The 72,089-nt window shown below is 40.9% G+C and overlaps 2 protein-coding genes across 2 annotated transcripts in view; one reads left to right on the plus strand and one right to left on the minus strand.

Annotated features, from left to right (window-relative positions):
- LOC112981854 (AN1-type zinc finger protein 5) overlaps nt 1-148 on the plus strand; it is a 16,427-nt gene extending 16,279 nt beyond the window's left edge. Inside the window, exon 6 of the mRNA XM_064501016.1 lies at nt 1-148. This exon is cut by the window's left edge and continues 1,502 nt beyond it. The gene's annotated coding sequence lies outside the window, so the exon portion shown is untranslated.
- A 20,542-nt stretch (nt 149-20,690) lies between these two features.
- LOC135324158 (guanine deaminase-like) lies at nt 20,691-53,383 on the minus strand. Its single transcript, XM_064499763.1, is given in 15 exon segments — nt 20,691-27,356; nt 28,143-28,170; nt 29,247-29,365; nt 31,805-31,951; nt 32,397-32,464; nt 33,242-33,339; nt 35,306-35,413; nt 36,489-36,596; nt 38,026-38,053; nt 40,941-41,046; nt 42,297-42,384; nt 45,512-45,683; nt 47,460-47,548; nt 53,067-53,211; nt 53,213-53,383. Coding segments are annotated over 15 exon segments (1,452 nt in total). The 5' UTR covers nt 53,290-53,383; the 3' UTR covers nt 20,691-27,285.
- Between the last annotated feature and the right edge of the window lie 18,706 nt (nt 53,384-72,089).

Genomic DNA, 72,089 nt, shown 5'->3' on the forward strand with positions numbered 1-72,089 from the left:
TTTGCTTTAACTTTGTTCTTTCAATTGAGTTATTAGATATGCAAACATGTACAGATAGTTCATATTTATGTATTGCACATAATCATGCTACCCAGCAACTATGCTATATTGTATTATGTAAATAATAAAAATCATGTACAGAAGGAAATACTTCCTTTTGCGATAGTTCATTGGTTTTAGTTATTGCCATAACTTGAAGTTGGCCTTGTGGAGATTGGGCTACAAAGTTAGTACTAGTTTTGTATAGATGTTATCTTTTTGCTTAAACCTGCCTGTTTCTAACCTTTTTTTCTTATTTTGACATACCAACTTGTCTAAGATGGCTTGTTGAGGTCAAAGAAGCATGAACAGCTGGAATACAGATAACTACTTGATGGCCAGACAAAAATGTCAGAAACAACAATGTGCTTAAAGGGAACAAAGGAAAACACTTGCAGTGGACTTTTAAAGGCTTTTTTTTTTTTTCCTTTTGTCTGCAAATGTTATTTCCAATGGATCTGTTATAGAGCCGGTACAGTGACTACATTGTTCTGTCCAAATCTTCATCAGCAAGCCTGGGCAGAGTTTTTGTTGGGGTCTATATCTAAATATGGATGTCAAATATGCCAGACCTACCCTTCCCAGTGACAAAGAAAAGTACAGAACACACGGCACATGTTGACTTGGAAGAAGCTGTCTTCACTGCTGGATAGAATATAAAAGCTGCTTATACCAGAAATAGATAACGTGCATCCCACCAGTCAGCTGAAACTAACACTCGAGTAATAAGTTACTGCCGCTGCTGCCACTGCATATACTTCCAATAAGGGAACAAGGGCATGCTCTGGGCCTTCATTTGACAGGATAAATTTTATGACTTTTAATAGTGGGACTGCTTTAAAGCACTGTGTTTTGAGGTTTTTTTCCACCTTTTGTGCTAAAGCAAAATCAACTACTCAACTGCAGCATAAAATGCTTTTTTGGATCTGAGAACACTTTGGAACTGGATATTTAAAGAGAATATGTCCATATTTGTGATATTGTCATGGCTAGAGTATTTTAGGAAGGTTAGCTGTGCTGATACCATTGCTTAGTGATCCTGATGTTCTCTTTTTTTAAAAAAATCTGCTTTTTCATCTGGACAAAGGCTGTGCTTAGGAAGGCTTGTTGAAATCATTGATCTCAGTAGATCTGTGGAGGAAAATATGGAATGAGAAATCCCTCCTTGTTCTGTATGATCATGAGCTGTCACATATGTAACTTGCCCACAGGTGGGGCATGAGCCTATATTCTAAACTAAGTTTATAAGCGCTGTTGTGCTTTGTGTTAATAATTCTTATAGGGTGTGTAATTAATCAGGAGCCCTAACTCTGTTGAGGCTCATCAAGAATTCGAAGAGGGAGAAGGTTGTTTAGTAAGAGCAGGTAATGAAAAAGTGTAATAAATGTATATTTAAACCTTGATGCAAACACCATGGTACATCTTTGTTGGCAAAAAGGGATAAGAATATTGGTGCAGAGCAGAGTTTTTGATTTTTTTTTTTTTTTTTTTTTTTTTCCTCCTCCCCACCCCCCCAAATTATAACCTTGGAGACTGGTATAGACTCTTAAAATAAATTACTGACTCCCACTGTACTGCCAGTCACAGTCAGTCTGGGTACATTATTAGAAGTAGTATTTAAATGCTTTGAGGAAAAGAGGATTAAAAAGTTTGTCTTCTATAATGTTTAAGCACAAGCCATTCATAAAGCTGCTGTAGATGGGCTGTCTTTTGGTCTTTAGATTTGAAGTGACAAATGGCTGCAAACAGTATACTCTTTTTCCAAGAAAGAAACATGATCACTTCACATGATACTAGTCCTTATTTAACATTTGGCTGTTACACTGAGATGTTATTAACTTATACATAAACATGCTGTTCTGGAAAGGTTCTTCCTATGCCCCTGACAAGTCCATCGGATAATAGGGATTCTTTTTTTATTTAGGGTATTTAAAAAAAAATAGATGAGTAGATGAAAGCAGCTAGGTGACTAAAGACTCATTTAGTAGTCTTTGATTTTGTAAGTGTTTAGCTTAGTGTTACAGCTGTACAATAGGATAGGTCATAGGATTCTGTGCAAACTTTATTCCTAGCTGTTAAATCCCAGATTTGGAGGATGAATGACAAGCTTCCTGTGGTGTTTCCAACCTGTCACTATAAGGTTGATGAACTGCCAGATGACTTGGCTGGTTGTGGTAAGGATAAGAATGTAATGGGGTTGAGAAGCCCTGACTATACCCTGTGATCCTGCTGTGATTTGGCCCATTTGGTATTTCTGATGATTAGTTATTCTGAACTTAAATATCACAGATTCACAGGCATGCTGTTTCAGCTATAATGCTTAGTTTGGATTATAAATGACTCAGAAGCAGGTTTGGCACTTCAGACCAATGTATAAAGCATTTGTTTGACTTTGTCTCTATGGGGATAGTAGATGAGCTTTCTTCCAGTATTTCGCATATCTCCCATCCAACTGAGAATGGAAGACGTAATGTTAAACCAATTAAATAACAGGATAACTGATTTAAACCTTTATTCTTTTTTTTTAATGCAGGTGCATGACACATTACAGAATAGCGTAATAAAGTGTATAAATTGTTGTGTTCCTTTACATGCATCTCTTACAATAAAATCAAGATAATATGTAAATGAATTTAGCTTTTAAATGTTGCTATTGAATTGTTCACTTTTTATTAATTGTTTTTGACCACAATTCTTGACTTGATTTTGGGTTAACAAGCCAACTGTCACTGATTATCTTTCTTGATCTTATAATTGGTTTGCTTAACAAATATAATGAGCCTTTTGTGTGCATATGTAATGCTTGATGTACTTTTATGGGAAAAAAACAGGCAAAGGAGTGATAGATTTCCAGTATAAAATATTTATGAGGCACTGGCAAATTTATGCTTCTGAAGTTTATTCAGTTTCATTATTTCCTATTGCATTAAGATAATGTAACTTTTTTTTTGGTATGTGCTTTGCTGTACTGAAAATATTAAGGAATGATTTTAAACTTTCAGGTATTTAGCTTTTTCTTGTTTGAAAACAGATGTGAAGTTTATATCTGCCTTATTTTTCCCCTTCTTCCCATAAGGGGGGGAGTAGGCAGAAAACTTTCCAGGGCCAGCTGGAGAACGTCCTGGCGCTCCTTATTACTCTCTCAGTACTGTAGATACAGCCAGAGAAGCAGCTGAATGTGGGACCTCATATTGCTGAAGCAAGGGTCCTGTGAGGATATTGGGAAGGCGCAAGCCCTCTCCAACTATTAATAACTGTTACTTGGGATAAGTATTTCCACAAGGTCTCTCTTCCTCCCTTCTCCCCCTCTCCCTCCCTTCTAATAGCTGTCTTAATAAAAGGGTTACTGTTGATGCAGGTACAGCTATGAAATTTCTTTTTCCAATATATTTTTTTACATACTGTACACAGTCTCCTGAATAGTATAAATGTCCTTGGGGAAGGTACTGCTCTACAGTAGTACCCCTGCACAAAACACAAGCAGCAGAACTTTGTAGCATAGAGCTTTCTGCCTTGAGGTACCATGTATTCTGCCTAATTACCTCCCCCACCAGCAGTATAGTCAGAGAAACTCATGCAGCATAGGCCTGGAGTAGTGGTTTCAAAGTCAGAAAAAATTATCAGTAGCACTTGTCTGACTGGATTCTATGGTGTTCGTGCAGGAGACTGTTTGAAGAGGCTTGTCCTCATGGAATAGTTGTCTCGTTTCAAGTTGAATGGCACATCAAAACTGAACACCTGTTCTTCTGCTCCTCTCCCAAGAAGTAAGATACCTTAATTCCTATGAGAAAAGAGAAGTATTTCCAGTGTTTACTAATGCGATTAGATCACTAGTGACACAAATTAATTTGTATGGAAAGATGCTGATGGGATCTTACGGAAATCAGCGGAGTTGCACAAGTTGGTCTGAAGGAATAAGGCCATATGCTAACCTTCCTATGCAGTATCAACTTTCTCATCTTTTTAGCTGCAGATTTTCATTTGTGATGCCACATCATAGAGGTAGTGCCATATGTCTTATGTTCATACTGGACAGAAGGATTTTTATGAATGTTTACCAGGGTAAGAGATCCTATTAGAGAATCCAAAATCCAGGCATAAGGGATGCTCATAACTATATTTGGAAAGTTGGCACTTTCCATTAGCATTAATTTTGGAGTAGCAGTAAGCCACATTAAATAAACCTCCATTTGGGATAGTATAGAGAGCAAATCAAAAGTAAGTAGTATAATTGTATCCAGGCTTCTGTCTGAGTACAGGCATGCAGGGCTGAACTGTGTGATCAGCGCTGACCTGAGGCAGATTAAGTCTAGTATTAACTGGGTTTACAGGCACCCAAAAAGGGTCTGCTGGGGTCAAGCCCCTTCCTCTCTGCCTGCATTTCATGGTGAGGCTACCCACAACCTGTGCCAATACAAAGCATTTTGATACCTTCTCTCTTTAAAGCATGTCCTGTAGACTCTGGATTCCAGTCTCAATGATTCGCATATTAAATGACTAGCCTTTGAGTACAATGCTATTTTTACTCCATACAGAGGTGACAATATTTCACATTGCCCTGGAGCAAGCTCTTATTTTGTCTGTATGCTTTTGTAACTGGCATACGTGTATTTTTTAAAATCTCTATACGTGTGTGTGTGTATCAAGAAATTTAATATATTTTATTTACAAAATGTAAAGTTCCTTGGTCTTTTTCATTGTTTCTTCCAGTTAATATCCCATATCTCAAAGTATTCAACTGAACATAAGCCTGATACTTACAATGTAGTTAGAAAGTAGCCATCTCTGTATAAGACCAACCCAAACATCAGTGTATAGGATAGGCCCTGGTGATAGACCAGGACCATGTTTGCCAAATGAACCACCAGAGCTGGGTGCCTTATGAAAAATGTTTAAATTCAAGGGAAAAGTTAGAATTACTGGCTATGTAATAGCCAAAGGTACTTACCTGAGTGGACTCGAGGCCCCTCAGATACCCAGTGCTCCACATGATACACCTCCAGCTGGAGCTGCTTGTGGCTTCATCTCTCCTTCAGTCCCATGGCCAGCCAGTCTTGTAATGATTTATTTTCCTCTTTGGGTAAATCACCATTTTAAAATGTTTTGCTTGGGGGGTTGTTAGTTTTTGGGGGCGAGGAAGGGGTGTGGGTGGGTTACTGTTGTTTTACAGGGCTGTGAGAACTCTTCATGCTAAGTTGCTTTTCTCCTGGTTCACCCTCATGTTGTTTTCAGACTCTTCTTATAGCTCTTTTTAATGACTTAATAATAAAAGCAATATAAATGGAGGCCAATGTGACCTAGAGGATAAAATGAGGCCAGAAGTCCAGAATGGGGCCCCTTTCTTGGCATATCATTTCTTTTCTCAGCTTCATTTTCCCACTGTAACAACAGAGATGACAACTCTCAGGCCCTTCGTCAAAAGTACATCCAGCTCCTGAAAGGTGTTAAAAAACACAATATACATGTTTTTATATGCGTATTAGGACTCCTCTGTATTGGTTGATTTTACATTTGATTTTATTGACAATGGTTTGTACATGTAGTTAATATATTTTGTTTCCTCAAAGCGTTTTGGTGGCAGCATTTATCAGTTTGTTGGTGAACCCTTTTGTGAGAGAGGTATTATAAGCATAAACTAAGCTGCTACAGGACAGACATGTAGGTGGAGAGAGGGTCTCTGTAGCTCCGACCACCCATCTTCGGGGACTTGTAACACCTCCCTCTAATTTTTTTACCAGGTTATTTGGTGGCTTTGCAGTATAGACAAACAGGATGAAGTCCCACGGTGAATCTCCACTTGTGATGTCGCTGAGATCAGAGCACAGATCTGAGGAGACAAAAAGCAATTTCATCCATCGTCCCTCATTCCCATTGATCCACTCGTTACAGTAGTGTACTCCCGTTACCTTTATATTAACACTGTTAAAAAAATTGTTAAGCCCACCCAACCTGCCCACACGTTTTTCTAGAACTGACCCTTCCGTATATGCTAACGGAGATTTTCCTTGGACAGACGGCAGTTTTACTGTAGCTCTAACTGCGGCTTACATCAGTAGGTCAGCGGGAAGTTTGGCACACAGGGGATATGCAACAGGTTCCCAAAGGAGCCTTGAAATGGTTTGTGCCCAGGTCTTCGATAATGCTTCTGGGAGACCGGGTCAGACTAGGTTTAAACAGGATTAGGTTAAAGTAGCTTTTCCCTGGTTGTATTTTTAAGTACCATGAGATTTATGAGGGGAAAGTAGGTTTATGGAAAAATCTTGATCCCTGTCAGTCAGGTTACAGCCTTTGGTGTTAAGAGGAAGGCTGAGATGGTTCCTTTGACTGATGTCTCAGACTCATCTGATGGACAATATCCATATCAAATTGTGTATTTTTGCTAGCAGCCCACCTTTTGATTGACTGTGCTGCTCACAGACGATGAGCCAGACAAACCTGCCCAGAGTCTGCAGTCCTTCAGCTCTGGTCCCATGCATACCTGGTGGCAAAGGGGTGATTCGGGCCATGATGCCATCAAGCGTGCATGTCACCCTACCCAGAGAAAACTTCAGTTTCCGGTTCTGTAGCGAAGCAGGCGCGTCCGTGGCAAGCTAAGGTTAACCTGATATGTGTGCTAAATGTAGGGCTTCCTCCCACCCGTGGCCCTGGGCACTTGTTCCCTCCTCCTCCTTTACCAGAGCCCTTGTGCTTCGCTGACCGGCGCTGAAGTGTTTCTGCAAACTAACCCAAAACTTGGGGTGTTTTTCTGCCAGTTTGCAGCAGCTTGAGAGGAGCTCAGTGAGTACCGGGTTTCTGCAGGGCAGCCGGAGAGGTGAGACCCCCACGCGCGGGCGAGTGGCATTGTAGCTGCCATTAGTAACTCGCTCACGTGTAGGCACCTGGCAAAAAACCAAATGATCAACAGTGGGAACAGGCATGAGAGGAGCTGACTCCTCCGCAAGATTTTCTATGCTAGTGAATTTGGAAATTATATTGTGTGAGGAAATGGCCGGGAGGTACGTGTTAATTAACTCAGCTTTAGGCACTTAACGTAAGCAGAGGTTGCTGTGTTTGACCGCTTGCCACCTGGAGGCGGTGAGTCCCAGGTCGGCACCACGTTGCCTCTCGGCGCAGACCAACCTTCGGTCAACAGAGATGTTTCACTCTCCTGTACAAATTCCTGCTGGGGACCAAGGGTTAGACCAGCGAGTGATACCAGCAGCGCTTTTACAGCCCTGCTCCTTCGCATTTCCCGCGTGTGTGGGCAAGCGTGGCCGCCCTGCCGAAGCGAGGCGTCGGCGAAGCCCAGACGGGGCAAGCGAGGACACAGGCTGCAGCTGCGCCCCCGTCCCAGCGTGTGCCACCGCTCCCGGGCCGGTTCAGTCCAAATGGCCCCGGTTAGCAAGCTGTATTTTAAAGAGCGTTGGTGAACACCGCTCTGAAATACCTGTGTACTGCTGTGTGTTTTTATGGAGCCTGAATTTACCCACACACACCTTCCAGCACACTTTGCAACCTGCCCCTTAAAAAGCTTCAATCGCTGCCGCTTCAGCTCCGGAAGCTGCTGCATCGCATCCACACCAAGCAATAAAATCAGCAACGTGCAGGAATTCCCCTGCTCGTGGACTTGTCACGTTTCTGCTCCCAAATATCCACCTCCGAGCCCAGAAACGCCCCACGTGTCACCCCTGCGGCTGCTTCCCGCTGCCCTCTGCTCTCCCCCTTCGTTTCAGCAGCGTAGCAGCACTGAAGCAAACCCGTCCCTACTCCACTTACAGCAGCTCACGTGGTGTGGAAAGCTGCTGCGGGGGTTATTTTTTAACTAACCGAAGTTGAAGACTATGCCAAGAACATATCTTCGCAGAGCTTATTAGTACCGGGGAAAGAAAGTTAATATATGCACAGCCGGCTTCTGCGTGTAAGCAGTATGCTGTTTTGGGCTAGAAATCGAGGGCTATTTTTAAAAACGGCTGACACAAGAATATCATTATTGACTGTAAACCCTAAGCAGTCAGGGTAACTTCCACTCTTTTTCTGCTAACTGTGCCCTTTTTTCAGGGCATGTTTTCACTATCATAAGCTAAGCTACAGAGTTCCTTTTATCTTTTCGAGCAAACACAATTTTTGCTAAGTGCAAAATGAAATCACTGTGTTTTGCCAAACTTGTTTTTTTTTCTTGAGAGTCTTGTAGGCATTGAAGCGATGCCTCTGCTGTCTGAGTGCATCTTCTTGCACTTGTGGCTCTGTTCTCCGTGAAAGTTGGGTCCGAAAATCCCTTCCTTCTGCTCCCCCGCTTGAGCTGTGTGAGCGCTGCCCCCTGAGCCGCGCTGCCGTGGCCATCGCCCCGCCGGGCTGAGCCTCCTCCGGCCCCCGCCAGCCTCTCCCCAGTGACTCAGCAGCCAAATAAACTCACTTAACAGCTTTCCCCCCACCCTGCCCGTCTTTACAAGGAAATTCAATACGAGGAAATCGCCTTTACAAGGAAACTGGAATAAAATATATATATACATATATGACAGGTGATTCACCTTTCCCAAGGCCACAGGCTAAGGACAAAGCTGCTCCACGTGTTTATTTAAAGAAACCCTCAGGAACGTCAGCTCTTCGCTGAGCAAAGTTTCAAGGCTGAGCAAACGTTTTGGGCAGGCGTATTTATTTTATCTCAATCGGCAGCGCAAAGCGCCAGCATCGCCAGGTCCGAACGCCTCGGCCGTACCCGCAGCGTGCCGGCCAGGCGCAGAGCGGCCTCTCGCAGCCCAGAGGAGTGTCTCCAGAGCGGCGTTATCCGAGGTGCCCAAACCGTGGCCGAGCGCGGCTGCGTCACCCCCCAGCTCAGCTGCACGGTGAAGGGGGACCCCGTAAGCGACTGATCCAGACACTGGCCGGACAAAACTACCTGAGCAGGACGCGCACCAGCATGAGCGATTTCCCACCCATCCCCTCTCCAGAGAAGACTGAATCCCCCCAGCTTTATTTTTTTGGAAAAAAAAAAAAAAGAATCGTTTCTTCTGATTTTTGTTTTGAAATTATTCTTTTACTTTTCAAAGCGAGGAAGGCAGAGTGTCTGTGATATGCCATCGTCCTTTACAGGACACCTGACTGAATTTTGCCCAAGTCTGAGCGGATATGTGAGATCTTTTAAAGCAAAGGTTTCTCCCAGCTGCCCAGGCAACCTGCCAGGGGAACAAGACAAGAAAATCAGGGAAACTGCAAGGGAAACAATTTCTTGAGGGGGAGGGGGGGGGGATTTCTTTTTGCTGCCTTATGATTTTGTGAAAGTTTGCAGCCTGGAGCTGTGTGCCCTGCTAAGGTGATCCAGCATGCCAGCAAGCTTCCATAATAGCATTTGTTCTGTTTTTATGATGACAGGGAAAAAAAAAAAACTCTTAAAATATGAGACTCAAAGTGCAGATATCTTAATCCGCGGTGTCGTGTTTCCCTGTTGCTTCGGTACCGAAATGGGCACGGATGTGCTAAGCGTGAGGACCCTCCGCCCGGGAAGTGGCCCAGGGAAAGGCAGAGGGGAGCGTGGGAGCTGTTTATCCCGAGGAGAGACACCACACGAATCAGGCTCCTACTGAATTTTCCCTGATTATTAGTGTGCATTTGTGTGGGCAGCGGAGGAATCCGCTTGTTAAATATCTCTTGGAAATCTGTTAGCTCAGCCTCCGACTTTTGGAGGTAAAGAAGCAGAGATTTAGCGAACAGAAGCCCCCAAGCGATCACTGGGGAGATATCGGCTGTTGGGGTGCAGCGCCCTGAGTCCCCTTCGTAAACACCTTTCCATGCTGTTGAGGCCAAAAGCGGAATGATTTTGCAGCACATTACGGCTGCAGAAAGCTTCAGCCAGAAGCTGTTTGACAGCGACTGATGTCGCTGTGCGTCATGACAGCTTTGAGGCTAGCAGGCTGTGGCACCGTCATCTGCAGACACGTGGCCTGGGAAGGCCAACGAGAGTGAACGGTTGCATGTTTGAACTTCAGTATAACAGGATATGTAAGTCTTATCAAAGGCACTGTAGTGGTTACTGCAACGTAATTCTAGATAACACCAAGGACCTCGGTTTGTATCCTTTTTCCACAAGAGATGTCCAGCTGAAATTTTCAGGGTCTTGGAGTGCACGTGGGAATTTCAAGGTTGCATTACGAGCTTGGAGCTGGAAAACTAGTTGTGAACTCTTCTCCTCGCTGGATACTAACATCATGCAGCTGCTTATCCATTCATCCCCGCGTCCCACGCTCGTCACCATGGTATCTGCATGTTTGCCTAATTGTACTTGGAGGACAATTGAGAAAACAAAATGTGATCTTTCTGAGGGCTCCTAGGAATAGTGTCAGGGAGTATGAATAATGATTCAAAGAGACATTTTGCACATCTATTTGCAATCCAAACCATTCTAACTTTGAATTTGCTGGGGTCACAGCTCAAGTACAGCCGTGGTTTCGTGCAGGTTTTTGAACTCGTCCCAGAACATCAGGTTTTGGTAGTGCTCAGGGGCCGCACGTCAGCAGGAATTCACAAAACAGCTCTAGAAGGGCTTGTGAAGAGCAAAATAGCGGTGAGCTGTGGTTCCTGTTCCTCTCATGTCCATATTATGGGGATGAAATAATCTTTTTCTTATTGTATCCCTATCAATCAGAAAAAGATCTCCTTTTAATAATTAGGTTTTACATAAGTAAGGGCTGGTGGAGAGGAAGGAGAAAACCTCCTGCTACAGCTACAGCTCTCTTCTTCCCTCTCTTCTCCCCCTCCTCGTCCCCCGTTCCACCCACCCTGTCTGTGAAGGAAAGAGAAACCCCAGACAGGTGATTTTGGTAATAGGTCCACGAGCCCAGCGGGGAGAGGGCCCAAGTCCCCAGGCGGGGAGGCGGCAGAGCCGACGCCGTCGGCCCCTTGCACAGCTCGTGCAACATGTTCTGCTGCTGCCAGCTCTGGGGAATGGTCCGTGCTGTCTGCAGCAGAGCTACCACCAGCTGCGACTCCATGTGCTGCCTGTGAAACCGGTCCAGGTCACTTCGTATTTAATTAGCTGTCCAGCCCCAAGCTTCCTCTGGCCAAATTGCAAAATAAATGAATGAAAACATTTTTTTTTTTTTGGGGGGGGGGGGGGATAAATCCAAGCCAAAATAGTAAGAAACACAAAAGATTCCTAATTTTCCTTCTCACCAATTTTAACAACAGCGTCACTAATGAAGAAGGTGACAATTATTAGCTGTAGCTCGCAGTGCGGGGACTAGGAGAGCGTACAACGGCATGTTCACGCAGCCGGTTTAAAACAAATAGAAGAAAATATTGGGTCACCCAACACATAAGACTCACTGTCACAGGGTGCTACAGAGAGCCAAAATGTGGATGGCTTCAGGGAGGAGTCAGACAAGCTGCGGAACTAAACCACACCGTTCTGCTGCAACGCTGGCTTGGAAACTCCTGAACTCGCTTGCTGGAAGCAGGCAGGGTCACCGGGGAAGGCTCGCACGGTGTCTCTGCTGCCTCCCCACGCGTCCACGGCTACCAACCCCGCTAGAAACAGGAGGAGGCCGGTGCCAGGCAGCCCTTTGGGCGGAGGCCGCGGCGCGGTGAGATGGCGGCAGCGTGCTGACGGAGGCGCCCGGCTTCCCCAGGCGAAGAGGGAGACGCCGTGAACAGCTCTTGGGTTACTGAGCTGCCTCCCCTTTGCCACAGTTCCCTCTGGATGGGGTTTTTTTGGCAAACAAACGAGCATTTCCCCCCCAGACGGAAGGGCCAGGCTCACCTGCAGGACGGCTGAAGCCCCCGTGCACTGCGTGGGAGCCGGTGGTGGCACTCGGGAGGAGACTCCTTCCAGCCGCCCGGACGCCTGCGTAGTCTCTTACCCCAGCAGCATTTACCGAGCAACGTGTGCCAGGAGCAAATGATCTCTGTTTGCGGGGGGGGGGCTTTATTTTCCTGTGTTCAGTCGTACTTGGGTTAGCAGAGGCCACCAAACAGCCACTAGCTTGCAGGAGCTTCCTGTTGCTGACCACCTAAGCTGGATTTAGCTGATACCCTAGCAGTGACAGGCCATGCGCTAATTATAGGAACAGCTGTTTTCAGCATCCTAGAAAAATGATCCCGGACTGACACCCAGAAACCACGGCTCCTGTGATCTCTCAGCTGAGCACCCACCTTGCTTTCTGCTCAGAAACACAAATTATTTCATTTGAAGCCCCTGCTGGATTCATTTTGATCTGGAAAATACGATAACACTGATTCAGGCAAGCACATACTGATAGAAATGTGTTTTAAATCAAACTGAAGGAGTAAACAATACATTAACAGGATTTCTCAGCTTCCCTGGCTTGTCATATTGTTGCATTACCCTTAAAATAAAGTCAGTAGCAGTAGTATGAGGTGCGGCATGACAGCAGAGAGAGAGAGAGAGAGAGTGTGTGTGTGTGTGTGTGGAGGAGGTTCACGTACCTACTTCAGGCACGCAGTTCGCACACCGCAGGTTGTCGCCTGGAAATGCCGGCTCCGCTCCCCAGCAACTAGAGCAAGAGCTCAGGTGCCTAAATGAAACGCTCGAAAATAGGAGGTGCGAAGCTGTGCTCGCCCGACATGCCACATGGATTACTGTATGCCAGGGCATGCAATGTCCTAGGAATTACTGTGTAAGGGAGGAGACCTCCTCGCAGTGCTATATCCCACCTCCACTGCTTGTATTTATGGTCCTTCGAGATGCTCAGCAGCATGTGCGGTGGGGCATCCGAGGTGGCAGCCTTGCCTTTCGCATTCCCATCTGCACGAATGCCCATCTTTCGCTTTACCATTACTGTGCCTCATCCCTTTCGCACACTGAGAACATGCGTCTCGCATTACCGCTCACCCCCGCGCATGGCCGCAACAGATGCTCTTTGCTCAAGTGGGGATTAAAAATGCTCCTGAAAGCACATTTAAAATAAATTCTACTTTTTCCCTTTCTTGTTTGGGGTTAAAAGGGAGTGCAAACGCAGGAGTATTACCATAAGGACGTCCCCGCGCAGAGGCTCTGGGATGACCACGCGGGATGAAGGGGCTGCAGGAGGTGTCTTTGCGCCCTGGGGCAGCTGGTGCAGGGCTGGCGTGGGAAAGGGCCGCAGGTCAATAAATACATGGAGGGAGGAGATAAGTAAGCGGGAAGGAAAAGATCTAGTTACGCTTAAGGCCCATCCCAGCATGGGACTAAGAGGTATAAACTTTGCAGAGAAAGTGAGGCTGGAAATGAAGAGGGGTCTGACCACCTGACCCACTGCTCTGTCCTCAAACCTGCCAGTGCCACCAGCCACCATCTGACTTTGCTTTTAGTGGTAACTAATCTGTAAAGCACTTCAAAGGAAATTTTATACTTGGTAGTATTTCCACATCCTTAGCAACTTGAGTCCAGGTTCACCCTTGGTTTTCCTCTCAGAAATCCGCTATGTTACTGAGACTAATTCGGGAGGCAGGGAGTGAGGTACCACTGGCTGCTGAGTGCCGTTGCGATGCTAATAGCGGGCTTTGCTGAACTCACAAGACAGGATTAAGCAGTCTTTCAAGGGAAAAATAATCCACAATTAGACTTGCTGAGGCTGTTTTAAAGGTGAGCTACACTTGTGATGCATAAAGATGAAGAAGAGGAGGAGGCAGAAAGGCAGAAATGGGCTTTACCATCCCTTCTCCCATTCCTCAGGCTGTTACCCATTTGCTTCTCTTTCCATCACCTCAAAAATCACATTTGCTTTCTTCTTGCCCAGCAGCATCTCTCTCTGTGGCAAAAGATCAGTATTACCAAACCAGTTGGTAATTGGTTCCAACTGGGATTTGGGTTTTTTCTTTCAGTCTAAATGCAATTTTCAGGGCCTAAATACCGTGGTTTCTTTGGGCAGTTGTGGCATCTTCTACAACGCAGAGCTCAGAGCACTGCACGAAGGGTTGTTCAAAGCAGTACTGCAGCTTTTATACACTACAGTTCCTAAAATTCTTACACTTTGCTTCCCTGAATTTTAGCTCTTTCTTACTCCAGCTGTTACTAATCTGTGGCTCAGATTTTTTTAGTGGAATGTCACTGGGGAAAAAAAAGAAGGTGTGAAATGGTGCTAAGTGTGCAGAGCAGTAGCTGTGCATTGCTTGCAGCAATTTTTTTTCTCTAGTTCTGCATTGAAGGGGTTGTTACGGTCACAAGTAGTGGTTGTACATGGCATGGCTACAATGCACTGTCAAGGGGCTGTAGCCCACCTGGGGGCTAGGATGGCAGTAGGTCCATGCTAGCACAGCCTCAAGGACAAGCTGTTTGGATCAGGGGACGGGGAAGGGCCCCTTCTTGCCCTCCCTCTGGTAAAGGTGACCTGCTGCGGGAGGTAGAGGTGTGGAGGCACTGGGCACGGCGATTGCACAGGATACCAGGGAGAGAGCAGCATGTGTGCCCCATGGCTGTGAGTTCCTCCTCTTTTCCTTTTCCTTTTCTTTTTCCTTTCCTTTTTTCTTTTTCCTTTTCCTTTTTCCTTCCTTTTCCTTTTCTTTCCTTTCCTTTTTCTTTTCCTTTTTTTCTTTTTCTTTTTCTTTTTCTTTTTTCTTTTCTTCTTCTCCTCTCCTCTCCTCCTTCCTTCTTTCGCCCTCCCTCTTCCCTCCCTCCCTGCCTCCCCGCCTCCCCGCGCTCCCGGGCGCCGCCGCCCCCCGGCGGCAGCAGCGGGCGGTGCCGCCGCTCGGCCCGGCCCGGCCCGGCCCGGTCCGACGCTGCAGCCCGCGGCGGCGCCGCGGTGCGGTGGCGGCCCCGGGGCGGTGTCTGAGGGAAGGTGCCCCGGGTGCTGCGCCGCCGCCGCCTTCCCGAAACAGCCGCTGCTCTCGCCCCGGCCACAGCGAGTGCTTTCCTACCGCAGCTGATCGTGAATGTCGGCTCAAAAAACAAAGCTTAAATAAGCCTATTGGGGGAAAAATAGGAACATTTCTTCTCTGCGTAGTCAAACAGAAATCTCCTAGCTACCAACAATGCTTTTGCTTAAAAGTGGCCATTTTTTGCTTTTAAGGGGGAAGAAAAAAATCATTTTGATTACTCTGAACAAAGACCATCTGAAAAACATAACCTTAGAGGCACTTGAAATGACATTTTCATTTGTTTGCTAGTTTTTTGTTCAACCCCAGAACTGAATAATTACTCACCAGTTCTGCTTCTGGCTCAAGTGGGGAAATATGTGCAATTTGCAAGCTAAAATGGCATCTAAGTAGTACTTAGTGTGCATCTTGTGAAATTATCTGTTACTTCGCATGCGAGTTAGCATGAAAGGTGCTTGTTCACATACCAAAAATTCATCGACACATCTATTGCCCTTAAGATGCTAATATCTAGCATATGAAAAACACACATGCTCTTCACATGCATGCCTTCACATGGTATGTCCTATAAATTGTGTAGCAATGATATGAAAGACACCTTTAAAAAGTGAAAAATCATCTAAACTGTCTGTTCTGACTTCTTTTACAAAGTAATCAGGAAAATTTCCTGAAAGGAAACATTTCTCCTTCTTTACTTGTTATTTTCCCTTTATAACCAGGGGCTGCTGCCACCACTAGAGGGAAACAATAAATAATGTGCCTGCGAGAGCAACAGAAGCGCCATTAATTTGTCTGAACTAAATAAAAGAAAGACTTACTTGTTTATTTGTTCCCCTCCTCCCCATTCCCTTGTTTATTTTTGTAATGGGAATAGCTTTATGGCCGGACCATAATAAGGCCAGAGGAAATGTAATTGGGGCCAGGTAGCGGCAAATACCGCGGGGGCCCCTGCAGCGTTATGGAGCAGTAACTCCAGCTCGCGGCAGCCCCTGTCCTGGCCGGGGCAGACGCTGAGCCTCCAAACTTGGCGATTTCTGGGTGCTGCCTCTCATGCCCAGCTTAAAAATTGGCAGGGCTCACCCTGCTGCTTGCATATGGCCAAGGATATTCCTTCTTTCTATTAATGGCAAGCACGTGTTCACCGGGAAGGGGAGTCTCCCGGTCGCGGTGCGGTGCCCGGGAAGGAGGCAGGGAACTGCGAGGTGAAGCAGCCACCTGGGAGCCACAAATGCTCGAAACATGGGGAAAGGCACTGACACTGCCTCACCGGGGCCGTGCGCTGCTCGACAACGCCGCCGCTGCCCTTCTGCTCTCCACCTGGAGCGGTCCGCGGCAGAAGTCGCCCCCTTAACCTCCAGCCGTTACTGCAGATGAGGGTGGCGGCTGCGGCTGCGACTCCTCAAAGGGTTTTACAAAGCGGAGTGGGAGGATGATACCAACATCTGTCCTTGTCAAAGAGGGAAAACTGAGAAGTTTATGAAGTTGCAAAGAAAGTCAGTAGTGCTGCTAGGGCAAAATCAGCTCATTCGAGCATGGGGTATGCAAGCACAGCAATTTGGATACGGTTTTATTCAGAAAGTTTGAGATGGGGTCAAAGCAAGGATGTCCGAGCGGCTGGGGCACCAGCGCAGGGGTGCAGGATATTTGCTCAGCGTCTTGCTCCGCACTAGGTCTCCTGGGAGAGTTTGGGCTAACCATGCACGTCGCCCACACGGCGAGGGGTCCAAGCAACCTCCAGGGCACCACGCTTGAGGGAACAAGCCCTGGTAGCAGGCTGAGATGGAGCGCGTGAACCTCCATACAACGAGGCTGGGAACGTCACCGACACACGTAGCCCCACAGCCTCGGCACGAGGCAGCGTTCACACCGCACACTCGGCTCTCATGTGGCACATCTGCTCGCAGTTTCACAGGCCGTAAAAATATAGCAACGGTGCCTGCTACCTTCAACATACAGCTGCGGTCAGATCAGGTAGGGAGGCTGGGAAGCTCTGGCGAGGGACCGCGTGGTGGTGAGGCGTATCTTGGCGGCAGCGCAGCGCCCGGGGAGCTGCCAGGCAGAGTGGACGTAGGCATCTACAGTCAAGACACTGCGACCTTCTTGGAAAACGCAGCTAAATGATTCCTCAAACACAAAGGAACCTGAGTGATTTCATGAAATATGTATGTAACATTTACTGTGGACATCATTATTTTCTGTATCTGAAAGACAGCCTGTGGGTCAATGCCCATAGGAGAAAGGCATGTTTGTCTTCATACTGCGGTTCTGAACTCTGTTGGTTAAAAAATCTAAAAATGCAGTTATAAATGCAAGAGAAAACCGAAAAATGAACTATTTGCACTGGGATCAGGTATTATTTGCATCCTTCAATGAAAAACTAGCAACATTCGCCGCTCTTTCCCTGGCAGCAATAGTTCATGGGGTATTTTCTGCTTAAACACTTAACAAATGATATCTTCTGGCATATACGGAAAAGAAAGAAAAAATACACGGCAAAATCTTCCGAGATTCATGGTTGTGCTTTCATTTGAGAAATGGAAGCACACCTTTCTCAGGACAGGAGAAGCAGTACTATTTCTTTAACACGTAGAGTTTCTGCAAAGCCTCAGTATAGATGATGGGCTCTGCACTAGCAATAAGGAAAAAAAGTGCAGGCCTTCTCCTTACCCATTTCTGTTGTGTTCAGCCGGACCACAGCTTAAAGTTTGTTTCTATAGCCTTTGCAAATGTGACACTAACGAGTGAGCTTGGTAGGATGTGACCTGCAGAATAGCTAAATGTGAGAGCAAACGCCTGCCTACGCTAGGAACTATTCCTCCAGGAGGAGCAGGGGACAGCTGTGCCTTTTTAGGGAGCTATTTAAACATCTCTGGCCTTAGTTGATTTTAAGTTCATTGGGCCATCTAGTGTAATCAGCGTATGAGATGAAGAGTTGGTGACTCTTGTACCATTCTGCTGTGCTAAGGGATCATTCAGAGCATCCTTTTTTGTGTGTACAAACCTGAGCAAAGGATGAGCTGGGGAACAGGACTTGCTCCACTCTGTTCAGGGGGTGGCAGCAGAGGCTGGTATCTGTTATTTAGCCTACGGTGAATACAGCACACTGCTCTAAGGTTCATTTTCCTCTAGTTTATGCAATGCTTTATCTCCACTCTCAGAGGCAGTCTTTAACCAAATCTCCGTAACTTACATCCTGCCAATAATGTCTTGCTTTTTAAGAACATGAAGAATGTGCTAGTTAGAAGAATGTGAAGGAGGAACAAACATGTATCTTTTAAAGGTGAACAACAACATAAACTGAATTGCAATAATAAATTGCAACAAGAGAATTGATTCAAGGGACAGGCTTTATAATTCAGCAATTACAAGCATTTATACTATGCTCAAGTTCTGCAACCAAAATGTATTTTACAGCCTACATTAGCAAGTTGTACTGTACAGTAAGCGCATACAGCAGAACAGATGGTATTAAGGACTTGACCTTCACACTACACATTTTGGGCATTTATTATGGACTAGCTCTGGTCCAGTCCCATGGATTGAATATCCACTGCACATAGTAGGTGCACTACCTAAGCACATCTTCTGTTTTATTTAAAAGCAATGCAGTTGTGCACTCCAACGCTACTCCATGATGCAAAGCAAAATGCAGAAAGTGGAGATGACTGGGGGACCCAGACAGCTCACTCTTGCTCTCAACTAAAATGCTGATGATGCACCCGCTGGCTTTCAAAACGGAGCATTTAATAAAAGGCAGCTTTGCACATACACAGGTAGGCCTGCTTGAAAGCTCTTCCTGAACTAATGTTTTTGAAAAAAATATGAAAAGAAGCCATGAATAATGTCACAATATTTTCACAAGCTTGCTTATGCAAATGCCTGTGTATGCATTTTGTGAATGTAAATCATCAAATTAACCACCTGAGCAATCTGGTACATTTTCACACACAAAAGCATTTATCCAAAGGTTTTGTAACGTATACGTTTGAAGTACTGTTTGTGCAAAAGCTGAGACCTGTAATCTGTACACAGAAAAGGTGATAGTCAAAAATTGATTGCACAGATATTCACATGTAAGCACAATCCACATACTGATCAGAAGAGTGGTGTTACTGAGAGGAATCTTATATAGTAAAACAACCCCAGTAAATCTAATGGTGAAACTTTGCACGGTTCTGTCTTTATAGCCCCACGTTGTCCTATGGTTTCTTCCTTCCTTCCTCCTCAAAAATAAAAGCCCAGGGAACAATTTCTCTAGAAATGTAGTGTACTGTAATGAGAGTTAACACTGCCCGCAGCTGGCTGGAATTGATATTCTTTACCAAATATCACAGGATTTGGGCTACTTACAGCTATGGACCTTGGCCAGCGTGGTGATAGGTTTTGATTTGTTTTAACTGGGGGCTGAGATCAGATTCCAGCTACCATTTTAATGCTTCCAGGTCCTAGGAAGCAAAACACCCCTTGCATTTTAAAATGGTACCTTTAGGACAAAATACGAGAGGAAGAGGCGCCACTGATATTTTCATCCGTGTTTTACAGGATTTCTGGGTATATCTTTAGGTAATTGCTAAGGGACAGTTTTAATCAGAAATAAAAGCAAGAATGCAGTCATAAACTCATTTCTTTGGAAGTAAGATAGCTAATTACAGAGGAAAAGCATAGGGCAAGCTTCTTTTTGCATTTTAACTGTGGTCTTTACTCATAAGCTATAAACCTATTAAGCTAAGTTATAAATAATTCAGTAATTGATCCCAAACCAACAAGAGCCTTTGTATTCTTTTTAATAGCCATGGGAGGAGACTGATGAAAATTAGACTGGTAATGCACTCAGGATTATTCAGTAGGGTTTTTTCAAGCTTGCGAATTCTGTGTTCGCTTGTGCACACTATGCCTGCATCTACTCATTGCAGTGAAACTGCTAATTGTAGCTTGAGATTTACTGACAGCTTACCCAAAGGCTCTCAAATTTTCAGCCTGGCTTACATACCCTTGATAGCCTAACAACTGCGCTCGCATCGGGAGTTTGTACTGCTTTAAATGGATAGGTCTTGGATAAAATTTTAACATAGTATTCTAGCAAAATGTTACAAAAGCATTTCTTACTGCTGTTTTCCAAGATAAAATGTTAAGTAGCAGAATTCCTATGCTGAACAGTTTAAATGGACCCTTCCATTAAGAACACTAGCCTACAAAGTTTTGTTTTGATTCTGTTTTCTCTCTAGTTTGCATGACTTCTGCTGATAAGCTCGCTGATGAAAATACAAAACAGCTTTATTTCATGCGCACATAATTTTGCATAATTTGGTAATAACTTGCATATAATTCTCAAAACCTCAGCATACAATTCCTCAGTGTGTAATTAGTGGTCCTCCTGTGGGAGTTTTTGTTTTAAGGAAATCTACTTCTAGTGTGTTTCAGAGCTGCTTAGATAGGGGACATTTTCATGCCTAAGCTTTGAAAAATTAAAAAGTGAAGAAAAACATACTAAAGGAGATGTGACTCTGTACTTGCTGCCAAGCACGAGAAGAAAGCAGTTCAGGATAGTCTACTTAAGCACAAAATAATAAAAACGTCAGTGAAGCAGCTGCTTTGATTTATCAAGCCAGTAAATCTGGTAATAAAGTTACATGAAACACTGCAAGAATTTTGAATCTGGAGAAAGATCCCCTAAAATAATGCCATACATATTAAGCAGTGTTTACAAATCTCTGCAATGGCTGCACCCCAGCTCCCCGGAGAACAGATAAGTTCTGTGCGTTTCCGACATGTTGCTGCGTGCTGTGGTCTTCACTGTACATCTTCGCTAGCCAACTTGCCATGTTTTTCCTCTCTCCTCCAAAGTCATACACAGAAAAAGATGAGGGTTAATGTAAACACAAGGCCTCTTTATTTTGTTTCAACAGTACATAAGTTCCCATTTAGCACAATCAAAAACAAGCAGAACAGTGCAAATTGCATATACTGTTATTCCAAATATATTGTTCCTCCTTTAAAATATACATGAGCACAACAGGAAGGAGGAACTCCACAATGTAACTCCAGATAGGTATTTTTCACGAAAGAAGGAACCAGACCCTACACACAACAGGTGATAAGCAGACAACCAAGGACCAGACTGGTAAAGCTCACGCCAGGGAGATGTCAAGTCTCCCTTGGGGAAAGAAGGTTGTCTCGAAGCAAAGGTTGACAGAGTTCCTGCCACAACCTTCCTCAGCTAAGGTCTATGTGCAACTGCTTCTTAAAAGCTTCATCGGTAAAAGCCTTTAAAGGAATGTCTAATGCAGCTCAGAAGCCACAAGGTCAAGTAAGACATGGAGGCTGAAGCCTTCAGTTGCTGCCAGCGCTAGTCCCTTCCACTGACGGCTCATCTCCAGGGAGTTTTTGTATCTAAATGCGCCTAGGACCACTTGGCTAAGCAAAGCCTTTGGCGACTTAAGTGCAGACCAAGATAAAACATTTTTATGTTCATGTCAGCTACTCACAGTTTACATCCTGGTCTTGCCTGAATTTAATTGTTACTGGCTGACTCAAGTCATTAAACCAAATCACTGAGCGCAAGAGCTGCGCAAACACAGTAGCAGCTTCTTGATGCAGACAAATCCTTTGAGTTGAAGCATTAGGTGGACGGGTATAAGATCCTGTATAAGATATATACGGGTATAAGATAATTGAGGCTTATCTTGCTCCCAACTGTACTCATTCAGAATTGTTATTTTCAAATTAAAATGAATGGTATGAGAAATCAGGAACTAAAGCCAGAATTAAATTGAATACACAAGTCTGAATCCTGACCGGGGAGTCTAGGTATGACTATTGCATTCCTTGTGCACAAGACTGACACTGCCAAAGCCAGAGGGGATCCCACTGGTCAGAGCAGGCTCTGATTCAGTGCATTTTCCAAGAAAAAGCTTCCACTGAGATTTCCAGGAAACTGCCCTCCGAAAAAAATGCTCAGCCTTTTGAGAAAAACTAACTTTAACTTCAAACAACAGATGATGTCCTTCTCGTTGCCCAACATGTGTGCGTGCGTGCGCATGTGTGTGCAGATGTGCAGAGAGCCTTGCAGATGTGATTTGCTAGCTTCTCTGTTGAGAGAAGCAGAAGTCCTTGCACGTGCAGTACAAGCGCTTAAAAAAACTTTTGACCAAATTCTTAGTACCCAGAAGTTCAGTATTAGACATATGCTCGCGTAATTTAAAATGTGCTGTGTTCTCTGCAGTGTTCTGAGGTTCAGAATGATCTGCTTTTTAAAACAGCTTATTTTCGAGAACTCCGGTCACATTAGATACCTGTGTTCTTGTGGGGAACTCGGTCATCCCTGCACCACAAGGAGCACGGCAGGAAAGGAATTATGCATATAGATGACTGTTTCCCTTCGGAAATCTGTTCAGTTGTTGGGCCTCAATGACTTTGAGAAGGAATGGTGTCCCTGATTTAACTGAATGTTGCTTGAAAAAGTTTTTTTTTTTTTTCCTTAACATTGTATTTCCCACCTGGAATTTCATCCTCTTTTTCATATGAGCTCCTCTGATCTAGCTTCTTTCTATTTTGCATTACTTTGTATTCTGCTACCACCCTTCTCTTGTCTACCTCTCTCTTTTAATCTCTTTCCAGATTAAGTTTTTTCCAGGCCCTTCTCAAATTCTCAAAATCCCTTGACTTTTTTGAAGTGTCTTCTAGTTGTGCACCATCATTTTAGAGATGCATTGGCCACTACTACACACAGGGCTGCAGATAAGGCAGCACCAAGTATTGTATTAAAAACTAGTCACCTTGTCATTTGTTATGGATTATTTCTGGAAATGCTTAAAACAACATTTTAAACGGCTTGTCTGAGCAATGTTGTTAATATCTTATTTTTAAAGCTGGGATACTCTTTGAAAAAACTTAGGCTTTTTATTTTTCAAAATAACACATGTATTCTTGTTTAGTATATAAACAAGAATGGTTATATTCTTGTTTGCTCAGTAGAATGGTAGATGTTTAGCAAGAATGATTTGGCTTTTGTTAATCTGCATTGCATAACCATGATTAAAGTAAAAACCTATCTCTCTAAGTATTTTTTAATTAAAACATTACTATTCATGTCAGCTTTCATAAAACCGTTATACTTTTCATCCATGAGTGTATAATCAGGCACAGACTTTTAAGCAGGGTCATTTTAACATTTCTTCTTCTGGCAGAAATTCCACTTATAATAATGAGAATGTTCAGTACAGTGAACAAATACACTTTTTTTTCCCTACAAAGCTTTCTGTTTGCAAAAAACCACAGAATAAATATAAACATTAGGCCAAGGCAACATTTTAAAGTGCAGAACTCCACTTGCCACACATGAATAATTCAAATAATGCTGCATAATGCACAGGCGATACTTAGTACCATTTCATTAATAATCAAAAACTAAAGTGACACAATGAGATCAACATACAAAAATAATTCAAATAGATTCCATTTATAATAAATAAGTGCTGGTCTGAACATAGAGCACATTAAGTATATTGTCCCAACAAGCAAGCTTTCCAAACTACCCTTTTTTTTTTCCTCTTTGTCTGAATGGCGTGCTGACATCGAACACAAAGACACATTACAAAACAAAGATCCCATCCACAATTCGGCAAGAGAACTAATGGGGAGTGACATCTGGAAACAGTTGGGTGTACATTTTTCCAGAGGTTTTATCTTACACTGGTATTTTGAGGGCCAGATGCTTAGCTAAAGTCAACGGTACTATGTCGATTTATACTGACTGGAAATCAGCCTTATCTTTTCTTCTACTTACTCATCTCCCCTTAGCATTTTGTTGCCTTATTTTCACATTTTTTCAAAAGAGGAAGGAAGAAAAAAGGAGATTGCTTTGATTTATTGTCTGCTAATCAGTTTTGTTCCAATGAGGATGGCGGGAAAAGAGTGGAAGGCCTAGCCTCCATGAGCATTTTGATTAGAGGCAGTAGTGCCGTTTTGAAGTGAATTTCCCAATCATGCTCACTTACTGAACATTGGTTCAGTTTGCAGAGTGGTTTTGATGCACAAGGATTTCGTTTCATTTGGAGGAGACTACACTGGAGGCTCAGATGCATGCCAAGTGCACTCCAACCTCCAACAGAGACATTCAGAGTCTGAACCAATTACTTAGCCTGCTTCAAACCACACATGCAGTGGGGACATATATCCAGGGAATTGGACTAATATAGTCAGAAGCCGTATACAGGGTAGGTGTATCAGTCTCAGCAGTAACTTCTTTCATCTACGGATCCACTCCTACTGCACCAAATAACTTGACAATGTACACATAGTCAGAGTCTCCCAAGGATTAATACTTCCAAGCGGGATCCTCAGTGACTTTCCCAAAATTGTTTCTGAAAAGTCCCGCTACTATATCCTCTGCATCACAAAGGATCCCCTGGAACCTTAAAATTTTGGGCATAAGCCGTCTTCCACAGAACCAGCTTATGGGAGCACTTCAGAGGACCCTACTTCAGGCATTACAGTCTTGGTCCATTCAATTCTATGTAAGATGCTGCTGCCGAAATAACCTTCCAGTTTGCTCCACTGGCTTCCTCTCACATCAAATTCACACTTATTTTTCTGAGCCACTAAGCACCTTAGCGTTTAGTGTGATGCTATTCAACTTAGTCCTTGCTCCTCCCTTTCCTGGGCATTGCATGGTGCTGTGTAAAGTACACGGTACTACCTGCAGGCAGAGCTGCTCATCCAGCTAAGATTCTTGAAAAGTTGATTCTCCAGTTCTATGTCTGAGTAATGACCAGATACGAGTAAAGCTAAAATCAGTTACTTAAGTTCCTACCTTGTGCCTGAATTTAATGAGAATCAGACTGCTCGTTACACAGCCAATATTCAAATACAAAATTCTTCGGCAAAGTTATTCTAGGGAGTCCCTTTGTAACCTGGCCAGCAGGAGGTAGTGTTGAGCTTGTTAAAGGCTTTTTTATATTCCCAGTTTGCAAAAAAGCAATCCTTCCCTTCCCCCAAATCATTTACAAAGAGCTGAATCCCATTCTTAACTACAAAAATGCAGAAAAGCAATAAAAATCAGGCACAATTTGGACTACCACTAAAATAAAAGTGTTGATTTAATTCATAACTCTGGAAGCAAAGTAGTGTGGCACAAACATATATAGCACACAGGGCTGTGTAATCTTTCTCCATCCCAGAATACATTCCTGCAGGAAAGCCAAAGCTGAAAACCACGCAACTTCCTAAAAATAGTTTCAAACAGTAACCAGGAGGATTAAAACATGAGTACCACAGATCTTTGGTTCTGGAATGTGAAATATGGTCAATTAAATCCATGTCAAAAATTGTGAGGAAAAATGTTCTCTGAATCAGGAAACGAAGTCAAAGAACTGAAGATTGTATCCGCCAAGAAATTTTGTTACTTGGAAGAGATTGGGACATATGAAAACCAGAACTGTTAGGAAAAGCACTCTGACTGAATGTGAAAATCTTAATCCTTAAACCTTAACTCCTAAGACCTTAGGAATGATTAAATATAATGGATACTAAGACTATACTTGAGCACACATATGGCACAGCACAGTGACATGCGAAGAGATCTGAGCTAGCTCTAAATGAGCAAGCAGCGTTGCTGCATTAGAGTGGTGTCTGCAAGCCAATATACCATGCTCTTCAGCAGGGCTACTCAGCTTAGGCAAAACACCGCACTAGACAGACTATACTGCCTTCAGTGCATAAGCTAGCTTGAATACTTCTACATGGTTCTATACCATCCCACGTAGGCCTAACCTTGATCATACATAAGCTCTGAGTATGCTTTTAAAATCAGATCAAGATTTTAGTGATATTGGGCCAACCATCCTCTGGGAAGTAAACATGAAGGGAAACTTTCATGCAGTTACCTCCCCCGTTTCACGAACACAAGAAAGTCTTGCGCCTTTACACCATCAGGCAGAGAGGTAAAAGTGTGAAGCAAAGCTCAATGCAATCAAAGGAATTTGAAGCAGGCCTTAAAATCATATTCAATACATGATTATGGTAACTCTGTACAATGTTGTCTCTATTGGCACTGAAATTCAAGCTTATACCCTTTGTGTTGCAAAAACAGTAAATCGAGCAACAGGAAGCAACCTCCCAACTAATCCCCCAAGAAAAAAAAAGGCTCAGATAAAAAAAATAGGGAAGTATGCTTTTTTTAAGAGAGGAAGTCACACAGACTTCCAAAATAAAAAAGGCAATTTTTTTTTTACCTGGAATTGTACAGGGCTGCAATTATGATTCCTTCAGTGGCGAAAGACACAAAAGGGCACTTTAAAGCTGAGCTGCTGCTTTCTCTAATAAGAAATTCCACCTCAAGTCAAAAGTGGTAGCAGCCAGGGATAATCCATTTCTAGTTTTTTTTTTTTTTTTTTAAAACCTACTCATTTCTCTTATAGAAAGGTGAAGGGACATCATATCATCCATAGTCTCAATAGTTAGAAGCAAAAGAATTTGGGAAGGTTCTGCAGGAGGTTAAACTAGATGAAGCACTCCCTCCGGCCTAAAAAACACCCTATTCATTTATTTACCACGGAATAGCCCACGCAGATGTCCTAGTGCTTGCTTCTGATTTAACACAAGTTTCGTTCAGCTGTCACTCCCCCAAAGGTAATTCAGGGGAACCGGTACAAAAATGGTGCAAGATCAGGTTGACTGCTTCTGGACTTAAGAACAAAACCGAGGAGTAGAGAGTTTCAGTTCATAGAATCACAGAACAATACAGCCCTTGGGCTCTCCCAGCTTGGGCCTATCTGATCAACCACACGTTTTTCACATGGCTCATCCACCAGCCCTCTTCCATCTAAGTATTAATGACAAGTGTTAACTCTTTGAGAATAAGGACTCTTATTTATTTATAAATACACACTTCTTATTTTATTTCTATTAATAAAAATAATGTTTTAAATGGAATCATTATTTTAAAAATTAAGCACCTAAAGAAAACCGGAAAATGTTTTAAATGCCCCAAAATGCCACTAAGTTTATATTATCACATACTCAGTGATAATATTAAGGAAATTGCACTATTCCATGACATTCAGTATTTGCAAAATAGATTTACTAGTACTGGGTTGTTTGGTTTCTTGAAATTAAAATGCTTAAGAGACAAGGAAAGTTTCATTGCTCATCTTAATACTTCCTACACTATTAATAAAAGGAACAGCAGCTGTCCTATTTAATAAAGATATTTATCAAATCTCTTATCAGTGCATACACGCTATTTTCATAGAGAAATTTAAATGCCTTTTTCCTCTTATAACTGCGACAGTTTTGGCAAAGTAACTTTTCAAAGGTCTAACAAATTTTCTAACATTTGCAAGTTTTGAAACATTAAACAAAAAATGAGGTGTCATTCCTGATAATCAGGCACTGTGTTTAACCAATCTTTTCCAAATCAGATGCAGAATGATCAGTGGAATGCTCTGCAGAAGGGAAATGGATTTATACCGAACTTGAAAAAGGAACCACTTGCTTTCCAGACACATATACTTCAGAAATATTCCGATCATCACCTGAAATAACATAGTCAAAAGAGAAATTTGCACGTAAATCTATGCACCAATCTAGTTACTGAAAATGATGTCATCCTCAGTTTTGGAATATATATTTTCAGTGACTGTTTCCTATGACTGAGAAACTTTATTTGGAGAGGAACTGTTAGGGCTACCATAAAGATCAATGGACATTAAAGTACCCATGCTTTTTTGAAGAAATAAAAAAGGGCCTGCATTCAGCTTTTGCAATAATGTCATGGATTTTTCTATATACTTAGAAGATTCAAAACTTGAAATTATGTCTGTACAGAAAATGCATTGCTGCACAGATCTATCTGAACTAACTAAAGTACCAGCCACTAGTAAAGGTGTGTTAGGACATTGCTTTGCCTGAGCTAACTTCTCAAAAAAACCAAAAGCCTAAGTAGAGAACCACACAGACTCCAAAACCTCTGCATAGCACTATGATGTGCAGCACAGCCCTTGGTCCAGACAATGTCCTATAAAGAATACCTAATCTCTTAAAGAGTTTTTTTTAAGGCTTTTTTGCTTGGGAGTAAAAACCACAACAGCAATTGGTCTGCAAAAGTACTTTGTTCTGAAAATAAATCTGACAGTTAAACTTAGTGCATCTGATAATGTTAAATCGAGTATTTTACTAGGTCCCAAAGGACAAAAGTTGCACTACTTAATTCTTACTCAATATTTATAAATAAATGTAAAGTAATCTCCACACCAGCTTAGAAGATTTTTGACATATGAAACAAAAACAGAATTTTGTGTGGGGTGAGGATCAAAACATACCTAGATACAGAAACTTCTGGAGGGTATCCTGAAAAAAAATCAGAGAAAATGAAATTCAGAAAGCAGTATCTGCTATCCCAAATCAATTATTTGAAATGTGAAATAGTTGGTAAAATAGTTTTCCTAAATATGCTTAATCAACATCAAAAGTTAATCAAAAGTTAATTTGCATGTTTTCTAATAATTAATTTTCAGTAAGGAGGCTATATGTCTCAGGATGAAAATACTGTATAACTTTACAACATAATACTCCCCCCCCCACCATGTTCAGAGCTCTCAAATTCATTTACTGCTATTGAAAAATAACAAAGCTGTAAGTATTTTTATAGTCCTAAGAACTACTAACTTGGCTGAAAAGGTTTTGACTGATATTGGAAAATATTTTTTTTCCCAGAACGATTCCATTTAGGAAAAACATTTACAATTCAAAGGGCTTAATCTAACCCAGATTACTGTGACTGAATGAGGTTAAGGAACAATTACCTGACCAGTTATGCCAGCATTTCTAAGTGAATGATGACCTTCACAACAGAGGCAGCAACAGGTAGTCTGGCCGCATCAGTAAATTCAAGTAACTGTCCTTCCTCACCTTTTTTAATCATAGAAAGGTTTTGTTTGAGAAGCTGTCCCTACTGCATAATATCAATAGTGCTTATATATTCACACAAAACCTGTGCTTTTAATTCAAATTAGCTACCTTGAGTTTTTGTTTCAATTTACAACAGCAGTGAAGTCAAGGCAACCTGGACTTTGGGAACAGGTTCTTCAGTCTGAATTCAAAATGTTAACTGAAACTGAATTGCTCTTTCTTGGCTGCTATTTGTCACTGCAATTAGCTGACTCCAGTTGCCAACTTGAGCTAATAAAACATACATTAAAATGTTATATGCATTTTTGCTCATAGGGGAATAAGACTGTCATTGTGGTTAATATGATCCTGACAATAGTACTGTACTTCTCGCAACACAGACAGCAGTAGTGCAATACACCTGATTCCTGTCAACGGGATAACCCTGAAGAGGCTGTAATAATTCTGGTTGTATCACAGCCCTTTACCACGTTATTTTCAGTAATTTGTTCAATCATTAACCCTGTTCTGATTACCTCAAAAGCATCAGCAGAGAACAAGTCAAAAGGACTGTCTGAAGCCTTTGTGTTGATTAGCAGTGCGTCAAATTCTTTGCCAACTTCAAAGTTTCCAATCACATCTTCTAGTCCTAGAACTGAGAAACAAAATAAGCTCACAAACAGATCTTCAATGCAAGCCTTTTTCCACTATATGGAAGCATCTGGCAACTTATTTGAGATGTTCATAAGAAAAACTACAAGAGTTTAGATTGTAACAAGGAAAAGCCTGAGAATAATTATAACAGTGAATATGCTGGCATCTGAGTTCTTAAGTAACTTTTCAGTAAAAATATGTATCTTTTGGTGGAATGATGAAGGGCATCTGCTAAGGGTAAGAGAAATCTGAATAACAATTCGAACCCCATTTTAATTTTTGTTCTTTGAATGTTCTCCCTTAGCTTTGTGTCATGTGCAGATCTGATGCATAAACTACTAACTTTTTAAAGTAGAATAATAATTGCTTCCATTGCAAAATCCTGGAAGTTCCAAAGAGCCAATGAAAGGAAGTCAGAGCAATAGTAAGGTATATAATAACGCTCACCTTGCCAAAGCAGGTAACATAGTTGCTTAAGCAACTTTGACAGTTTGCATAGTAACATAAAATAATAATAAGGTGTGTTTATTGTTATTTGAGAGCGTAATTAAGGGTAATTAGTAAGAAAATGACCAATAAGATGAGATAAAAAAACATCTCCAAATCTGAAGCTCCCACATCCAGCTGTAAGGCTCGTCTCGTAGTAGAAAACTATTATTTAGCTCTACTATTTCAGGCTTCATCACAACCTCTAGATCTCAGGTCCACAAACACTGCAAATCTACAGTTTCATCATAAATAAATGGATGCTTCCAAGTGCTTGGAACAGCTAAAGAGATGCCTTTGTGTCTCCATTGAAATAACTTAGGATATTTTTACGTTGTAGAAAGTATCTGAATGTGAAATCAACATCTCAAACACTCAGGAATTAAATTAGGTTATCAAAGGGGATAATATCTGCACATAATTCGTTCACTTGTTTTTAGATTGCACTTGTCTGACAAATGAACTTCAGTCTTTAACAAACCTTCTGTGTGACAGGAACTTCACAATACCATAAAGATATTTAAACTCCTCATAATGGTGAAATACTAGCTCATACTACTTAGCAGTTTCAACTGAAATGATCTCATATTCTTTTGGGTTGTGAGCAGAATGCAATTTTTAGATTAAACACAAGAGGGTGACAAGTGTTCAGGAGTCTCAGCAAAGCAAATTATTCCAACAAAAATTCTGTCACATATAAATTTCTCAAAACTGTACTTGTCTAGGCTATTGGCTGGGTATACCAGTAATTTATATTCTACTCCCTTTCTGAAAGTAATTCAGTAAGGATAAAATAGTTCAAAATCAATATATAAAATAAATACATGATAGTACTGTAAACTCCAGAACCCAGATAAAACAAACACAGAGTATTAGGGAGGGGAAGAAACCACACATGAGTTTGGGATTTTCAAAAGTTTTCCTTTCTGCATCTGAATTTACTTACTCTCACCTTTGATTAGCACAGTATTTATTCTGGGAAATGGATCTCTGCTTTTATGTCCCCTGCCCATTTTCTTACTGTCTTCTCTATTCCCCCATTACACCCTCTAGAAATTCAGCTGCACACCTGAGAAAAGCTACTTGATGAAATTTTCATTACATCTTTCAAGTTTCCATTAATACTTTTAGTTTCCATTACCAGTGTTTTTTGACAACAACAAAAAAAAATGTTACACTGAAAAGGCTTAGGACCAGTTCTTTAGTTGGTAGTGGATGCATCTCTGCTAACTGAAACAATTAGAAATTTTTGCCTGTGTGTGGATTTGCTTTCTGCAAAATCATACAAGCTCCAATAAAACTTTGCTAACTGTATAAAAAATCAAGTATTCGTGAATACTGATCATGACAAAATATGTCAGTGAACCAGAGTATCAGATATGACGACTATATTCTGCAGATGCAATTGCATCTTAAATAATCACGATGCATATGCTGTTTAAACTTCATGCTTTTGTCTGAGGGATGATTTGCATCATGTTTTGCCCTGCTGGAAAGACATTGACAAGCTGCCTCACCAAGGGCTCAAAAGAAGAAACAAATTAAGCAGCAGATGACAAATATGACACAATTTTATAGTAATTGCACTGCTTTTCTTTAACTGTTGGTTGTTGAGAAAACAAAGTCTTTCCAATTGGGGTGATAAACATAAAACCAGCAGGGACGACAAGTCTGAGGATTTTTTCAAATAAAATGTAGAGCCCTGAAAAATCATTAAGATTCTATTATTAACTTGTCAACATTAATATGAATGCTTTTCTGAAATCAGCCTGGTATTGTTGAGAGACTGAAAGAAATCTCTAACCAGCACATATATTATTAGACTTAATCCTGGTATCAGAAAATCTGTGAGTTCAGCCACCTTTAAAGACAATATAAAAGAGATAAAGACAGGGACACAATATCAAAAAGAGCTGTAGTTCTCTACATACATTCTAGAGAAATTTCTTCTTACCTTGGCTTCCTCCAAGGGTTGCTAATCGAAAAGCCTCTTTAAGAGTTAGTCCTGTTTCGTTCACTTTATTAACTTGAAGGGTATTAGCTGCCATCATTGTTTTCCTGATAGCATCAAGCATGGAAGCTGAATATCCACCGGCAACATCTAGAAGAGATCAGAATCTTAGAAAGAAGCTTTGGGAATAATTCTCTGGATCAAAGTATTATGAGCTTTAGTTAAATGTTACAAAGGGGCAGATGTGGTAAACATGAAAATTTTCATTGCTAAGCACTGTCTTTCAACATATAATTCCTAATAAAGGTGCCCTTACATACAAGGTCAAGTAAACAGAAAGGCAACACAGCATAACAGAAACGTGAAAATTTGCAGTTCAGGCCCTGCTTATTCTCATGACAGGAACATGACTTCATTCATTCATTCTTGTATTTTTTAACATTTTTTTGACTAGCGCTAAGTTTGAAATAGTGAAAACAAAGAAAATCAGGTCCATGGGTTGGAATCATGCTGACTTTAAAATACAAACACGTGGAATGTTTTTGTATCTTCCAATTGTTTCTAAAATAGACTAGTTCTATAGCAAACTACAAACCTGTGCCAAGGCCAAGCTTCACGTTGTGTTTCAGAACCTTTTGTACATTTAAGATACCACTGCACAACCTAGATTGGAATAAGAAACATATCTTGTATGATACATACAGTGGAAAGTTTATTCCTACAATTCAGTAAGAGTAGGGCTTTAGAGCAGTTCTCAGAACGCACGTGACACATTAGGCAACAATGATGCAGCGTTTGCTTTCATAAACCTGAATTATGTTTCTTAATCACTGAAAGTAAAGCAAAATTTCGTAATAGAAAATTCCCCCAGTTTTATAGTTATCTGCTGAAAAACAGGCCTTAATATATTTGGGAAGAAAATCCAAACGTGATGTAAAGTACACCTCAAGAGATGGGAGTTCATTTCATGAAGCTCTGGTAAGTCATCGCAAACAGATATTGATTACATTAAAGGCAAAACCACTGCTAACATTTAGCACACTATCTTGGCTGGCCTCATGTCTGCTTAACAGATTCCTTAAAATGGATCCAGTCACGTCATAAAACTACAAGAATTCCCAAAAACGTACATATACTTTTAGGGGAATGGGAGATAACTAGAATCTGTCACTGACAGAAGAGTCATAAGAAACTACAGTTTAAAGAAAGAAATATTCCTATATGTATTATTATACTCAAAGATCTCTAGTCAGTCTAAAGCATACCATGCAGAAGTGGGATATGAATAGTCATCCTCGATCCAATACATCAGGCTACTTCTGGTGGAATGAGCTGGCCTATATCTAACCTTGTGATTGTAGGCTGGACTGAGGGTACTATGTGAACAACAGCTTTATCTAAAGCAGTATACTGTTAATTTATTTATTTTTTTAAACTTACGAAAAATTTGAACTGGGGCAATGTGAAATTGCAGCTCCACGAAGGTTAAAAAGTTTCAGTTCTTCTTCAGAAAGATAACAGGCATGGGCCATCACTGTCTAAAGAGAAAGAATCACTGATTTAACTCAACACTGGATTTACTTCAGTGCTTGTGAATTTTTGTTGCATTGCTTTGAATAGCCCAAAGGGTACCTGTTACCATCAAGAGAAACGAATGCAGTAACAGTCTCTTGAAATCAACTGGGAAGAAACTATCATTAACTTCAGTAAGCCTTAAATCAGACCTTAAGAGACACATCACTCCCCTTGCATTTTTTCATTTCCTTCTATAAAACAATAAGATGCTAACTCTTGCCCTGACTGTGACTGTCACATAAGAGCTGCAAGGAACAAGAGCAAGAATTCCCCAGTTGCTGTAGCACTGTAGTAACCTTATGATGTGTATTTTATGGCTACTACAAAGATTAAGTATTGGGGTTAGGAGCATATCAGGTACAACGGAAGATGTATACACCCTTAGCTTGTTTTCCATGATCTCTCTAAAGTTCTGCACCATGCAGATCTCATCTGGAATATTCTCTGATTAATACAGGTTAATTTGTTACGGAAATGGTTAACAACTTTTCCTTCTTGGCTTACATGGTTGATTTTAAAGATAAGTTCACAAGCAGTATACACAAAACATAGGAGGATAAGATAGGAGGATAAGATAGTATCATTTAATAGGACATAAGCTAGTTACTCCCAGACAAATCTACTTTGAGTTACCTAATATGCCAAATGCCTACTCAGAGAGAGGGATATGACAGAGAAAGCGCTCTATTAGGCCTTGCAATCTGGTGATATAAATCAGAACTGCACAGGGACTGTTCTCACTGAACATCCCCTGATGACACTATATCCTTGCCCTCTCTCAAGCTCAAATGCAACTGAAAATCCAATGACAGTAGTCACATTTTAAGGTAAGCACATGCATATGTGCAAGGAGTCTGGCTTCAGAAAGCACTGGTAACCCTGATTTTTAGTGACAATTTCTAGTGCTATAAAAGTGATACCAAAGTTTGACAGAATTGGGACCCGTGTTTTAGCAGCTCTGGTGTTCTCTCTACTATATTTATGCAACAACTTAGCATGCAAAATACTGTGCAAGAAAATGAAAGTTAGTATCAGGTACATACTTAAGTAGTCTGTATTGACTTCTCAAGTAAAAAGGACTATAAGTATGTAATTTACAGGGGGAGATTTTCAAAGGCAGAAATGGGAGTTCAGTATCTAATTCTCATGGAGCTTCCAACTGTCCTTTGTGTCTCTGAAAATTCTCTCCTAAAATTTTAAATCAGTTTAACTGTTTAAGCAATCTGGCTGTAGTTAGGTGTTTATAAAGTCTCTCTTGCATGGGCTTTCTGATATCCGATAAGGTGTGACCTCACACTCCAACCTCTACTTAGTGTAGGCAGGTATAAGATCTGCCTGCTTTTATCTAGCCAGCTTAAAACTTTAATGAATTTCAGTTTTTGCAGGCCACTATGCCTCTTTCAATATTTGGTAAAATCAGCTAATGAGATCAGAATGTTTTGGGGTAGTAGGAACAGTGAACTGTCTGTCACACACAGAATACAACAGGATAAGCTACTTTTCCATAGGAAACTGCTGAAAAAAATATCTTCAGGAAGCACCAATATGTGGGAACATTGTAATACAAGGTTAACTGGGTACTGCTCAAGAATAACCAGCTGCAACATTACTAGCTTTACCTTACCTCCTTCTCATCCTACTGCCTCCAATCCTCTTTGGAGTCCTTGGAAATTGGATCAGGGAGCATAAAATGTCTTTATTGCTCATCTTTCCTAAAATGCTTAGGGAAAGCATGGGCTTGTCTAAAGCTGCAATACCTTTCCAATACCATGACCAACACCTATGTAATGGAGAACATAAGCCTGATTTCTTTCCCCTAGATGTCACTATGTCTCCTGACCTAGACAAAAGAATACACTTCTCAGGCAACTACAATTCACCAACATATTCTCGATTTGGATAAATCTGTGGAAGGTTCTATGCAACTACCTTGCTGGTAAGCAGTTTGTTTTTATCATACACATCAGTGTAATTCTGATAGGCAGGAAACAGGTTCTCCACAACTTTGATTTCTTCTTCATTCTCACTTATGTGACTCTGCAATAGGAAAATATACAGTGATGAGTATCTGCTTATGTTTAGCTTTATATAACAATAAACCTGACATTACAACCTTCTGAGCAATCTAGCGGTTCTAAATGCATAACGATGGCTAGACATTAGTCTTTATTAAATCTATAGTTAGATCCAGTCCTCAAATGTTTCTACTTCCATCAGAGAGATCTGTAGGATCCAAAAGAGTAGCTGTTTTATTCCCTTAAAATTGATATGGAAAGGAATGCTTGGGCATCCCAGTACTATGGTGACATAAAGACCCACTTGCTATTTGGCAAATGTATGTATTTTTTTTATTTATTATTTTAACAACTGCAAGATAAAAGATATCAGCCCACCACAGCGTGCACCCTGGGATCAGGGCAACATAAAGGGTAACTGCTCCACATGTCTTCACATAGGCTGAGTAGTTCCTGGTATCAGCAAAAAATCTGGCTCATCCTGTGCTGTCACTGGAGCATGTACTTCCTGTATTTTGAAAATGCCCTGCCTCGTAATGATAAATAATCTTAATATAGGGTAGGTTTAGTACAGTATATATTTAGAACTGTGTAACCAAAAAAGAAACTTCTCAAAATTTTAACAGACCTATAAGCTTTTTTTAACCAGAGAAACTTTATCACACAGTAAATCCTACATCTATGTTGACGATGTTAAATATGATACAAAGGTACCTAATTCTTTTATCTACTGAAATCTGCTTTATGCAGGAACAGCAGGCGGCAGGGAGACAGAGGTAAAAAGCTTGGAATAGGGGAGAGAAACCTTTAGCAACCTAAAGGTTGCTCTAACCTCCAGTACTTGCTGTTGGTCTCCTAGTAACCACATGTTGGGAGTTGCTGAAATGTGGAGCCTTCCAGCTACAAGCTGTCTCATTCCCTGTGCAGGTCACAGTGATCTGGTAGAGGACAACTAATAATTTCAGAGGAATTTAAAAGACAGAAGTTTAAAAGTTAAGAATGCAGTTTAAGTGTTTTGCTGAAATTATGAAAACTGCCTGGTCTGTATGCTTTCTATGCACGACATGTAAATTATATAGAGAACTTCCAGAATTTACCTGTACATGGAGATCATGAGCCTGGGCAAAATTGCCAAGTGCACGCAACAAATCCTCTGAGCAGGAAGGGCCAAAGCGAGGAGTTACTATGGGCTGTACCCTTGGATACTGAAAATATCAAAAAGACATGCTTGAGATTGCACATATGTATCAGTAACCATAATAAAGAGCAGAATGAATGACGAGCATTTACACAACAATTAAATTTTGAATTTTGTCTGTATGGCTCATTCCTTGCTGCATCCTTTGCTGCTGACATGAATAAATAATCTGCACAGTCATTTTCTGACTTTTATTAGAAACATCATCATAGGAATAGAGAATCAAAGTTTTTTTTTTTTTAAACTAAAATCATTAAAATTGTTTTCAAAAAAGAAGCTTTTTTATTAGAACTCTTTTCTTAATTCACTGAGGTTTTACCAGACTTCAACAGAAACACTGAATGCTTTCTCAATTTGCTGATGAAGTCAAGCAGGCATTAAGAGAGATGAGTCAGATGAATGAACAGACTTCTTCCTGAGTCCTGCTTCCATGAGCCTCAAAGAGAGAGTTCACAAGGAGAGGAAATGATGCAAAACTGCATATTCTGTAAAAACAAATGCCTTTTCCTTGCTTGATCTTCTCCACCCATGATAACAACAATCTGTCCTTACACTCCATAGACAGGAAGATTAGATAGGCCCAGATATGGGCCTATGCAACCAGAAAACAGTGCAAAAGATACCTAGACTAGAGCTGCAGTTGTTTAGTTTACACTTCTGGATTAAAGTTTTCATAAAAAAATAGACAATTGCATTATTCCGCCCGCACATACAGGCAATACTGCTTGTCACTGTGCATCTACTAGAAGGAAGTATGCGATAACTTGGCTTGCAGTTTCTTATCGCACCTCCCAGATACAGGATTTCAGGAGATTACTCCACTAATTACTCCAATTTAGGCACTAGACTCTAGGCTTCTATTCTTGAAAATCTTGAGATACAAATGTTAACAAATTAAGCCACAGAAAACAGAAGGCTGATGAGAAAAGAATCCCTGCTTGTAATATAGGAGTGTCAACCTGTACCTGCAGAATTTCTTTAGAAACACACTTGAATGCATGTGCTGATCCAAAATACTAACTTGGTAATGGATTAGTAACTGAATCGTAAAGACATCTGTTTTTATTGGTGAGAAGACCTTCTTTTATTAGTGTACTTAGATATACTACAGAGGGATGTATTGACTTTCACCTTTCTTTAACAGAAAATTGTCCTTTGTAGGAAGCAGAGCACTTTGAAGTGAATAAAGAATATTCACAGAACATTATTCTGCTGTGCTCTGACCACACAAAACTGAATTTATATGGCTACAAGACCATTTCTCAACAACCTGGCTAGCAGAACAGTTTGTGCATACTGAGAATTGCTGTTAGAAAGGCTTATTTTTATTGATTTGTCACTAAGCCAATAAAGTTTGTCGGTGGGATTAGTAATTCCATATATCCACATAGCATTTTCTGAATACAGAAGTGAATACAAAGGAGAACTCTACTTACTTTCTTTTCTAGCAGTTCTTTAACAAACCTGAAAAAGGATGGAAAAAAAATACTATAATTGTCATATATTTTACAAATTAAGAAAAATATAGAAAATATTTACTTAGGCATTTTATTAAGCATTTCAGACATATATCAATCTTATACAGAAAGCTGGGCCAGATTCTCAGATGAAATAAAAAGACAAAACACACTGAAGTTAGGAGAACTGCACCAAATTATGCCAGTTGTGAATTTGACCCTAAATATGCAGAATTTTTTCATTTGTAATAATTAACCTTAGACATGTGGTAATTACTCTGAGTTCTCAGTGGAAACCAAACATGTTATATTAAATTCACTGAAAACATAATTGTATGCTACAGCAGCAACATTAGAGAAAAACACTTTAATTTGTCTGTACATGAATTTAAATCACAGCATTAAATGTATTCTGTCATTTAAAGTCCTATTTTTAAAAGATGCTGCAATATTTCATACCTCCTTTACAATAGTTGCATATGTTGAGATTTAAACTTATAGGTCTCTATTCCTCCTTTATTTAAAGGATCCTTGATTTTCCAGAAGTGCTTACATTAATGTTAGTGCATAAACTATCTACCTCATGGAAAATACTGTATAGTTTCACATACTTTGTTGAATAAAAGCAGTACCCCAGAGACTCTCTACAAAAACTCTCAGTCAATATTGGTAATACAGATGAGCAAACAAAACTTTCTCTGACTTTGAAGAGAAGGAATGCCCTGAAAACTTGTATGTTACATGTATACAAAGAACTCTCAAAAGCTAGCATGAAAAGGGTTCCGGACAGGGCCTCCATGAATTTTTTTTATGTCACAGTTTATTTAAAAAAATGTAATTTTGGTCATAACAAACATTGGATCAAACACTGATCATTGTTAAATAACTTCAGGTGGAAAGAAAATAATGCTAGATTCACAATATTGAAGCTGGTACCAGATCACCTGCTGGAAATGAGAGACCTAAGCTCAATTTCTGCCTATGACCAATGTAATTTGAACCCACCATTGCCTAACTTTGAAAGCCAAAAGGCAATGTGAATTAGGTTTCTGTTTGTCTGTCTTTCCTCTTAATGATTCACATGATATAAAAATTAATTCTGTTCATTGGAACAGAAACTAGAACATAAGCATCGCTCTCTCAGATGATAATCCAAAACCTCAGGTCGGTTATTTTCATTCTTTTTCTCATTCATTAGAAGCATCAGCATTGTTTTGAAACTGAAAGACTTAGCGCTCGCTCTTGTGTGCTCTCTCCTCTCCCTCTATATGTATACACAAGCTGTGTACTCTACACCTTGTTGGTTCATACACCTCTCTAAAAAGGATGCTCAGGTTCAAACCACTGCTATCTGTAGGGGAAGAATAGATGTGCACATGGGTCTTCCTCTTTCCAGATGACTGCTCTTACGAGCAGGATATAATGTATTTTAAATTTCAACTATCTAACTTTATAGAGATCCTCCTCTCAGAAGAGGGGTAGGTTCAAATTCTTAATTTGAATTTAGATTAAATATACAAAGTACCTGAAATTGTATATTATCCCCATACATAAGATATAAATATTTCCATAGGTTGACCGTGAACTACTGAAATTAGTGTAATCAATTTTGTGACACTGTGTTAGATCACATCTCTTAGGTTCTTAAAAAAAAAAAAAAAAAAAAAAGCAGAAATAAAAGGTGCCTCTCTTATGGAAAAGGAAGAGCTTTTTCATCCTTCTGCAATGTATCAGCGAGGTTCAGGCATGATGGAAGTGAATTCTCCTGCCTACGTGCACAGCTCTCTTCTCTAGGACAGCCGCGGAGCACCTGTTGCACACTCTCTTCCAAAGCTGTGGAACACTTGCTGTTAACATAACCACAGGAGAATGGAGTGGCGACACAAGACCGGTATTTAAAGGAAAGCTATTCAAATCATTCTGAAGCTTTTAAAAAAATCAGAACTAGAAGTTCTGACACTTTCAGGACTATTCAGCAGGACTCACTGTATTAAGAAAAAAATAGCTTTTAGACAAAGGAAAAACAAAAGTTAGTACAATATAAACAATTTCAAATGCTTTAAAAATAGCTGTAAAAATAAATGCCATTAATCCATGACACTTTGTAACTTTAAATAAGTTTTACTGGCATTCTTCTAGCATAATTTGCAAAAATAAGGTAGCAATTTCACATAGGTAACAGTAATATAAATATCTGGTGGCATGTATTTACTTTTTGAGCATGATAGCTGAAACACTTAAACAAATTATTCTCAAGAGCAAATTTGTATGCCTGCCTAAGCATTTTCCAAGCACAGACAAGAAAGATGAAGCCTAAGACAGCAGGCTTCCATACCCTAATCTCGCCTTCTCCTCTGACCTACAATAAATCCACAGGGTAGATTGTCTCGATTTGGTTTTCTTTCATTCACATAGTTGCAAGTTACAGTAATTTCACGGGTGTTATGCTAGAGAAAGAAAGAACTGGAGCACATTTAAAATGGGGTATCTGAAAGCTGACTCCCACAACTTGAATAAAGCCTAAATGGGAGAAGGAAATAGCTCAGTGGCTAATGGGGGCAAAGGAGCTGCTTCCCCCCATATCAGGTCACATAGCTTCTACAAACAGAGCTGCGAAGGGAAAAGAGGAGGCCACAACATACACATATTCCTTCTAAGGTCTAGAACTGAAGCTTCCTTAATCCTCGCGAAGAGCTAGAGAGAAACTGCATGTGGTGTGCAGCAGCTGGGTAAGTATGAATTGCCAGAACCATAGGAAACGATGCCATAAGAAGAAAAAGGAAAGTTCCTAATAAATTTAGGCCCGTAAATCCTTAACCAGCTTCATATTCACTTTTCAGGTGTATTAACATGTCTTATTTCTGAAGGCTGTACTATCAATTTAATCATCTTACCTTTCTGTCTCTTGAATAGAATCAGCAGTAGTCTCTCTGTATTGTGGAACACTGTCATTCATATCCATGCAGACTTTGCCAACAAATGCTCGTTGACCAAATTTATCTGTTGAGATGCATAAGAAAATAAAACTCAGCCTCACTCATTCTCTACAAAAACTCCTGACACAGCCGGTATTGAAATCAAAATATCAAATTACACCCCAGGCAGCTTCATTTAAGAATGAACAGAATTTACACTCTTTTCTTCATCTTTAAGTCGGGACCATCCATGAGACTTCTAGAGCCAAAAAGGAAAGATGAGAAAAAAAACCTAAATAGGAACTCTCCTCTTCCATACTAGCACCCAAATTTATAAGTGTTATAATTGAGGACTCGATTACAGTTGTTTAACCATAACCAGAATTCATAATGGTAGTATATGAAGGAAACCACTGGGAAGCAAAGGATGAGAAATGTCTCCTGGCAGGGAGAAATACATGCATCAAAGTACAGTGACTGAAGCAGGTGAGAACCTGGAACTGAGAAAAGGCATGAAGATCTCAGAAAAGCCCTTCTTAAGGGAGAGGAAGGAGGATTATAACCTGCCTCCCACATGAGTTTGTCTGGAGAAAATAATCAGAGCGACTTCTAACCCTTTTCTTGAGATCTATCAGTATTAGGATTCAAAATTCATGTGTAAAATTTAAAAGGAATGCATGTAATATTAATTTCTAAGCATTTAAATGTATTTCCACATTAGATCCCTTTTAATGTCCGAGTACAAAAACAGACAAACTAGAAAATTATTGATGGAAACTGAGATTTTCATTAAATCATCCTCCTTCAGGAGCTGAGCTTTGAGATACCCTGCAAGTATCACAAAACTTACAAACGCCTGTAACAGTGGAAAGGAGGGAGGGATAAGATCCTGATGCAACTCCCACTGCTCTGGTTTTGAAGGGTGTGTGGAGATTTTTTGATGCTGATTCTCAACTGAAACTTGAGGGTTGCAGGAAATTAAAGCACTGACTGTACCTCCTGTCAATCAGCCCTTTAACCCTCAAACTGCAAAAGGCTGGAAGGAGCAGAGAACTGTAGCTGAAGAGCAACTCCAGCATACCTAACTCAAGTTCAGTCAGCTGCTGATTTGGGAATGAAGAATAGCAGAGAGAGAGGGAGCTAACAACAGTAGGAGAAAGATAAATGAATGGAGGTAACTGGACCAGATTTTGGGGACATGGTGTGAGAGAGAAAATGAATAAAAAGAATGAATAGAGGGACAGATCCTTAGCTAATCTAAAATGCCTAAGCTCTGTTTGCTTCAACTAACATAGTCTGTAGAACATCCTTCAAAACTCATTCTTGTAGTCTTACCTATAATTTCAGCTAGGAGAAGAGAAGTATCTGTGTAAATTGTTGCAAAGTAGCAAGCTGTAGTGGTGCCATTCTTCAGAGTTCGTCTCTATAAAAAGAAACCAATTTCAACTGTCTAGAAAAAAAAGTAGCCAAGCTGCCAAAACGCAGAACAGGCCATCAGTGATTTCAAACTGCAAGAACATTTAGTTATTGCAAAGTTCAACAGAAGTTGCAGTGAAGTGGAAAGGTAAAATATAGCTGTTTAATTTTATAATAGCTTTTTAAAATGTGAATATTAATAAATACAAAAATTCCTCTTCCTAAGCCAAACAGGTTTATAACAACAGTTAAACCCACAGAAATCCGCCTTCAAGTCCCTCAGTCAAACTAGTAGCAAATTCTGACTTACATCTAACTCAAATTTAATTTAGAAATACAAACAACCAGTCATCTAAGTTACCCCCTAGTTTGGAAAAACTCTCTGATTTTCCCAGTGAAGCACTGTTTATCTAACATTAGCAAAGCAAGGTTTTGGGGAAAAAGTAATGACTTTCATTTGGCCACCTGATGTGGCTAGGAATAACAGGCTTTCAGGTACACAAACCCTTCTTCACTCCTGAATGCAATTTAACAGAATTCAAGGTAAAAGCAAGCTGAGAACAATTGCTTAGAGCTTAATCTAATTATTTATTTAATTATACAATTTGAAAGGAGAAGGTGGCTGATACCTGTTCATACTACTTTTGGAAAACAAAATAGTAAATACCCATAAAATATGAAGAGTCATTTAAAGTTATATTAAGTCATGATGTCATTTATAGCTTCATTTTATCTTGGGACCAATGTATACCTCATTGACTACCTATCCACCATAAAGATTTAAATTACTTCTTTGTTTCCTAGTTACACTGTAATTTGAGAATCTTTTTTTTTTTTTAATGAGACGGCAGTAGCCCATGGCCATCCGATGCAACTTTGAGAATGGCTAGAGCTAATTACTTCATAAATATGAAGCCAAGCTCTGTCTTTTCCCTACAATGTTCAAATTAAAGCCATTAATTAAAAATATATCTTCAAGTGTACCTAAAATGAGTCTCAAAATAATAATTTTACTACTGAGACAAACTATCTTTATCATTTTTAGCTTTTAAAAGCCAACATTCTCTTCTTCTGTATTTGTAACTTAATTGTCAAATGAAATCTAAAAACATTTTGTTCCATTTATGTTTGTCAGCATAAAGCATTGGTGTTTCTAAAATTTGAGGAACAACAGGAGGTTTCAGCTAAAATTCTGCCAAGTTTCAACTGATTCTTTACTTTTAGTAAGCATAGAAAGTTTATTGGAAATACAATATCAATTTGAAAAAAATCACTGTTTTATTTACAATATGAGAGGATATTTTTCATACCAATGCCATTTTTTAATCCTCTTTAACTCTTACTCAATTTTGGCCTCAACTTATGTGAAAACGAGATCCACAGTACTACTCCAAATTGTGTGAAAGATTACTTCTACTTATCTTTTTTTTTCATTTACTACCCATCTCCTTGTTTCTGTATCACAAGCTAGATGGTATAACTTTTAATCTACCTCACCCAGACCAGTTGTTTTATATACTTTTATCTTATTCCTCATCTGTCACCATCCGCCAAGCAGACCAGCTCTTTCCAGTCTCTCTTCCTACATTTTTCCTACCTTTAATCTTCATCCTTTTCCATCATCACTGCTTTCTGAGCTCCTCCTGCCTTTTGAGCTCTGCAGGAAATATTCAATGCAATATTGCGGCACTGATTTATAAAAATCCTTTACACATTCAAACATCTTTTATCTTTCTTGGACCATAGCTGCACAACTTTTATTAAACTGATGGCAATTATGTCTAAGTCACATCTAAAGTCATGCAGTCTTCCAACTTGATTAAGACTGGAGAAATTCTGACAAGGTGGCTTTCAGAATATTTTTCACCAAAGAGCTGGGCTGAAAATATTAGCTATATAGATGGCTAGATCCAGTTCTGATACACTTGGCCATCAAGTATTATGGACCTACTAGTAATCTGCATCGCTGGGGGTGAAGACACTTTCCTGACATTGTCCTATTTGATATATGTGGGGAAGAAGCTAACTATTGTGTTCAAACTCCTCCAACTAATTTCCAGTTTTCACTCATTCTTTTCCAGGTGATATTAAATATGTGCCACAGTGAGCACTGACCATCTGATCTCACCCAATCTGAACTGATGGAGACAGTAACAGGATGTTGAAGAACACTTCTGGAAGGTGAGATAATCTCTGTTTTTTATCACTGAAGTCATATGTGTTGGTTGCTAGAGTTCATGACCCAGCTGCTCATAAGTGTTCTTATTACATCAGACTGCAGAAGGTCATTTTTTAAAGTCTGTGTGGCAAGGAGAGTATAACTAGTTATTTCAGACCCAGAATGTTGTGACTTTGACAACACATGTTGTCACAGTATTAGACAAATGCAAGACAACTTATGCTGGCCAGGTCAACTAATCCAGTGAAGATGTATCAGCCTACTTATTAAAGGATATATTTCAGTTATAGGTCAGAATTAGTACTCAGAAATCTGACCTAGCTGCTAATTGTTCTTCAAGTGGAATTTGACCTTTAAGTCTTTATATTGCTTAGAACCAGCTTAGTTCAAAACACTCCTTCTCTACTTACACCACAAATATCATCCAAAGACTTCAGCTAAAGCCCCCATGATGAAATGAATTCCTGCTACAGCTCAGCTGTAGAAACTGCTTCCTCAACTTGTCCAGAACACCCCAAATCTGTTAACTGGGAGAAGCCTCTTCTCTGTCCTGTAGTCTTTGCCAAAGACATGTTCATAATATAGGTCTTTTGTGTAGAGAAGGAAATATCCTCTGGATTTTTTTTTTTAACCGTACTTGATTATTTCTGAATTGAGGTTATCAGCACCAGCCGGCTTTACTAGCTCTGACAGCAATCTTAAGTATTAGTCAATGTACTTGGATATCAGAAAAGATGATAAACAAGATAGTTGTTAGAAATATGATTAAATGAACTGTCCTATCAGCAACCAAGGAACAAGATGGGAACTAGTAAGCGACAGTCTTAGCTGGCAATTAGAACGGTGGCTATACGATATTAAAACATGCTCTATTTCTCCCAACCTTCTGAAAACATATATGTATTTCACAAATATGAATGCAATCAAATAAGTAAATGACATTTGCAATACTTACAACAACTCTGGTGTATACTTCTTCTGCAAAATCACTATCTTTGTATTTGGCTTCCGTTGGGAATGTGTAGGTAGTTAACCACTGCAAAAGAGGTAGATCTACTCTTGTACCAGCAAATGAATACTGAGGTGCATGAATGTGTGTATCAACCAATCCTGGCATGAAGAATTCACTAGGCAAAGAAAAGAAAACCATAATAGTCCAAAATTTCAAATAACTTTTCTAAGTTAGTAATTTTGCTTTAACAGGATGCTTGAATGAAAATCACCAGAGAAAATAGCCAGCACTGATAAATCTCATTCTTTCAGCATCAGTGTGTCCACCCCTACTGACCCCTAACCTCTAACTGTATGAAGCAATTGACTGATAACTTTATATAGACTTATATGTAGCTGGCAGAGAGGAAAACAATCTGGGACTAGAAGTTAATAAAGGAGCATGATGAATCCAATTAACTGCAACATTTACCAAGGGTAAATACCAATAAATAAAGCCAGGCTGACTTCACAATAACTAAAATTACTCCACAGTAGAATATACCTGAACAAGAGAAGAATCGGGCCCACTCTTGCTTTCTAGTATGGATATATTTTGGATGCCTTTAGTTGCCAGATGATTATATTTACAATACTGTAACTTTCTACATCCCAGTTTTCCTCTACATTATACATGTGTCTATACATATAATCAATCAGTGAAATATAAGGCTTAAGGGAAGAAGAGTCACTATGTCTACAAATGCAGATGATGATGATGTTGATAAAATAGTCTGTTTGGTGTTTTGATAGCAAAGATATAGTTACAATGAAACTGTAATGTAGTTCATTGTCATGCAGTACTCGTGCAGTAACAGGGATGAGAGTATCATCAACATTGTCAGGAAATCGCTATAAGTATTTTGTTGTGTGCTGGAACTCCATACAGTATTAAATTTCTCTCACTCCTCCTGCCTTTTCCCTGGCTACTGAGGTAACAGTGACTTCTTTTTATAAATCCCCCTCTTCCTATGTGCTAGAAATACTGAAAGATCCTTCTCAGTCTGATGCATATTCCCAGTGCCTTCCATTTTTCCCAGGCTATTTCAAATGAAGAAGAAAACATCTCATGATTCATGTATTCTGTATGATTAGTATTCCAACAAAGCCTACAGACGTTTTAACAACTGAGCTCTAAAATGAGGTTGCAGCTCTAGACTTTAAGCCACTAGCTGCTTACAGTTGCGCTACTGTGTGTAAAGCACAGTAGGTACAATCCAAAAACATTTCATTTCACCTGAAGGGTGGGCGATTTCATTGACTGAAGAGAAAAGAAATATGCTTGCTGTAGTACAAGTAGAAATGCAAGGCTCTATGTTTAGAGGATTTAAATCCTCTGATTTTTTATTTTTTATTATTTTTATTATTTTAGTTTTTATTAGAGAGGGTGTCAAGGCCCAAACTATTTAGTCCTGTATCTGCAACATTAATGCTACCTACATTTATTAAGTGTAGAGTTTCCAGCTAGCACCTATTGTTGCAGCCCACTGCTAGCAACATGGACATAGAATGTAATCTGAAGAAAGAATGTTGTTTACTTTTGTATGAACAGAGGAGGTCATATATAAAAACTATATAAAACATATAAACATATAAAAACATATAAAACATATATAAAAAATGCTATATTTATATAGCATTTTGCTCTGTGCAGTATGAATCAGCCAGCACAATTCACTGATGGCTGTGATCCCAACCCAAGGAATGCCAAAAGCCTATGGACTGTTCACACTCCACGCCTAATCCAAGACGCTTGCATCTTGGATTAAGAGTTCTCATGGAACTGAAAGGAAGTTTTGCCCATGAGACTGGATTTGTAGTGTGTTCTGTGACTAAATTTGTTCACATAGACTCACATTACTTCACTCAGGACAAACTGCATTTGCTGAAATTAATCCAAACCAAACACATACTGATTACTCAGTTCTCTTATGTCAGATGTTTTGAATCCCCACTTCTTAGCCAGTTGCTCTTGCTGATCATTTTTCTCCAAAAACACAATCTAAAAGAAAGAAAAAAATAGTTACATACTTTAAATAGGTATCTCACATCAGCTTTATATGAAAGCAAAATAACAGTCATTATCTTACACCAGATTTTACAAGCTTACTACAAAAGAATTAGGTTTGTATTGAAATACTTGTTCTACCTGACTATCAAGTATGATTGTGAAATACCTACTTATAAACCAGTGAATAACCAAACCCACTTTGTAACTTCTTGTAAAAAAAGAATTAGTTCACTCTGAACTCATACATTGGCAGAACTGCACAGGGAGACTTCAGTATCCGCTGGCGTTTCTGTACAGTACCATGATGCTAGCAGTAAGGGAGTTCTTGATGTAAGTATGTGACAGCCTTAATGGAATGTAATTACAGTATTTAAAAACAGAGGGGTCAAATTAATTGCTTCGTCTATGACTGTCATGCACTGAGCTAAGTATTTTCTCATTTTCCATTCATGTCATTAATATAGCTTTTTATTTTTTAACTGTCTAGGAGGATGAAATAAATTGAGTGAGAAAATGCAAATAATCTTTTAATTTTACCAAATGGACTAGAAGCATGCCTAAGATTTTTATTTATTTCAAAAGCCTACAATACTAATCTGTCCCCATGTGACTTCTACAGGACATAAATTCCTGTTGCCAGCTCACAATTTTAGTATGCTCGTTCATTTTTAAATTTCATGGTGTTTTTATCTACATCATAGTTCTCAGCAGATGAACTCTAAACTATTTCTCTCATCTGGCAACACCAGGCATGACAATTCTTCAAGAAAAAAAGAGTAGGGAGTCTAAGGATGCAGGAATAATCATTAGAAACCATAAAAACAATCAAACAACTATGATTTTTATTTATTTGTTTTAGAACACTTGCCACAGACTCCAGCAGGATCAGATTTCCATCACATTTCATAGAGTAGAGGAAGACTCCCTGACCACAGACTTTATATTCTGGGCTTTCAAAACTCTAAGTTCTTGCCTAACCATAATTTTTGCCTGAAACCATCTTATGGTCTTGTAACTCCCTTGGTATGGTCATGAAGACCTTGTTCCTCTAAGTTTAAGGGAATAATCTCACTGCTACAGGCATCCTTCTGCTTCTATAAAAATTCCCAGATTGAGGATCTGTATCACCTTCATGACGGCAGTTTCTAAGGCAGCAATTAAAAAAAACATGTAAAGGCAAGATTAACTAGTTGTAAAAAACAATAGGAAAGAACTTAGGATGATGATCAAGAGGAACAGAAGAGCACTGTTTAGCATATTTAGCAGCTATTTACACTGCTGTTTTGTTATATCTGCATTATACTACCTTTTCTACTTTCTATTTTTTTATATAAGGGAACATAAATAAAGACTATTTACTAAACTGCAGACAATAAAAAGATTTTGGCTGCCTAGTTTTTTAAGTGCAGGTGTGACTTTTTTGATTATATTACATTCTCTTAAAAGTAGATGTTATAAAACTTTTAGTCAGAAAAAAAATTATTAATACCATACCACGCAAGTGAATACGTATTAGCAATAATTGCAAAAATATTGTAGTCCATTAATATTTCACATAAAGCAGTACATCTCTTCTTTTAAAGAGGAATATTTAGACTCTTCAGCCAGTCCAATTAGTTATATACCTGCAAAAGGATTAGAATACAGACCTACTGAAATTTCTGATGAGCAATAAAGAAAATGTCACTCAGATACCGAAGTCAAAATGGATGCAGAATGACTAATGTTAGAGCTGCTGAACAAAAAAAGAGAGAGAGAGAGAGAGAGAGAGAGAGAGAGAGAGCGCGCGCGAGAGTGAGACATGAAATACCAGATGGCAAAAGCTGGAAACAGACGTTGCCATGGAAAAGAGGTGGATATTATATACTCTTAGGGCTCAAATAAATGAAACATTTAAATCATGGAGGAATTAAGAATATGTTTCAGGGGAGCTGAACACATGAAACAAATCCTAAACCTGACACCTGTTCCATTATTGTCAAATGTGGTGAATCAGCTAGATATCTATGCTCTTTTCAAACTTAACAAGCTTGGTTTTGTTTATTCTTAACCCCTTCCCAACAGAACTGCTTGGTCATCCAAGAGACAATCCCCATTGCTTTAGGAGGCATTTGTCCTGGCCACTTTTTTAACCTTGAGTGCTTTAAGCTCTCTGAGGTCCCAGGCTTGGACATTTTCCCGAGTGACTGCTTGTACATTCAAGGATAACTGCCCTGCTACGCTAGGAACCAGACCTTCAAATTAGTTCTGGACCATAACACCATAACAGCAAGGGCAAACTCTATGCCAGAGTAACCAAAGACTGAGAAAAGCGCACAGGCAAGGCTAAGACCTTCAGCTTATGGAGGAGGAAGCCAAGGGCAACAACCAGCACTTGGGGCTAGGCATGTCACAGAGAGCAGGTAGATTGATGGGTGCTAACGTCAGTGCCCAAACACTTTGACCAGTTCTGACGTGGACTTCAGTGTCACTCCTGCAATGAGACTAACGGATCCAAAGATGAAGAGCTGAGATATCCTTACCCTGGTGCCCAGCTCAGCCCTTTTTTATTCCAAGAGATGCTCAAACCCCTGCCACAACCCGTGGCTTCTCTAGTCAAATATGCATCCACTACAGTCAAACCTGAGTGCCTTCAATCATCATCCTGTAAATAACTTGGCTACCCTAAGAGTGGAAAGTGAATGATATTGGCCAAAGGAACATGCCTTTTTTGGATCTAGCAGTGCCTGTAATTATATTGTGTCTGACCACGAGGCCCCAAAATGAACATGAATATATGCTTCATGCTTCTCTCCCCTCCCACATCCTTCTCATCCCTGTCTAACCCCACAATTATTAGCTGCCAGCAGTAACATGTCGCTCTCTTCTGTCACTGACCATGATGGATGTCCTATTTTTGGCCTCACTGGGTTGCTGCCACTGTTTAATGAGGCTACCATGTTCAGGAATTTTGTTATTAAAGACACGATGTCCATCACTTGTCTGATTCCTCAAACTGGAAAATGAGTCTAGATGAAAGACAGGATCATTTATTAGACATGTGTGCCGAATGAACAGCCCAACAACCTGCTGAGAAGGACCAAGCAATGAACACCACATGGATGCTGGTGCCTTGCTGCCTCCCTCTGTACAGCCACAACTGCAACCAAGTGCAACATGTGTCCCTGGCTATCCTAGCTGGCTTAAGCCAAATACCTATGCTTGGCAATACTTAACAATATTAAGTCTTATTCTATAATTCTTGCTCCTCCCAAGCCTTCAACAGCAGCAGCTTTTATCTTAACATTTGTTCCATTTACTTAACATTTTATCCTGCTAATTATCCCAACATTTCAATGATAACTCATTTTTAATTTGACTCTATTTTCTTTACCCTGAATGATACTATTTTTTCTAAAAGCAATTCCTCAAGAACCGTACCACACTGCAACTGTTCAATAAAACCTAGGTTTTGTTAACTTCTGATAACTCGGGTCTCATACCTGACATTGTTTCCTTTCCTAAAATTGCCTTTTCAACTACCGGCAAAGCACAGAGGACCAACACTTTGGTCTCGGGCCTTTACCAGCCAAATATGCCCATGCTGGACTGTGCAGTGTTACCATGCACTAATTTTGAGGAGAGACCAAGACACATACTAGGGAACGGCATCTGCCCACTCACAAAAGCTCACTGTTCACCCTGTAAGAGACCACGCAGTATTTTCCCATGACAGAGTCAGCAACACGAGGTACCAGAACAATACCTGTCTAGTTAAATTTACCTCTTTGGGAGTAATACTGAAATAGTTTTGGTGTATATTTGGACAACAAAGCAATTTTCTACCCATCATGTCCCTGTAGCACCAGTGATTCTAATGCAAATTCCGTATGAGCTAAAGCTACAGGTAATAGGCCAAATGGTACCAAAATTCATTGCACTGGAATAGTACAATTGCAAGAATTTGTATTAAAAAGAGAAGAAACTCCTTGTTACTCCCTTCTGGTGGGAATTTTCTTTTTGGCCAAGTGTTTTACTGGAAAATAATTTTTTAAACTACTCCATGGGAACGTGCTGGTTTATGCAGAGAAAAGAATACCCGGCAAATCCTAGGAGACAGGGAGAGAGCAGCAGACTGAGAGCACAAATCACTAGGCTACAGCCTATTAAGGTGTCTGTTTTTTCAAGAAGATCTTTAAAGGTCTTGATTTCCCAAGGACACAGAGCAGTGATTCTTCCCCAGAAAGTTCTATTAGAGAGCTGGACAGGGTGAGTTTCTGCCCCCTGCACTTGAATCACAGAAACCAAACCCTTTATTCATTCAGCTCCGTTGTTTTTCAGTTAAAAAATCAGCCAATACATAGCGTTGTAAGGTCTTATTCACCTCCCATAAGTCAAGATATAGCTTTTCATAGACTTTGCAGCCTTGTAACTTGTACTCCTATGGCTCCTCATGTGCCATAGGAGTCATGAGCCATCTGGAAACAGGCCCTCACTGTATGGATGATGAAAGCAAACACTTGAAGGGGTCCAAAATTCAAAGTGCGCTTTATGCATCTTCCAAATGCTATTGAAGCCTGACATAGCTGTTTAGCCACCCAAAAGAAAAAACATGGAATGCAATTTCTGATTATATACAGGGTATATATGGGTAGCTATACAGCTTAATGCGTCTCCAGGGAACTGCCAGCCGACTTACACAAAGTGCCCCATGAAACGGCGATACGGTTACCAGGACGATGCGGCTTCCCCACGAGCACCACTGCGACGCTCGCTTTAAACTTAGCTCACAGCCCTAACGAGCCCAACCGTTACCGCTCACCTCTGTAACTCTTTACGGGCTGACTCCGTGCCTCCTCTCGTGACAAGAGGGGGGAAAAAAAAGACACCTCCGAAGGCGGTGGATGGGTGTAGAAGGCATACTGCAATTATTAAAAATATTTCATGCTACTTTGACGTTTATGACCGAGAATGAAAAATCCACCGGCAAAACTGAAAGAAAGGCTTACAGTCCAGATGTACCGGTGTTTTGAAAACAATTTAAAGCACTTCAAGAACCGGTTTCGGCTCGCTGCCGAGGGGCAGCGCAGAGGTACCAGTATCTCTAACTCCTCCGGACCGCGAAATCCTCTCTCCCCGTGCAGCCAGCATGCTTTTTAAGGGAGAATCTTCACTTTTCTCCCCGAGGAGCTGCCGTAAGCGCGAATGAGGCGACCCTCACCCGCCGGCGGACGCGGATTTGAGGCCGAAAACGCGCTTTCCAGCCAGGAGCAGCGCAGCGGCACCGCTCGGGGCGAGCGCCGCGTCCGGGGCGCTGCCGCCGTCCGGCGGCCACGCGCGGGGCCTCCCCAGCGTCCCGCTTTCGCCGGGGCGCCCCGCGCTGCCCCCTCGGCGCGGCACGGCGCAGCCCCCGGGAAAACCCAGGCGCCCTGCGCAGACCCCCGAGCCCTGCCCTCCATGTTGCGCGTGCCCCCCCCGCGCGCCTCGCGCCCTCCATCTTGCGCCCCCCGCCCCGCCGGCCCCGGCTCACTTTCCCGCTCTCGTCCACCCCCAGCAGGTGGCCGTGGAGGACCTCCATGGGCGCGGCGCGGCGGGAGTGCACGAAGGTGCCCCTGAAGACGTGGGCGAGCGGCGGGGGCTGCGGGGAGCCCATCGCGGCGCCGCGGCTGGCGACGCTGCCAGCTGCCACCCAGCGGGCTGCTGCCTCTCGGCGTCTCTCGGCACCCGGAGCAGCTTCCTGGACCTGTCACCATCTCCCCACCCCTTCCCCCGCGGCGGCTCTCCCCGCGGGGGGTGGTTCCCGTCGCGGGAGGGCTCCTCCCGCCGGGCGGCCGCCCCCGTGTGTCCGCGGGGCCTGGCCGGGCGGCGGCGGGCGGCGCCGGCCCGGGGCTGCCTCCGAGACGGAAAAAAGTGCCAGCAACCAGGGGAAATGGGGCCGGCTCGGTGTGTGCGGGACGAGGGGGGCCAGGCCTCACCCTCTGCCCAGGGCCAGCGCCTGGCCTCGCCGCCAGGCCCCCGCCTGGCCCGCGTCCACCACCCTGCGCCATGTGGGGCCGCGGCACGCTGCCCAGGAATTTTTGGTTTCACGATTTATTTATTTATTTATTCCTTCCTCTAGAGCCTGCACAGCAGCCCAGATGTCTTCCAGCCTGGCGGGAAGTGAAACAAGTTTCCAAGTCATCTGGAAACACCAAAATTTGAATAAAACAAGACCCGAGTTTTACAGTGGCTTGCCTGGCACGCGGTTTTACTGAAGCCAAACGTTCCTGTCTAGTTCTACACGTTGCCAAAGTAGCAGTAATTATCCAACTACCAAAGAGTAAAGAACAAAGGGAAAAACAGTACTTTTGCGTATTTTCTCCTCGCGAAAGACAATGTATTATCCCATTAATAACATGTTTTCTCAGAATAGAAGATAGCTTGCCATGGACCTTGTCATGCCGTAACATATGTTTTTAATAAATTTCTTTCATTTACAAAATAAGGAGTGGCAGATTTGCAAGAAATAGTTCTTGGGAAGACTGCCAGCTACAGAAGCAGCATCAATGGTGCCTTCTGGGCATTTCTGAAGTTTTTCTGGAAGACCCAATTAGATGGCTCACAATAGTTAGCATATCCAGTAACTAATTTTTACAACTAAACCAAAGGTTGTAACCAGCTTCAAGAACTTTATTTCCACATGCCTTTGGTTAGGCTTGTAACTTCGGCTGTTGCCCCATACCTTAGACGTTATTGGACAATTTCAGGAGAATAGACCTAGTTTTAAAATGCTATGATCTTTAAATGTGTATTTTGGGATGGTAGTTCCTGTTCCATTTATCTATTCTGCTGTGCTCAGTACTTAAAGATAAATCTCTCCCTTACCACAAAATGTCTCCTAGGTCCTCAACTCCTATCCTGTACATTAGTAGGATATAGGAGCAGAAAATCGATGCCAGCTGACGTGCCTCAGCTACCAGAAGAAAGCAGCCAACTGCCTCATTCAGTGGAGATGGTCTACAGGAAAGGAGAAAAAGGCCTCGGGAAAACAAAAGGGAGAGAAAAATGAAATTGGTTAACTCAGAGAATTGCTCCAACAACCTAAGTCAATGTATATTATATGTGCATTGTTTATTTATAACTATATGTTATTTATATAATCTATGAAGGTGGGCTAAGACAATTTCTAGGGAGAATATTCGGGTAAGAGTTCCTGGGACATAGCAGGACCCCTTTCTTATTGTGAGAAAGCCAGAATGAAGCATAACACTACGAATGTCCTCCCACTGAAAGTCACCTTGCGTCATCAGGTAAAAAAGTGGTGAATGCACTTGGCATCCAAGGCCTTGTCACTGTCATTTTCAAAGATGGATTACCAAGTTTATTATTACATAGTTAATCATTAAAGATTTTTGCTGTGTGGCGGACAGATGAATGAATTTTTTGCCTTAAACATTTCTTGGTGCATGGGGTGCAGGCAGGCCACAACCCCGAACAAGCCATCTGTCCCTGGCGGAAACAGGACTGGGCTGCTGCGACCCCCGAGATGGTCTCCCTGCGACCACCCAGGACACACCGAGCCTGCACTGAACGAGACCGCAATCGGGCAGAGACTTTGGGATCTGGACTGTAAATTATTGTCCGTTTTTAGCACAACTTCTATAAAACGTGCTTGGCATGAGTGGCTGAATTTGCTGGAGCCTTAGGCCGCACTCCCTAGTACAGTGAGAAAGGGCCCCAGAGCTGGCGCAGGCGGGAAGGATAAGGGAGTTACCAGCAGTTTGCGTTCCTGTGCACTGCTGAAACAGTGCTAATTGCTGGAGTTACCACCTTCTTTGTCAGGACCTTGAGAGCTAATGGCTGGACCCAAGAACGGAGACACACCTGTCAGCAGAAACGGCAACAGTAAACGGCCTACCTAGGGACAGTGATGAGACCCAATAAGGAGCAGGAGACCCCAGACCCAAATATTATTATTGGTCTGAACTACCACGTGAGGGGTGGGAAACTTGATTTGAAAAAGCTATAATTGCCCAGGGATTTCTTTGTTTGCTCCCCCCCCCCCCCCCCGCTCCCTCTCTCGGCCCTCGCCCCTCGTCGGAGGCACCCAGCTTGAGCTGTGATTCGAACGGAGTCAGCGGAACGTCATCGGCCTCGGAGTGGTGGTAGCTAGCTTCCTCTCTCCTTTTCCAACTTTCTCTATCTTTTCCCCTTACTCTTGTTCCCCTTTTCCCTTCGCCTCCCCTTTGCCTTCCCCACACACACACCTTTTCTCCCCACTTCGTGGAAAATAAAGTTAAAAGGTTGTACGATATTTGACCGGTTTTAGCGTCTTAATCTCGTCCTTGGGATCGTAACGAAACCCTCCCGATATTGGATCGGGACATGCTGTCCCACTGTGCTGACGCTATACAAACATATAGCAAGAGATAACCTTTCCTCTAAGTTTTCCAGATCAGTGGTGGGAGGAAAGAAAGACGCAATGGGAAAGCACAGAACAAAGGTCATTTCCATCTGCCCTGTGCACCTCATCTACCTTTGTCGTGCTGTCTTTGAATGAGAATACCTCTAGGTTCATGTGAAGTAAGTTTAAAAAAGAAGTGGACTTACTGAAGCCAGCTGAAAGTTCTTACCTTGACTTCACTAGCAGTTCAGTCAAGCCATAAAGAATGTCCAGAATAAAATGGACAGGTGAAAGTGACCCTTACATGCTGAGATTGTTGCTTTCTTGTGAGAGGTCTCGTCGTTCAAGAAGATGCTAATGAGGTTTTTTTTTTTTAAGACATTGCAATTTTTCACTGTATTTCTAATCTCTTTGACATGAAAAGCCAATAAAACGAGTATTAGTCTTACGGGTTAATCTAGTTTTGAGAAGAAATCGGCATGAGGATCTTTCTTGCGATTCAGTTGGCTTACAAGATTGTAATACTTCTTGCTTCCTTGAACAACGGAGTAATAAAACAACACTGGATAATTTCCTAAAAAATAGCACCAAGCATCTTTTAAATTAGCATTTACAAAAGCCCTCTTACAAAGACACTTCTCAGGGTTATACTACTGTGTTTATTAAAGCAGCAGCTGAAACCACTTTTTATCTCTATTCCAAGTTGTGACCCCAGACAACTAAAATGGTATTTTGCTGCCTTAAGGATAAGAAGTGAGAGCTAGGCTGTTTTAGCCATTGAATACCGAAAGGTGGAGGGAGTGGTGCTGGCAAGTAGTCAGATGGAGAGCCCTGGAGAGGTATACTCACGGCTCCTCCTGTCAATGCAAGAGTGAGGACAACTTTCCCCAGCAATTGCTGCCCTTTGCACAGCTCGGCTCTGCCCTTGCAGCAGCAGCTAGCCTGAGCTCCCAGGGCAAGGTAGGTAGCAGGTAGGTAGCATAACCCAAGGGTATGCAGTCCTCTGCAGTATGCTGCCCTAGGTAACTGCACTTTATTCACAGGCTACCTGTGGCTCAATATTCCTCAGAAGCCCTTGATTTGCATTTGGGGGCGATGTGTGCTGCTACTGAGAATTTCAATTTCAACCATTTTCCTCCATTAGGAATCTCAGGGATTTCCTCCAGCTGCCTTACAAAAAGGTTGATGCTTACTCCAATAGTTTCAGTGAGATTTATTCCAGCCAGTATTTATGCATGAGAAAAGATCCAGAAACACTGACAGTGTCTTCCTTTAGAACTTTTTGGAAGAAATATGAATAATAAAAATGGTTAATTGTCAATCTGTTGCTATAAGTGGGTTCCAAACCCTATGAAGACATAATTTAACCATTAAAAGAACTGGAGTGCTCTTCTGCTTTTCCCAGCTGTGAGAGAGCATGTGAACTTCTTAGGAGGGCTGATGAAAGAATGGTTAAAACCCTTTCCCTCCTCCCAGACTTTTTTTCATTATTGGTTTCTGAAGCTCACAGCTGCATATGCAAAATATTGGGATGGCTAGAGATGAGACCTCGGCCAGCTGTGATAAACTGAGTCATTTTTCCAAGATACTATAAGAGGATTGCTCAAAAGTATGCTTGGTTTGGCTGGGGTAGAAATTTAATGGCTTGTTGTGATTGTTGTTTACGAATTAACTTAGAGTAACTGCGATAGCCTGCTCTTGATTTTGCTAAATGGTTAAGGGTCTACAGTGAAAGATTTAGTTTCTTACAAATCACGTAAGAAGGTTTTGTTTGACTAGCAATTTAAAACATAGCTTTAGAAACTCTTTGAAATCATTACACCTGGCTTAACAGGTTCATTGTAAAGTACACAATCACTGTACTTTGACCTACTGCTGTTCAAAAAAAAAGTCCATTTAACCATTCAGTCTCTGCCTTTTAAATCATTGCCTTTAGACTCAATTTTAGAAATTAAGTGAAAATCAGGTTTAGGCTGAGTTCTGAAGCTGAGCAACAGTAGAAAATTCAGTCAAAGTATTTTTAGGAGCGTTAGAGTAGATTTTAGCAGGATTAGAATGTCATCCTAAATTCTCGTTAACACTCCCGCTTTTTGATCTTTTCTTTCACTTGGTACGCTATACAAAACAAGAATTCAATGCCTTGTTTACAAAGTTTTGGAGCAGCTCTGTTGATCCAGTAATACGTGAAAAATGTAAGAAAAAGGAACTTATTTTTAATCCCCTGCTTTCAAAAAATAGTCAATGGGTACATGCCACCAAACAGAAGCTCCTGTCTTCAGGACACTTCTAAAATACATGCCTTCAGAGCCTGAGCATCAGGGCTCGATAATTACTGATCTGAAGCTAATGTTGTAACTTGCATTTGCATTTGATTACCAAAGTGTACCTTGTGTATATTTTGTAACATAGGAACTAAGTCAATGGAGAAACAAAATAAAATTGATTTATCTTTTATCGATTGATTTTTGTCTGAAAATGAAAGCACTAAGTATGTAGCGAATGCTTGGGGCTGTTCAGAAAATGAAAGAAAGTGCAGCATGGCATATATCTACTCACAGAGAAAAGCAGAATAATTTGGGAGCTAAAGCTAATCCAGCATTGTCTAATTCAAGCTCTTCATGTTCCCTGGTATGTTTATCTCAACAGGTCTATTCTAATGCTTTATTTTTCTAATTCCATCTAAAACTGAAGCTTATCCCACTTAAAAAGAGGGGTTCGCTTAAAAGTGAAGACCATGTGGACAAGCTCCCTTTCATTTCCCACTGTGGGGATTCAATATGCAGGTGTGGGATAGAGCTATCAGCCTTTGATTTCCAATCTACAAAAATAGTTTAGGCAGGCTGAGACACCACAAGGGAATCTGGAGGTGCCTTCTGATGTTTTTGACCTCCAAAAGGGGCCAGTACTAGAGGAGTCCCATCATAAAACATCCTATTATTAGAGCTTAAAGATATTACGTCTTACTTTTTCACTATGTATATTTATCTGAAGTGCAGATTGGCTATGTTTGTCTTACACCGATAAATACTTTCTGTTTTATTACCAAGGCTGATCCCTAACAGGAATTGCGAGAGGGGTTCTTAAGGAGTGCCAGGAAATACTACACAAATGATCAATAACACTCATCCTTTGCTAGAAATACATGCGTGAATGGGTGAAATGTGCCAAAGATTTTGTTGGCAAATTTGTTTTCAGTTTCTGCAAGATACACAGGATGAATCAGTAGATTTGCTAGACGTTATCTCTGAGTGCATTAAGAGGGAATAGAATAGAACTTGAGTGTCTGCTGTTGTAACAGAGGTTTGTTGTGAATCAATGAAAGCAGGACAGGCAGAGTTGTATGAGCTCCTCCATTTACAAAATTTGCATCTGCAGAATTCTGTTGCAGGGCAAATGCAACACAGGTAATAGAGAGAACAGGGTCTATTGGTTTCCAGTCGTGACATCATCATAAACCACTATAATTAACTGTTTTAAAAACCTTTCTTGTTAGTCTCATTTTCATGCGCAAAACCCATAAAACCAAATAGTGTACTTCAACATTTTATCGATGTGATTAGACATGTATCTAAATTTGTATTGCTAGCAGAAGATAAAGCCTTTAAGGCATATAGACAAAAAGAAATTGTCATAAGGAATTGAAATCGGCAGTTATTATTGATTTCCTCCTTATAGCGCTATCTACAAATAAAGTCCTTTCCTGAATTAAAGGGAGACAAATGAGTAGGACTACTCTAACCTTGCCTGACACTGGTGACTGATAATCCTGAGGGGCTCAGTTGTCCAGTGCGTCCAGTTACTCTGGGATTCATTCTCTTCTCTAAAGATTTGTGCTCTTCAAACCAAGCTGAGCAATCTAAGTTACAAATGTCATTAATAATGCATACATCCATCTACTGCTGTAAAATTGATTAATAATTGCAATGTGTTAACCAAAAGCAGTTGTATTTCTAAGGTGTACAAAGAACCTCTTGATATATAATTTTATTCAGTCAAGTAGTAAAATAATTCTGGAAGATTTTGTGATCAGGTTGGAAGAAGTGTACTAGAAATGTGAGAATAGTATCACCATATAATTATTTTATCATTAAGTCTCAGAAGATATTAAAACATGAATATATATGTACTATGCGAATTAAAAAAAAATCTGAATAGTTATTGAATTTCAGTGGTAACAGTGATGCGGCAGTCTCTTATTTGAGTTATACAACATCTCCCGCTTCCTGATAGTTCCTCTTAGAGAGGCGTAGAGAAAGGGAAAGGGAGGGAAAGATGAGGGAGAGAGGAAGGAGCAGACCAACGATAAGCATGATATGTCTCTATTATTTACGCATGTTCAACCTGAGAAGTCGGTAAGAGCCACCAGCCCTCCACCCGAAAAGGACATATATGTACAAGGAGTGGGAAAAAGAAGAATTTTCATCACCTAAGGCTGATGAAAATCTTCATTGCTTCACAGACTTCCCGCCCTCACCCCCCTCCTAATGGGCTTTTACGGAGTTGCTGCCCTCTGGCTAGGAAGTACTATGTAACCTAGAGTACTAGGCAGGGATCTTCTGTAGGGATCATGTGGACATGTCAAAAAGCATTAATGATTTCCTAAGGTTTCAAAAGCATAGATGTTGACAGGCCTTAGTCTTTCCCACACCCATTTTCCTAGTCCTAGTTATTGTCTACTTTTTGCTTCAGTTTTCCACCAGGTTTTCATTGATGTGGGTCTTCTAAAAGTACTTTTTTTATCTTGCTTGATGATTCTCAGGCACTCTGTGGTGTAACTTCAGAGCACCACAAGTGTATGACATACTGGCACAGAACAAAAGCGTCTATATTAGCAATTTACTGTGTTGGATAGGCAAATTTCCTTCGCACAAATTTCTATCGGGTGCAGGTTTGCCTTGTGTTTACGCTTGGAGTCATGCGGTGTGAGTTCACGAGCACCGCTTGTGTGCTTGGCACGGTTTCCCTCGTGGTGGGAGGGAATCCACGGTGACATTGCGTTGAGGAAGCTGCATGGAGGTCCCCACTTGCAGTGTGTCTGCAAGGTCCTGCAGCAGTTTGCTCTCTGTACATGCAGGGGATTCTGTTGGCAGTGTTTAGGCCATCTGGGATGGCCATACAGAAATCCAGTTTCACTTATTAAGTATAGACATATTCAGTCAGGAATCACTAGGTATAGACACATGGTGCAATCTTGGGACCGGCAACTGGCATGAACTCCACTGCTGGTAAACACATGATGTGGGCATATGGTCCTAGAGCCACAACAGATAGCATCAAATCAACCTCTTTTTCTTCCCGTGAGTCACGCCGGTCAGTAAGTTGTGATCCTTAAGCCGTTAAGGATCTACCTGTTTCTAAAGATACCAGTCCTTCTTCTTCCAAGGCAATAACGGTGTTCACAATTATATAAACTGTTATTTCTCTGCAATCTTAAGTTAACATCTGGGAGGTGCAAACAGAGACCCCATGCCATCGCTGACACCTCCAGAAGGGAATCCTGACATAATTCACAAAAGCATTGCAAGACATCTCCCCAAACCAACACCAAGGCAAAATATCCATGCTGGAAATGCACCTGGAAGAGCTGCAGAGAAACCATACTGACTGGTGCATTATAAACATTTACGCAGACAGCAGACTGCCGTGGAGCAGAATGCCATAACGTGGAGACATGTCATGGAGGGCATGTGTCACCGGTAAGAGGCATTGGATCAGTAGTTTTTTCTGGCCAAGCAGTGTCCTATACTGCCAAGAACATGGTTTTGTCATGCTTCACATTCTTTAGTTCTTCATCTTCATTTATTGACTAGCATGGTAACTAGCAACTCTCTTGCAGTTCTATTTTTACATAGCTCCAATTTTATGCTGCAGTCTTTTTACCACTTACAAACACTGCAAGACTCAGGTTTATTTCCAAAGTTGCTTTTTTGGCTTGAGCACTGAGGGATTTCTATGGCTTGTACAAAGTTTTCTTCAGACCTTCTTAAAACCTTACCTAAAATTTTCACATTTTCAAAGAGGTATATTTTTCAGTTTGTCACATTCGTGGTATTAAGAGATTTCCTTTTTCTTTCAGATTTTAAGCTGAAACACAATGTATTCAAGGTTCTTACAGTGTTATGGGTTATAAGACACTTCCATACTGTTCCCTTCACCCATAAGTGCAGCTAAATTTACAGGGATAAAGAAGAAGGCGTAATTGTGATCCTGTAGTCTAATCATCTATGTAATATGCACCATTGGCTCTGCCTGAGTTTATGCATGTTTGGATATATCTCTAGAAAGATCTTGATGTATAATTTGTGAGTAATGGGGAATTCATTATGACCCTTAATAATAATAAATATTATTATTGCTAATTATCTGTCCTGGCCAGAAAGAAAGAAAAAAAGGAAGAAAGAAAGAAAAAAGAAAGAAGGCATTTTATGTGTAGTTTGAATCTGTTTACCTTGAATTTCCAGACACTCAGCATTTTTATACCAAACAGAAGAACCCATGATGAACCCTGTGCTTATAGTTAGATTGTGGTCAAGCAGATCCCTTCACTCTTTGGCAAACTAAATTGATTGTGTTTCTCGTCTTTTACTGTATAGCTTGTTTTCCCATCCTTAAACATTCGTAATTGGTCTTTTCTGGAGTCTTTCTAATTTCAGTGTCTTTCATGGACATTGAGAACTGGACACAATATGCCAGAAGCAGTCATGCTAATGCCAAATGCAGAGGTTATATAATGTTCCTATTTATACATCCAAAACTAGTGTATTAGCCATTTTGCTTGCTCTGCCGCACTGAGAAGTCATATTCTCTTGATTATTGATCACAGTCCATCCTATGGTGCACTGAATAAATGCAACCTACATTCTTTTTTCCTAAGCATATACCTTATATTTGTTTATATTGAAATATGCATTATTTCTTTGAGGCAAGTCAGTTAAGCTGTCAAGATCAGAGAATTATACTCTTCATTATTTACTACTCTCTTTACCTTCATGTCTTTTGCAGATTTTAGTGATGATTTTGTGTTCTCTTCTAGATGGCTGATAAAAATAGTGTGGAGGCAAGGACTGGCGTCTGCACAATTCTGCTAAGAAAACACCATAATGTACTTCCCCATTTATGGTATGCTTTGAGATCTGTCTGCTTTCTAATGTGACTTGGTGGTCAACAGCAGACTGTGAATAGTATCCCATCTTGTGTTTTATCTGATAAAACAGATTTGCTAATCATTCAGTGTAATGTTTTTTTCTGAATTTTCAATATTTTGAAAAGAGTTATTGCTTTTCTTTTTTTTTATATTTTATCACTTCACTATAGCAGAAAATTCTGAATTCAAAATAAGCAATCAAAAAACACTGGGGAATTGAGGCTTCTCTTTTTTTTTCTCTCTCTCTCATCACGTCTTTTGATGCTTGCAGAGAACAGCAGTGGCAGCTCCACTCCAAAACATCTTAGTGCATCAGTCTGCACATTAGTAAATGTCAGCTCAGAAATGCCTTCAGAATCAGTTAAAAAATATGTGGAACAACCTGTCAAGCTGTCACAGATGAGGCAAAGTAAATGACAGCCCATAGTGGATCTGGATACTGGGGTTTATTGAAAAAATCAGTGAGATGAAGACTTTTACACTACTATTTCACACACTCACTCCCCACCAACGCTATGTTCACAAGGTCTCGTCTTCCCTCCATGGCAAGGATATCACCACTGGTCCAGGGAGGTCGGGCAGAAAGTCGTGTTGGTTCCTGCTGTGCCACTGCTGGGAGTTACCCATCTCAGGCGTTACCACCCAAAGTCCCGGAGCATCCCCTGGCAATCATCTCCACGCAGCTCCCTGATCTCCAGGATCTTCCTCCTCTTCCAGGATGGAAGGACCCTCCAGCCAGGATCTTCATCTGCTTCCTTCTGGGCTCCCAACTCCCCAGCTTTCCCAATCTCAACAGTCTACGTGAGAAGCATAACACGCAATCAGCCTCCTAAGCGATGGTTCTCTCTCTCTTTAGTAATTCAAGAATTCAGGATGGGCCACTTCTGTTTAATCCAGGTGTTATCAAAATTTACGACCAGCTCATACTTGTTGTGGCTAGCAAGGAGCAGGCTTCTGCTTGAGAGTGTAAAAGTTCAGTTTCGGACTTTTATCCGTACACACACATACGCCCAATTATCTGCCTGTTAGCATTCACAATTTAAGCTATTTTTTCATCCATGACACAAGCAAGGTTGTTTTTGTGATTCAGAAGTATTGACGTGACTCATCGGCCCTTTTGATATGTAAGTACAGTGCTCTAAATAGCAAACTGCGACAGAAAGACAGAGCAGGAAAGTGGCTTGTTTTCTTTCAGAACCTTGGTTGCTGGTAAGCCACATGCATTTACATACTTCAAGCATTAAAATGCTGTATTTTTGTAGCTTTTCAGTCAGATACAAAGAATTCACAGAGGAAAAAAAATCTAAACCTTTGCAAAAGGCAGTCAGTTTATGCAAATGGGATGAGCTCCTGTTTCTCAGTCCTCCACGTAGTCTGAATTACAGAAGCACAGCACAGGCACCTACATGGATTCGCTGCGAATGCTTCGTCACTCCGGGGAAGAACAGTTTTATCTTAGTGCCTTGTCTGTGCGAGAGGAATGGATCTCTGCAATAGCAGACAAGTACCAATGAAAAATACAGTTCCTGCACTGGCTGTGTCATTTGAGAAGGAGCACTCTACTGCTGCACTGCTTTTGCTGTGTCCCTGTGCTACAGCTCCCAAGGCAGACCCTGTGTGCGGCAGAATGACCGCCTGGGTTGAAGGAGAAGAAAGGAAACTCCCATAAATTCCCAGGAGACGTTCCGTAACTCCCATGATATCAGTACCAATTTCTAGTTCTGGTCTCAAAATGAATGCTAGAGAAAATGCTTAACTCTACTTTTTGCTTTTTAACTGGTTTGTTTTTAAGAGATTTAGGTAAAACACTACCTGCTTAACAAGCTGGAGAGCAAGACAAACCTCTCACAGCTGTTCATGTAGCAATTATATGCCTTCCAAGGCAATAGATGCTAAATGAAAAGTCACATAGGTGCCAGGAACTTTAGTGGAAGTTCAGGTAGACGAATTCTAGGATAAAGCTGGGGAGATTTGGGGACTGTAATATAACTGGACTCCAATATTGCAGCAATGGTTCGTGAAACTGAGGGCCATCTTTACCATGCAGAAGTGGGAAATAATAAGTGGGAAACAGCCATCCCAGGTAGCTACTGATCAGCTAGTTGGTGGTCTGGGATCAAGAAATCTGTGGTAAATTCTCATTTTCTAGGCATGAGGTAGTATGTGTCAGAAGTGTTTGCACAGCACAACCAACGTGCCAGAGGACACTGAAGAAGTTAGAAGTGCCTGGGCTATTCCAGAGCCCCATAGTAGCAAACCCTAGAGTGCATTAAATGGAAGAATTACCATGTTTCAGTAAGGCCAGTTTTGGTGTGTCACCTCAGAGGAATCATGAAGAGAAATGTAAAATAGTCAGGCAAACTTTCTGATTGGAGAGTTTTATGAACTCTCAGCTATTCCTACATTTGAAGTGAGTGGTGATTCTCTCCACACTCTGTCTCAGTTGTTGTAAAAAGTAAGTCCTACGTGCATTTGGGAATCCTGAAGGATGCTGGAGATGACTGAACTAAAATAGTGGGCAGTGACTTTGAATCAATTATTATTAGCTTCTGATTTTCATGAAATTCTTCTATTCTTCTATGAAATTCTTCTAATTCTTCTATTAATAGCTTCTGATTTTACCATAGCTATGTAGCTGCAAAAGTGTGTTTAACAAAATAACAGCTTACAGTGAAGCCTGGCCTGTCCAGGGAGCCTCACTCGCATCAGCCATTGCATCTCAACAGTCAGATTTGACCTGAAAGAGCCAGGCTACATTGCTACAGGCAAACTGCAAAAGGAAAGGAAATGCTCAATTTTAATGAGCATTTAATGCTCATTAACGTTCATTTTAATGTTTTTAATCATAAAAAGACACTGAAAAAGGTATACCTATGTCTACACTTTTGGCATGGACAGTGGTAGATCTGGCATAGAGATATGAGATTACATGTGTGTTAAATATATCTGATATTACTCATAGAAACCCATTTATTTCTCCAAGGAGAAGACTCATGATGAATGTTTATATTGTGAAACGGTTTTGTATAGTATAGGAGCTTAGCAGAAGAGCCAACTTGTATTTCATTTGCTAAATAGGTCAATTGAATTAGTTTTAAGATTTGGCAGATGCCATTTTAACAATTGGTGGTGGCTGAAGACTAAGCAACTCACCGGTTGAGGATTGTATTAACAGTAACAGCAATCTCAGCTCACCTGCCTTAATAAACAAGAATAACAACACCCACAAGTATAACTCCTCACCTCCAAATACTTTCATTCACTTCCCACATGCAGCCACCCACATTGTCCATAACTCATTCCTTTAAATCATGCTCAGATGCACCAGCTTAAATACAGTCTTGAGTTCTTTTAAAGAGTGATAACACATTATGTACTTTTACAGTGGAAGTCTGCCTGCTAGCGAAATATCTAATTTCACAGAGGGCATAGCTAATTTGTACATTCGGGTCTAATTAGTGCTTTCAGGGCTGTTTTTTTTTTCCATTTTTTTGATTTAAATTCCTGAAATTAGGTGTTACACTTAGCAACAGTTCTTTCTGTTGGCCCTGTCCAATTTCCATGGAGTACTTTCTTTCACCTCTCCTAAAAAAGAAAAAAAAAAAGAAGATGAGTTTTAATAGCTCTCTGCTTAGCAGACTGCCGATAGAGGTATAAGCAGTTAAGCTACAGAAAGGTGGTTTTGGTGTGAATGATGGGAAACAGCTTATTGTACTGTCCCTGTGACTTCTGCCTCTACAGCATTTTGTTAAAGGATTTGTGAGATTTCTGCTTATGAATTTGAAAGTTTAGCTTTACCTCAGCAAGAAAGTTCAAGGACTGTGAAGGGTGACAAAACTGAGGTCACTCTACCCTTTTTAACTGAGCAGCCTTCCAAGTTAGTTGTTCTTTCAGCTAAGGATAATCACTATGTTCCCTTGGACTCAAAAGCGACAGTAATTTCTGCCATGTGAAGATCTGGCTTCAGATCACATGTCTGTTCGCTAAGCCATTCTTCATTTCAAGACCCTAATTACAACAGTCTGGGGTTGGAAGAACATATATTAAGCTTCTGTTTTTTTCAATAGCTTGAAGAGAAGGGAAGGAAGCAAAGGAAAAGCTATTCATATGTCCTTCACATACAAAATAAATGCCTTATTTCCTATTAAAGTTCCATAAATGAGGATTGTGACACAATTCTTTCGTCTGCTCTGCATATATATCATATATATCTGCAGCCACAATAGTAAGAGTTGTTTGATTAAGGCTGTGTTTGTAGGATTTGTGAAAAGTACAATGAATAGTAGAATGAAAAAGGACCAAGTAAACAATTTAGATGTATTGTTCTGGAAAATTTGATCTACTGTCCTCAAACAATTGAAAGGGAAGTTATACATATTAATATAATTCTCTTCTTTCTCTCCTGGAATGCTGGATAATGCTGTTTATTCTTCCCCGTCTGACTTCTATAGATGCAGGCGTAGATATTTGAGCAAGCGCCTGATTTTATATTTGAAATCTAGTGCTTGAAATTTTAGGGACTGCTTTCTGCAATAAGGAATCTCCTATAGTTGTTGATTATATAATAAGTTTTTCCATAACATTCTTGTATTTCACTGTGACTTAATTTTAGTTGTGCGTTATTTATCTAGCTATTTGGGGAGTGTGATTAAATTTTAATTTCAGTTCTTAAAAATGGAGAAGGTTAATCCTTCTCTTATGACTTGTAACAGCTCTATAAAAAAAGGATCATCTTCATGGCCATGCTGAATTTCCCATCAAGAGACTGTCAGAATTGCATTTCACCCTCAGTGATACTCACATGCTGCCTTGCCTTACAGATTGGTACTTAGTGGAGCTGAGCTGACTACCACTAGTTGAACACTAGGCCTTATATTTTTAATCAGTCATCTCGAAGATTCCCTGAATGCTAAAGGACACATGTATATTCAAGAATCTAAAATATTACATTTCTTTCCTTTTGGATCTTTACTTTGCCTCCCTTAACAAACTAATGTGTTTTATTGAATCATGAGTTCTCGGCTCTTATTCAATATGAAGAAATAATGGGAAAGCATTTTGCCTTTTACTGCCTGTAACTATATGGAAATGAGAATGGTTAGTGCTGCTAGGATGGTACATATTGACTATTCCGTAGAATGATCATTCATTGTATCCAGGGAAACTCAGGTAGAAAGTAGCAAAAGACACATTCTGCATAATATGCACCCTAAGCATTCATACATTATGCAAGTATTTCAGCAGCCCACACAACACAGCCTGCATACAAAAGAATAAAAAGCAGCAAAAGAGCTTTTCTATTGAATAAAAAGCGAGTCAGGTGATCTTCCATCTAGTTTTAAGAGTTACAAAAAATTGATATTGGCTCCTACTTTCCAGCCATCCAATAAAGAAGTTAGTGTTTCACAGCATATGTAAACATTATATATCTCAATAGACATTTACTTCAGTAGAATCCCTTATTTATTTATGCACAAGGTAATTTCCTTGAATTAAGGGTTTTATTGAAGTTCTTTTTCCTCCAGCAACAAGTACAATATAAGCTATAAGGCAATAAAAGTGTTTGAGGCTGGCATCAAATCAGCTCAGTGCAATGTTTACCCATGGTCAGACACAGGCATCTCAATGGAGCCATGCCTAGTTAATACTGACAGCTTACTCTTCTCTTCTTTCCATTCTTAATAACACTGCTTGTTTCAATCAAAGAACACAGCTGCTCCAAAACCTGTTTTTTTGCATTAGTGGCAACTGTACTGAGGCTTGCAGGCACAGGGGCTCCAGGAACCCAGTTGAGAAGAAGGCAGAAAAGGGTGACCATTGATGTTTCACCAAATGGAGGGCTTCATTTCTTGCACCAGAGCCCATATTAACCAACCTATTCTACAGCACTGTTTTTGAGCTATTCACCTACTGACTCCTTAAGAAGGTAGAGCTAAACTCTGCTGTGTGTGCAGGGCTGACTTAGACATGTGTTGATAATTTTTTAGGCCAGGAGGACTTGAAATGTGAAAGTTATCACCCTTTTCAGTCAATGATTCCACCAAGACACATTTGAATTGTTGGTATACATTTGAAATAACATATAACATATAATAACATCCTGTTATTATTAATGAACAGAGGGCGTGATTTACTCATAAAGTGAATGTATGACCGTTGTCATAGTACACAGTCAATGAAGAACCTCAGTCAGATATTTAAAGAAGGATACTTCCCATTGCCTGTTACATCATGGGGTAGCTTTGTGCTTTTTCAAACAGGAAACAGTAAGCTTCTTCCTAATATATATACAGATAATATCATCCCAGATTGAATTCTTTAATTACTTAAAGAATTACCATCTTTAGGTAGCATACGGGCAGGAATGACCTCCTTGGTCATTGAGATCAGCCAGCTGATACCACCTCATAAAGTCCCATAAATCCATGCAATATCAATTTCCATCTTAAAGCTAGCTGGGCTTTCTGTCCTGACTCCTGTGAAGTGCCAGCTGTTCCAGAGCCTCATTTCTCTAATGGTAAGGATTTTTCTTCTAATTTCTAGCTTAAATGTATTCATAGACATCTTATGGATTGGGTTAGCAAGATATCTTAATTTATGGCTGAAGATACAGACATAATTCTTTCCATGCACTAGCAGGTTTGAAATCCAACTGATCTGTGCTAGCAATTAATTATAAATGAGGTATTTGATTTATCTTTTTTTCATGCAGCACTAAAACTGTAATTAGGTGTCTCTGCTTGCTTTTCATAGGTTTCCAGATTATAAACATTTCTATCAAAACTCACCTTTTTTGCTTTAATTATTATAAAGGAAACAGTAACAGAGATCTGAAAGCTTCCAAAACGTGGTGCCAAGATACAGAGTCTCTGTAATTTGATACGAGGTTCTTAATAGCTTTTATTACTCCCTGAAGGCAGCATAGTATGGAAAGGGAAGAGGATTTTTGGCCTCAGTCCCCATGATTATGGCTGCTATACACTGTCAACACTTGAGAGGCTAAAGTAAAGGGCAGAGCAGGGGAGCTTTCATTGCTACTGGTCCTATGGTCAACAAATATTAGGAGATTTGTGAATTGTGAAATAATAGTGGCAGCTCAACTCTGCCTATATGCATGATGTATTTATTCATCTTAGTTTTCGTTCATAGGCCATACATATTTTCTTAAAACTTTATTAAGTGAATGATTTATATGCGCTGGAAGGAAGGGAGAGAGAGAGAGACAGTTTCGTTATTTTTTTCTAAGCTTGTTACACAATGGCACTAAGGGGCTAGATAAAAGCAGATAAGGCATGTAAGCTTGAAAAGATCCTGCTTTCAGATCATGTTTTCAGAGCCTGCACTATGTCTGGTTTATGCTGCTGCCCTCAGAGGCACAGTACTGTGGCCGCAGATGTGTGACAGACTTTCCATCTGTTTTATCATTCTGGTTTGTGCTGAGGTTGAAATCACATACCCAAGTCCTCCTTTGATTTGTTCAACAGCCAGAAGGACAAATAGTTATAACTGATAACATAATACAGATATAGAAACAGAGTAGACATAAAGGCATTTTGTTTGGTCAGCACTATGTATTTCTATGACAATGACAACTGAATGAAAACCAAGCTTAACCAGTCAGATTTAAATAAATAGTTCTCACAAATAGGTATCTAAATGATCCTTCAAGGAAAAGTTCTTTAATGAGTGCCCAACGCTCCCAAAAGATTTCTGTTCTACGGACAGGTACAAATCTACCTTTTTGGATTTAGGCAGTTTTAATGCAGCTTGTGATCTGAACAGTTGCCCAGGGCTCTGGCTGTGTGGTTTATAACTTTCAGGTTTACAGCAGCAGTGCCGCACTATTGATACATAGCAGCTATTATCAGTCTATGGTAAACTCCTTTACAGTTGATCCTTCTTGCTTATATGTTGTAATAATCAGATGTTCAAATGAGAAGTGGGAAAGGGGCTGAAAATGGAGATAACGGACATAACGGAGTTGAAATCAAAAAATCAAATTCTGTCCATGTCAACGAGCAGAGACAGTTTCCTCCCATGGTTCTTCTTCTGCCAGGGACACCTCCATCCCACTCCGATTACCAAGAGCTCCAAAGCCGTCTGAGGCTCACAGCACAAAGCAGTCTGCAGGCAGGCCAAGGTCCAAATCTGCCCCCCAAGTAGGGTTGCAATCATAGCCCAGTTTTGTAAATGCTCAGCAAGCAGTCTAGCTCCTCCTGAAATAAGCAGCTCACTCTGCTGCACCAGTCAGTATTATTATTACTGGCCCCCCTCTGAATGAAGAACAATCCTCTACAGCACTGCTCTCTTCTTTGGCTGGTCTGTGCCTGCACTCACTTTGACCCAAGAGTCAGCCAGGTCTTTGCAGGTCCTACCTGAACGTGGATGCCCGAGTTTTGGTTTTTTTTTTCTGATCCCCTGGTGTTCCCCCATACTGGCTATTCCAGTGCTGCTGCCATGCGGGCTGTGCCAAGCCCAGCTCTGTGGAGCTGCCCCCAGCCCTGGCCTGGCCCATGGCACTACTGGGCTCTGCTGGCCTGGGCAGGGTTGGGCCTTCATCCCAGCTCAATTTCTTCAGGTCCCTGCGGCCCCTTCCTCGTGTCTGACCGAGGCCCTCTGAATGGCAGCTGCCCTCTCGCATAGCCACTGGTCATCCCCCAATTCAGGATCATCTGCGCACTCCATGGAGTGCCCTCCGTCCTCTCCTCCAGGTCACTGATGGATGCATTGAACAGGACAGGTCCCAGCAGAGACCCCTGCGGTGCCCCACGTGACATATAACCACAACCCTCTGAACCCAACCCTCCAACCAGTTCTTTACTGGTCCAGTTATCTTCCCCCCCAAGCATAATGTCCCAGCTTGGACACAAGAATATTGTGGGAGACAGAACCAAAAACCTTGATAAAGTTGAGGTAAATGACATCCACTGCTCTCCCCTCATCCACAAATCTGTTCATTTTATTACAGAAAGCAGTCAAGTTGGTCAGGCATGATTTGGTAAATCCATGCTGACTGTTCCCAATCA

Source organism: Dromaius novaehollandiae, chromosome W, assembly GCF_036370855.1.
Source record: "Dromaius novaehollandiae isolate bDroNov1 chromosome W, bDroNov1.hap1, whole genome shotgun sequence".
NCBI lineage: Eukaryota > Metazoa > Chordata > Aves > Casuariiformes > Dromaiidae > Dromaius > Dromaius novaehollandiae.